This window comes from Toxotes jaculatrix, chromosome 20 (assembly GCF_017976425.1).
Source record: "Toxotes jaculatrix isolate fToxJac2 chromosome 20, fToxJac2.pri, whole genome shotgun sequence".
Classification (NCBI taxonomy): Eukaryota; Metazoa; Chordata; class Actinopteri; family Toxotidae; genus Toxotes; species Toxotes jaculatrix.
In genome coordinates this window covers 4,330,212-4,402,300 of record NC_054413.1, presented here as the reverse complement: position 1 = coordinate 4,402,300, position 72,089 = coordinate 4,330,212, and the positions used below count along the sequence as shown (strand labels likewise).

The window sequence follows — 72,089 nt, the reverse complement described above, 5'->3', positions numbered from 1 at the left end:
GGCATCTCACACTTCATATTCTGGGCAATTAAACTCATATCTGAAGAATAGGGTCAGGCTGAATGACTTTCCAGTGTCTATTATGGGAACCATTTGAGTTATAGTGCATCGCTTAAATGAGCCTTCTGCACTGACATCCTGAGACCTCAGAGTATTTTTAGGATTTCAGATTAAGTTCTGCTTCAGTTATATTTCATTAACATTTGGTCTGAATTTCGTTGTTCTCCGGAACTTGACAATGTGCCGATGAAGGCACCAAGCGAAGTTAGAAAGCAGTGATTTTTGTAGAGTAAATGAATATTCTTTTATTTGACCTTTGAATAAATATAGAAAACAGGACCTAGACTGAGATTTTTTGTGTACGCCCGTGTTTGTGTAATGGCTAAACGCACAGCCGTATCAGTGCAGTCTAAAAACGGCCAATTAGGCAGCAGTCACTTCCATTTTTCCTTATCGGGAGCAAACGAATTCACAGAGGAATTACTTTTTCTATTTTTAGAGGGAAGTAAGGTTCATGCTGTCTGATAAGGAGTAACCTAAACCCACAGAGAAAGATGGATCTCTGATGTTCCACGTCACTTTGCAGTGACCTACTAGAACTGTTTACTAAAGGGAGAAAGTCAAGTTTATGCTGTTTTTACTACTTTGTCAGCTCGGCGTGCAGATATCGATCCAGCCAACCTGATAGCTTCCAGGCCACATCTGTTTGAGGCCGAGTTAACATATTCAATACAATTTTCTAATCACACTGTTCATCAAATTACATTCAGCAGCAGCAGCAGCATCACACAGGATCAGAACATTCAAAATTAGCTTTTAAATTACATATAGATTCATCGTTGCTGCTCCAGATACACGTATGTGTTGCTTTTTCAGAGAGGAATAAATCAAAATTCACACAATAAAGTGTTCTGCAGCAGCATCTTCCCCCCAGACCTGCTGTTATTAAACTGTAATTTTAGAAAATGGTGAGACTCTTTGTGGGTACACAGGCTTGTTTCACCACACTTAACTTTTTGGCATATTAATACATGTTTTTCCATCCGTCTGCAGAGCGTCATCATTAAGGTTTAACCCTCAGGGAGGAGGATGACCATACTAAAGATGACTTGTTTTAGTTTTCTGCTTGTGTCTGTCTTTTCTGAGAATAATGGAAAGTCTCAACTCGGGTGTTTATATGTAGAGAGAATTATGGAAATGTGTCTGAAATGTTTTGGCAGAATGAAAAAAATGTGGCTCCATAAAACATTCTGATTATAATACATACACACACACAAGCCCACTCATACGTACATCAAAATTATTAGAGAAGAAACAGGAGAGTGTTTTACCTTCAAAGGTGGATTCAATTGTATTTTTTTTTTCTTTTTTCTGATTTGTGGCTATTTTATTTTAAGCCTAGTATAAGAAAACATCAGCATTGCCTGATACCTGGCAGCACCAGACTCGTTTATGAAAGTGCTTTAAAGGTCTTCAGGGAATGGCAAGAACTTACAATACATTTTTTTCAATAGCTCACTAACTCGTTTCTTCCTCATTGTACTAGCTTTTTAGCTAAATTCATTATTATTCAGTTAAATAATGTCATGTGAAAATGCAAGTTCAACAACTATTCAGAAAATGACTGAACTTTTTCTCTCCCACCAGGCTGAAAAATTGTCTTTAACTCACTGAATCAAAAAGAAGAAAAAAAAAGAAACATAGACCAAGTAGCAGAGGAAATGAAAGTAGCAGAGCACCATCAAACAAAGGGCACAATAAAACATTAAAAGCAGCATTAAAAAGATAATAAATACAAAAGATAAAGCATAAAAATAACAGAGGGCAGGTCTTACAGGTCAAATAGTGGAGATTAAAATTCTGATTGTGCTTGGAATGAAAGACAAAGACTTAAAAACATTCTTAGTTGCCAAAGGCAACCTATAAGGCACACTTAATTAAGGCACATAATAAGGCGCAATTAATTTAACATTAAGATGCAAAAGCAAGTACAACTGGCAATTTAGAAATGACCAGGGCATGAAGATAAGTGTAGGAACAGCATGCATGGGAAACATCTAATTGGGGAGATGATTTTTGTTTGCTGCTAGATAATTCCTCATGGCAATTAGTGCATGGGTCTCTCAATGTGCCTAATCTATTGGTAAGATAGACTATGAGAAGACAGTAGCTTCTGTAAGGAGACACAGGTTCAGACAGACAGAGACAACGACTTGATCCATGCTTCTCAGGCACGTATCTGATATGTCTAAGTGTCTGTGTGATGTTCTCCGAGTCCGGGAGAGAAAAGTAAACAAACAAACTTGAAATAAAACGAGGCAGAGGAGCGGCGCGAGGCCTTCCAGAGCAGGTGGTGGAGCCCTCCAGATGCTGCAGAAAAGCAGCGAAGCAGATAATGTCCTGCCTAGATTACCTCAGGGACCCCGATTACAGTGGAGCGTCCTCATCTGGGTCAGCTCCAAGCTGGTTCTGCAGGGATCAGCTGTTCTCACTGTCGTCCTGCTGGCCTCAGCTGTCTCTCACCTGCTTGTGACCAGTTTGGATGCACTGACACTTTGAAAATCGCAGTCTCAACAGACATGATATACTGTGCTGTACCTGCTGTATAGTGACAGCCATATTTGCAAGTTAATTGATGCCCTAGATGTTGTTCTGCCTACATCTGCGTAAAGACACTTTTCAAAAGCATGGAGGGATTACTGAATGGGTCTAATGGGCGCAGGCTCCCCCCCTCCGGGCCCCAAGAGGTCAGAGGGCCCCTGGGCTAGAGCCTCTGACTGAAGTGAGTGTTAAAGGTACTACACTTTATGTAACATTTGAAAAACTCTTGTTATTAATGACACTGGTGGCTGTAAAGTGAACTGCAGTTAGCACCCTGTTGCTTATGCTGGTAGGCGTGAGCAAGCATTTTGGGTAACAGCCAAAACAATGACGTGACATACACAAGACTGAATGTGACTGATTGTTAGTTAATTAGTTTCTATCACAGCTCTCATTTTGCTAAATCGATGTGAAGGCACTCGAAGCGAGTGTAAACATCACATCCTTTGATATTCCCAGAAAATCTGTCCCAAGTTGTTTCCATGTAAAAATCAGTCCACAGGCTGTTATAGAGGACAAAGTTGGGGAATGTCTTATTTTTTAAGTTAAATTACAATTAACAACAAAAAAAGGAATTAAAAGATATAAATTGCTTCATGTTCATATAGCACCTTTAATGTTTGCTGTTAGAAAGTCAATCAAATTAATACAAAGAGAAGTAGAAGAGAAGTAACTGCAAAGAACTGCCAACTGACTACAAAGAGACAGAATTTTTTGTTTTCACTTTGAGTCCCGCCGAATCATTTGGTCTGCTCTGTCTGGACTGTCTGGACTGTGTGCCCGCTTACTGCAGCTGCTCTTTAGGACACAGTTTGGACTTTAATAAGTTAAGCGTCAGTTTGTGTTTTTTTTTCTGTTTGGATTGCACCTGGCACAAAACCTTAATTTACTTATGGAATTCAGACTGAGGGGGTGAGATGGCTCTTTTTTATTGCAGCACGGTGTTTTTAAGGTGATTTAGTCTGATAAGTCAGGCGTACTTACATTAAAGTCTCGCCTGGTGCTTAGATTTAATAAGGGAAATTAAAGTGGCTCTGGAAAGTATTCAAACCCTTTTGCATATTTATCTTGCTATCGATTTCATTTAAAATGGATTAAACATACATTTTTGGTAATTAATTTTACACATAACTGAAATGACAGCAAAAAAACACATTCATGCAACTGTTTTGCTGATTTATTAAAAATCAAGAAAATGACATCTCTCATATACATAAGTATTTACCATAGACTCGTTCCACTGGCTCTCTAAAGAGAGCTCAGTCACATTCTGTTTGGTCTCAGCATTTAAAGTTCACCTCATCAGTGTAATTTATAGATGGAGATATAAATTCAGATTTTGCAGTATAATGCAATATGTAGGATTAAATCTAGAGTTTAAAAAAAATGAAGACAAACACAAAGAGATATATAAGACAACTATATGAGATATAGTCTGTATCTTGTGTACTCAGTAATAAAAAATAAGATATATAAATTTCGAAGTAACCTGAATGGATATTTCAAGGAGATGTAACCTGAAACCAAGAAAAAAGAGAGATATTTCAGCACAAAGGCATCTTGACTCACATACTCACGAGGATCATGACCTCAATTTTCAGTGTCTGCCACTAGGAAAGCACAGGTGCACTCAAGTAGAGACGGCTAGCTAGCTAGCTAGCTATTGAGTTTGTGTACCCCTTAGGGCAAAAACATGTCCACCCAGCAAACCTTTTATGTTTCTCTCAACAAACGGTTCACTCAGGGGTAGCGAGGGACTGTTGGTGATGGCGAAAATGTATTCCACTCCACACCAAACTTTGATTGAGCTTGACAGGGAATCCTTAACTGAGTACAGCATATGGACAGACTTGGGGCTTTTCATTTGGAGAGGTTCACTGAGTTATTTAAATGTTGTCTGCCTTTGTAGAGTTTTTTTTTTTTTTTTTTTTTTTTTTTTGTGCAGACCCTTTACTAACTAGGAGAAAGCAATGCAGATATTTACCATTTTCTTTCTTTGCTACACTTTATGATCATCTCAGCTTGGTTTATCTGACGTGACATAAAACGAACCCAACCCATATGGGATAATCCCAACTGTGTGTTTGTGCACACGTCCCCTGAACGGGATTGCATGCCTTCCGGATTGAGATTAAAAATGGCAAATGTCTGTCTGATTACACTTAGGCTACAGAAGTCCTCTGAGCTATATCTGAGTTTTAAAAAAAAGACAAAAACATCTGTCTTCCTAAAATGTAGCCCTACTCACAAGTGTGCTTATGGGTAAAAATAGAACTCCCATCATTTAATTCCCCACTTAGCCTCAAAAAGCAATCTTCTCCTGAAACATTAATAGCTTGTTGACATCTTGCAGTGAGCCACAGTCTATCAGGTGGCGTGTGTAAATAAGGCTTCATTCTTCATATTGATTTTTCCTCCAGGTTTTGACAGCAGAGGAAATCACGGAGCTCATTGCTGTGTGTTCTTGCAGATACCGGGGGCTATTACAGCCTTTATTTCTGTTTCCATCCACTTTCTCTAATAAACATCATGAGCCTACACTCATCACCGAGCAAAGATGTGGTTTGGATTTCTGCTTTGTTTATTTGAAAGCCTAAAAAAAATCTTCCATTTATTATGAAGCACCTGTAGCCCTCAAGTAGCCTGGTTTTATCAGAGGATATTGATTTTACGTCCTTATTAATTCCCCTGCCTTTTAATGGTAATATGTTCCTCTGAATTATGTGTAGTACTTATTTTGGTGACCAGTTAGTGTTTACAGTAAACTGCAGCCTCCAGAAATTTGAAAGCAGAGTTGAGAGAAGAATATTATATAATTTATTATATAATAAACACAAGTTTTAAATACACGTCTCATAAACCAGTGGTTCCCAATCTTTTGAGCTGTTAAAGTGAAGCAGCGTCTACCTGTAATCCATCAACACTGGTAGTATGGTTAGTAACCAGATCAACTGATTTGTGGACCTGGGCCCATTTTCCCCATTCAGCTGTGCAAAGAAAGTCCAATATCTGTCATTTTCTGACAAGTCAGTGTTTGACAGTGAATATATTTGTCAGCGGTAGATGTGAAGTCGTTGCAAGCCACACGACAGCTCTGTACTGCAGGTAGAGCCACAGTTTCAGCATGTGCCTGCAACATTCACACAACTTGAATGAAATAGTATCTGCTTACTATACTATACTCCAAAATGCACCTGTCAGTGACATCATCAGGGAATATAAACATAATTAAGTAATCAAGCAGACATATTACATATGTAAATGACATTAATTGCAGACATGGGTTTGAAATATTCATTCAAATTAGTCACATCATTTAGGCAGGGATCTCTTCCCAGTGAGAGTAATCATTGAACTAATTAGGTCAGTCAATGCAAGTTGAAACAATCTGAAAAGCAATTTCAGTTTCCAATTAATTCTTCACAAAGAGAATGAAACTAATATAGGATGCAAGTGTGTGAAGCAACTGGTAAGGATGGAAGAAAATTCAACACACCACCACCAGCAAGAGCACGAGAAATTTCAGCATAAAAGCTGAGCCTCAGCTGTCATTATTTTTCACCATCTATGGGTCAGAATGTGTGTTTGCCGAGCTGACAGTGTGTATGGATTTTGGAAGTATCTCAGGAACGCTATTCAGTGCTGTAGAGCTGAACAGGGTCAGATGAAAGCCAAACACTCTTCCACCTTTCTCATACAAAACAAACCACTAAGGAGAATTCATAACCAGCTGGAGAGCCGCATACTTTGTTCAGAAATACACAGAACAAATAGAGGCGATTCACCCAGCCAACAGCCATGGCTGAGCACATGATTCTGGGTCACAGTTTGATATCATGGTGATAGTTTTGGCAAAATATGAAGTGACACAATAAGGACAATTAAGATTGCATTTATTAATTTGTGCAAAATGTTCTTTGGCTCTCTTTTGCTATATCTCCCCAAGCAAATTTCAAATAGCACATGGGTACACTGATGAGACCATGTGATGAGGCCTGGACTCAGTGACCCCGTGCACTTGTTTTGCCCTTTCTCTCTTCACCTAGTTCCACCTGATTCTCAGTTTCCATCTGCCCATCTCTCCATCCTCAGAGATCCCACCAGAAGCCTCCAGAGAGACAGATGCTTTGTCCATTCATTCAGTAATTACATTCCACTGCCAGGTCTTTGCAGGCTGATTATTTAGCTGTCTGTCTCTTTCTCTTTATCTACTGGCAAGCCACTTCTTCTGTGTTACCTCTGATTCAGGTGCTCAGGACTGTGGTGCATCTAAAGATAAGACTCACATCCAGTAACATCGTCCTGTCTGAGCTGAACAATGAAAGGAGTTCAAAGTGACTGACCTGCCAGGTTTGGGTTTATTTTAGCTCCCATTCATGGAGGAAAAACAATAATCACTTTAATAATCACCTTTGCAAACGACAAATCCAAAGTGTTTAACTGCATTGGATATAATGAATTTATTAGAGCAGTAATGTATGGGAAGAATCTAAACAGTAGCATATGGGGCATGTTTGTTGGTGAGCTGAAGCTATTAATCATCTTATGTGGCCTATACAATCTCAATACAAATGTGTACCGTGAGAACATAAAGTTAGTTCTCTGAGAAATGGGAACAAATGCCTCTGGGCTTTAGTTCTCGCCTTTCTTTTTCTTTTTCTCAATTTTTTTTTTTTTTTTTTTTTGTCTTTTATGTCACAGCGTCACCAGCTGTTGTTGCAGATGGGCAAAGCAGCAACCGATTTAACACCATCCATTTTTATGCAAGCACACAAGAGACTGCATATAGTCGCTCCCTGGCTTCAGCTGTCTCATCTAAGCTGATTCCCCCCGTCTTTTGTGGAGGACCCAGTCTTGCTACTCTTTGATTTTGACACACAGATTTGTCGGCATCAGCCTTCAAGTGAGACTGTTAGCATCCGGTGGCACAAAGAGGAGCGGTGAGGTGCCACAGGAGGTGTTCAAGAGGTTGAAAATGGCTTGAGACACTATTAAAGCAAGGTGTAGCGTCAAGAGTTAACAGCAGGGAGGGAAAGTTGAAGGTGATGCTGCTGCGATTCACAAATTACCCAGATCAGTGTTTAAAGAACACATGGTGTAATTACTGGGAGTCTATTGTGCTTCTAAAATCTCTTTTGACTCTTTTATGCATATTCTACCAAAGTAGACATGGGCGTTAAACACCCAATTGCCCAAGCAATAACTACCAAACAGCTGCACTATATCAGACAGCCAGTGCATTAACCTGTCTTGTTACTTTCTGCTGTGGTAATAATGAGAAGCAGTGTGAAAGGAAAAAAGGATATATATATATTTACAGTCAGGACTACTGTCTACTATTATTTTCCTCACCTCTCTGCTGGTGCTGCTGTTAGTGGTACCCAGTAAGTTCTAACTCACATGTGTTCCTGTCCAGCCACTTGGCATAAAGTGTACCAGTGGGAGGACACAGAGAAGGTCACCTTAATAATATTTGTACTGACTGCAACCTCTTAGTGAAAAAGAAAAAAGGCTCCAAACTCAACAAAACCGAAGGAGTTGTTTTAATCAATTTCCATTCAGAGGCACTACAGGACTTCTCCGAGCTGGCAGCTAATGGAAGGCCGTTGCCTACTGTTTAGATAAGGAGGAAAGAGACTGACCATGAGGACTACATTAGCACAAGCTGCAGCACAATAACCTGTTCTTGTTCACTCAAAGTAAATAAATATCATCTTCAAAGTTCATTTTAAAGTGAAGCTTGCATCCATTAAGCTGTTGTGATGATTCATGTGTCCAAGCAGGCATAGTTCTTCAAGATGTTGAATAGGAATTTCAGTTTTGGGCCTTTAATCAGTACTACACTGACCACCACTCACAGAATTTTAAAAACAAAGTCTGACAATTCTGGAAACATGTTATCACTGTAGCCAACGAATAGTCTAGCACATAACCCCCTCATAAAACCAAAAGTTCAAAAATCTTGTTTTTACAGTTTTTAAATAAACTAGGTATAGTTAGATATATAGTTAGGATGAAAACAGAAAGTGCAGACATGTTACAGTACAGGAAAAAAAAAAGTTTCCTCTTGCTGTGACAGGAGTGCAGTGAAGGGAAAAAATCTGTAACTGCAAATAGGACAGTAGGAGGGAAAGGCTGAAAAGAGTGTTTCTTTTATGACTAATTCCATTATGATGTGGTCATGAAAATCAGCTGAAAAGCACTTAAATGTAGGGGTTTTAAAGCTGGAGAGCACTGTGAAGGAATAGTTCAGATCAACTGGAGGGTCATTACATTTCCTGAGTGGTGTGTGGATACTGGGTAGAGACTTATTTTACCCACGGCAGTGTAATATAGCCGAGAGCAGGTCCAGAAATTTGCCACAGGGGTTACTGGGATTGGCCCTGTCCTCTAGATATCAAGAGCTTCCCAAACATTAAATCAGTATATTTCAACCTTCCTGTCATAGTAATATTTTATTTTCTTCTGCTTATTCTTAAATATATTGTTTGTTGAACACCACAAAAACACACAACAGAAACAGACAATGGTGTTAAACTGTTGCCCGGGACTTGTGTTGTGTTCTGACCAATCACAAACAAGAAGTGTCCCACCTTTTTGGCAATCTGAAATGTTGGCTTTTCGTTTTCTGAACTTTTATTGTGTTTGACCCTCAGGGCCATTGTATATTTCTCAGTATGTCCCATGTTGCAGGAGGATGGCAGCTGCACCACTGTTTACAAGCACTGCAAAAACCTCATCCACCTGCGCCTCAAAAAACACCCACCTTCATTTTTACAGTGCACCCCATAAAACGTGGATTTTTTTGGACTAGGATTTGAGACATGTTGCTGCACTAATGAGCATGTTAATGGGGAAAAACATGTGGGACATTGTGTCCTTTAGGATCCTCTTGTACATTTCTTGCAGACTGGAGTACTACTTCTGCATCAACATGTACTGATTCATGATGATCAGTCCACAAACTGATCCAGAATCATCTGCAGCTCCAGCTGCAAATAACAACCCATACAACTAGATACTGATTGTCAGTATGAACATTATTAAAAAGATGTCCCATTCAGAGAGAGTAGTGGAGACTAAAGTTTTAAATTCACTGCCCAAAGAAAAGCTCTGACATTTTCTCTCTATTATCTTTTGAGATTATTGGAAGGCTCATCTTGATAATACAATCCAATAAAATAAAACTCTAGGAGAGTGTGAAGGAATTTTCCTTCTGTAGTCAGTGTTAGGGTTCTAAGGCTCATAAGTAGGCCCTAAAGGCAATAGTTCACTGTCTATCTCTAGGATAGCAACTAAGATGCTGATAGGGTCCAGCGGGCCCATTCCCTAGTGACAGTTGCCATAGCAACCAAGGTCGCAGCACAGACCCTACACTCGTAAAGATATGATAAACTGAGTCTCTGAATGGGAAAGTAAACAGTCATAATATGAGAATAGACAAGTAAATAGTCATAATGCAGGTGTCCCTTAAGGAAGGGCACACCGTCTTCCCCTGGAGAGGATGTAGGTATTACATAGAATAAACCTGTGCAATGTAGGTTCCAGCTACAACATATGGTGTCATTAGGAACTTCCATATCTTGCAGTGGCTCATGACGGGAAAAATAACTGCACCACTCAACATGATTGCTTCCCCTGTTTAATCTATAACTCAACCTGTCTGTGCTTGACTGGAAAAGCTTTATGTTATTATATAACTTAAAATTTTTGACCTCACTTACTAGTAGTCTCCATGCGGCTTCCCCCAGCTTCTCCAAACAGACAACACAAGCTTTCATTGTGTGCGTACTGATGCACATTTTACACCTCTGATCAGGAAGGACAATTCTGCAGCACATTTGTTACTACTGCAATATCTCATTTCCCCCACAAACTGTCTCCGAAGCGAGGTAAAAATGCAAAACATTTCCAAGCAGGGCTGAATCATGCTGTCTCGTGTGGGAAATCAACACATTAAAAGCAACAGAAATTCTCCATGTAAATTCTCAAGATGTTTTTCCGTAGCCTTGTTGTGCTTTCAGGCCTCGTCTCCTGCTTCGGATCTTTGCCAGTGTCATAGTAATGTGTCAGGATGTGTCATCATCTCATCCAGGCAACACTTTTTCAGATGAATCCGTTAAGGTCTCCCTTTTTCTGCAGGATTTGGTGGATTACTGCACGCACACCGTCAGGAGACTGTTTATTTTTAGACAGCAACAGCGCTGATTGTATTTTGAGTGATTTAATAAGAGTAGAGAAATTTGGAGAAACTTTGCTGGGTTTGGAACATCGCCCCTGAAAGGTCAGCAGAAATTAGTGGAGTAGGAGCAAAACTTAACCTTTCCCTGGGCTGACTGACAGAGAGACAGAAGTGGCTTGATTGCAGCCATTGTGTACTCATGTGTTTGATGATAATTACACATCCTGTTGTTTGCTGCATAAATATTTCATGAGCACTTATCATGGATTTAGAAAGACTATGAGATTTTCACTGTCCTACAGCAGAAAATGGCCATAATATATCTGTGAGCAGGCGTTGCTATGGCTGTTACTCAGTACTGATGACTTGTTCTAGAGCTGACATCTGTGGCTTTTTACCTTGACTCTCCCTTTTGCAAACCTCAGTAGCGGTTGCCGCGTGGTCTTTGCTCTGCACGGAGCCTGATAAAAGTTCAATTTTACTTAATGCTAGTTTATAGCAGCCTCTTCCAATTACTGACATTTTTGAGTGTGTGTTGAAAATATGTGATATACTGGAACTGAGTTGTTAAAGGAAAAGTTTGACACTTCAGCAAATACAATTATTCACTTTCTTGTCTATAGTTAGGGCAGAGGACAAGAGCTGGGAATTAATTAGCCAGTATGACTCATTCCAAATTTAAAATTACAACTACCAGTGTCTTGAAGTTCATTAATTAACAAGTATAATCTTTGTTTAATATATACACTTACAAAAGTGTAAAAATGACAACTACACTGTGACAACATTAGTCTTTATAAGTGACTTTTGGACAGATCCAGGCTAGATATTTCATCCTGCTTCCAGTCTATGCTAAGCTAAGCTAATTCTATTATAACTCCAGTATCTAGCTCCATGCACAGACATGAGTGTGCTTTTAACCTTTTAACTTTCATCTAACTCTCAGCATGAGAGTGAAACAAACAATATAATATAATAAAATTCAAGAAAATGACTGTAACTTTGTTCTTGCTTAATATGATCCCTTAAAAAAAGAAATGCACATTTCAAATGCAATGTGAGGCCTCTGAATTCACATCCAATGCCAAAAAAAAGATGTGTTTTTTTATGGGGAGTTATTATTGTAAATGCCTATAATATAACATTAGCACAATTAGAGTAATTTCCACCTTTTCTGTGTTAATGCACAAGACAGTAACTACTGTGATTTGAGAGACTGTGGCATCCACAGAGCTAATAATGTGCCTGAACCAGGAAACAGAAAGTGAAAGGGGATTACACAATCACATCCAAAAACAAACAAAAAGCTATTAAAACAATTATTTTCATCACTTTTTTTTAAACATGGCTGAACCACAGTGTTTTATAAAACACTAAAATCCACATTCCAACCATTGAAAACAAGGTGTCAACAAGCTATTTCCATAGCAGTTTCACATCTACCCAAAACATGTGCTGTGCCATCATTACTATATGTGGACACAGGACAATTGCAGTACTTAGAGAAACACTGAACTGCAGAATGACAGCAACATCAGTCTCTGCTTCCTCTGTGTTCTTAAAAGAAAAATTCTTTACGCCAGCAACTAGAGATTTGTGTCTGCTCTATACACTGCATAGTAAACGTGACCCAGCAGCACAAACCAGCACACTTCAGCACTCATATTGATTACAGGCAGAGGGATAAAGAATGTAGCATCTGGAGACACGGTTGGGTTTTGATGAACATACCCCCTTTGGACACTAGCGGGTAAATTCAGCTGAACATTAAGATTCTCTCCCTTTCTAATGCCTCATGCACTTTAATAGAGGTTTTTTTTTTTTTTCAAAACATCCCTGTGAAGAAGGGATTTTATTGCCATCCATTCTAAATTAAAGCCATTAGAAGCAGTAATGCAATAGCTCAAAAATGGCTATTCATTCACTTTGATATCCTGTTTGACACTGAAGAAAACCTGGTACAGAGCCAATTTAGCAGAAACACAGAGGAGGGATGTAGTATGGTGATGACTCTTTAGGGCATAGCTTTCCATATGCTTAATGTGTAATCACAACTATTATTTTAAATATTCTAAATGACCTGGTAAGATATTTTATATTAAAATCATGTCTGTTAAGTATTTTAATTTTCCATTTATATAATTTACATTTAAATATTCATATAGTATCAATCCTTGTACTTGTATGTGAAGCTGGATGCAGTCTGAAAATTAGTTTATTGTGATACCTTAATGTTGCTTAAATTATCCTGTTTTTAAAGGCTGCATCGTGACACATAGTTTTGAGCTTACGCAAGTGCTATGAATGAAATGAATAATAAGTATGTTTATATTCCCACTGATATCCCAGTTATGAGTCATCCTGTGTATAATCATACACAGGACAGCATGTTCACATGGAATATATAGCACTGATTATCATGTTCTCAGACATGCTTAGACATGACTACCGTGTCTACACAGACTGAGTTTTCTCAGTGTTTAAAGATAAACACATTTTGGTTTGGATCTGCTTGAAAGAGGAGGGAAACCTCAACACTGACGTGTTCAGAAAACCCACGCATGCATAGATCAGCAGCTCCTGGTCCCTCACAATACGATTTGAGCACAAACTGGGCGTAATCCAAACCTCCCATTACGAGACACCATTATCAGCAAAAGTATAAACCTAAAACAAGAGCTGAAAGTATACAGTTAACTCCCTGGGCCACAAACAAGACCCAAAGCACATCTGAATATCACACAAGACTGAAATCACACCTCCCTTATTTCTGTCCCTAATTGGCTGAAGTTTTTTTTTTGTTTTTTTTGTGTAAGTCCTTGTGTAAGGTCAGCAAAGGGAGTTTGGCAGCTTGCAAATCAACAACTAAGGCAATAAAGTCTGGATAATTTAAGACCAGCAAAGCAACACTGTCAATTTAGTAAATATTTGTGTAATTTCACTGCAGACAAGAGTGAAATCTACCAGCATCAGACTCAATGGACCAACTGAAAGGAAAAGAATCACACTTTTGAGGATTACAGCGAAGACATTAGTGAAAGAACAAGACAAAGTGCTCAGTAAGGAGACTGTACACTGTATGTCAGGCTGAACGGGTGATGCAACGATAATCTGCTGCTTACAACTCTGTTACAACTCTAACAACTGCCATAAAATCAATACCTTAGCATTTTTCCGACTTGCCTACTGGCCTAGTCCGAGCAGCCGAGACGTGACCCGGAGACATGACATCATATGGAAAAGGTGACGAAAGAGAGCAGGTGTCATCCTCCACATCACCATCCAGCTGGAGTCATGGGTCACAGCCTCCGCAGAGATAAATACAGAGGAGCTTGTCACGCGGCGATAAATAACAGGCTCATTGTCTCAATGATAAGCACCCTCTGCAACCTTTTTGTACGTATTTTATTACCTCCATTGGGAAAAGAGATCAAACTTACTGAAAATCTGGCTTTAAAACATATAACCTTAAAATCAATATGTCTGTGAGACGTGAAGATATTTGTGTGGAGGAATGGGCTTTACAGTAAAACCTATTACATGTCATTCACCGGCCTTTCTGAGATTCAGTTTGCTTGCACATAGGCAGCTCGCTATGTCTTTATATAAAGCTGAAGCATTTTTCACAGGGTCATGGTTTAACATTAGACACAGACGAGGCCTAAAGAAAACGCTGTACAGCAGCTAAGGGGAGGCACAGCGGCGTGATTTGTGTACAAAATGATTGGCTACATCATTGTGAACATTTAAGCTATGACTTGCGATTGTATTAAGTCAGTGGAAAGCTATGCCCTCAAGTGTCATCACTGGTAAATGGTGTTAGTGTAGTACAGAAGAGGATGCATCCTCTGCTAATTTAGCCCAATATCTGGTTTTCCGTAGTGTGAGAATATTTATATAGGATTTTACATTTTTACCAAACAGTTTATTTTGTTATTTTATTCACGTGGTTATGAAAGTGACATTCCATTTTTTTTTACAAGGATTTTTCTTCATATTCTCTTTCATCTCCTGTCTATTACACCCAAATACACGTTCATCAATAAGCTCCCGGGTGAGTCATTAGTAGGAGGAGAAAGTCATTACATGTCTTCTGCATACTGAATAATGGAGCCGGTGCTAGTCGTCTTTGTCATTAAAATGTTCATAACCAAAATGCACCATTACCAAGTGGATTCAGCAGGATACTTCAGACTCTCAGTGAAAACACTTGAGTCATGTCAGGGTTTCAGCTAGGTGTTTCATAACCAAAGAACACACATTTAGACTGAATGAAATGCTGCAGACTTTTATTCCAAAATTGCTGCTCATGTCTGATTTTTTTTTCAATAACTTTCATACCTTCTAGAATGAAAACTGAGACACAAAGACACACAGACACATATTAACAACAATATACACTTCTTTTTGTACCTTTCTCACTGGTTTTGGACACCATTGCTGTTTGCTCTCAAGTTTTAACCACGCTCAAGCATTTCCCCAAGCACCAGTCACATTCTTTCCATTTCTGTTGTTGTCTTGACAAAAGTACTGCCAGTAAAGTCACAGCTGACAAAGTCACATTTGTTGCACTGTGTATCCACGTGGCACACATCAGAATTTGACAAAGTGCAGCTCCACATTTCTTCTCTTTTCTTAACATTCATTAGAAAGCATCATATTGTTGTCACAGGAGAAGAAAAAAAGTCTCTCAGCTGCAGTTTGTGTCTGCTGTCACTGCTGTTTGAAATAACCACCGTGCTGCTGTCATGAGTGATAAACTTGAAAATGTATGTCATGTAGCCAAGGACTTCTGATGACTGACTCGGAAGACAGATAACAATCCAAAGACTTCCCAAGGCAGTGAACAATGAAAAAATATGTTGTATTTTAAAACTGTGGAGCACATAAATAACCTAAACACCGTCCCCAATCAAGAGCCAATCCTGGTTCCTCTTAGCACTATTAGTAGTACAAATTATTTAATATTTAATTGTAATACTTACACTAAAAAGCACTAGATTATTAATAATTTATGATGGTATATACATCCAAAATCTTTTAAAATACATGCTGTGGTTGATTTATGATACATTTCATTATTTAATTTTTGTTTTCGGATTTGCAGACTTTCTCAAAGTTTAATTAACAAATGTGGATTCAGTTATCTGGTCAAGAAATTCTAACAAAAAACAGGTTCTTTTATTAAAAGGACTTTTCACTGGAAACCACAGTATGCATGTTAGTTAAAGCACTGTATTCTGATTACACACAACTGTACAGTACATTGTATGAGACAAACCTAAAGCACTGCAGTCAGATGGAGCTGTTGGTATATAATGTGGAGGCTTGTGAACGGGTGCAGTGCAGTAGGTATCAGAAATGATTTAGTGTGAGAAGGAGCAGAGGTGATGGAGAGAAAAACATCAGGCCTGTCTACGCTGTACTTCCGAGCTCCTCAGAGAGATGTGAGGCAGTAAACACTAAGCCGCCTGCAGCTCTGTCATACATATTATTGGGTTAGCTATGAAGGGAACCCAGGCTTAATCCTCTTCAACTCTGCAAGGCAACGCAGGGAATCAGCACACAGTGATTATCATATGACAGTGTTTATAGTTTTATTAAAGTGAATCCATGACTTTGCAACCAGGCAAATAACACCACGTGATAAGAGGAAATTTGATTTTTAGGTGATTTATTTTGCGGTGATTACAGGATTGTAAAACACTACATCGAGCGGCAAAAAGAGAGAATCCACAAGGGAGGCTTATTATTGTGTAATACTTGTTATTACTCCACCACCGCACGATAAATTAATAGGATTCACTCTTCCATGAAAAAGCTGTTTATCAATGTATTTTAAACTCCCTGGGGTTGGTGTGGCGAAGCAAAAACGCCCCATCTGTCATCCGTTTCCCCACAATTCTTTGATCATTCTGTGACCTCTCTGCTCCCTTCCTCCGCCCTCCTCTGCCATGGAGGTTTATTCACATGACGATTCATCCGGCGCCCTATCGGAATTAATAATGCAATCTGACAGATATTGTATAAGGCTGAGCACAAGGTGTCACTCACAGCAACAAACAAGTGAGGAAACAGATGATGTGATAAGGTTTGAGAGGGAGATAGAGACAGAAAGAGGAGGATCAAAGGTTTAGCAGTTCACTTCACCTTAAGTTATTTTAGTATTTGACAGATACAGTTTAGAGCCCATATCCTCATGGATAAGATTTCATGTGTCACCATTTTTCACCAGGGCACAAAACAATGTTTTCATTACTTACAGATATTTTTGGGAAGAGTCATTTTAAGTAATCTTTATTCAGAATGGGAGACATGACGACGGATTTCATTTTGGGTGTAAGAAATAGCTGTCACACCAAGAGATGACAGTTGTCTTAGCGCAGCTGAGAAACAGCACAGATGGTGTCTCCATTTAGACGTGACCCATCACCCTCAAAGCGACGTCCTCCTCATAAGAACCTATGTCATTTGAGTGCCTGAGTTCATGTATTGCTCTTAAGAGGATGTGAGCATTCATCCACTGCTGTATGAATGCTCACATCCTCTTATGTTATTATGTGGCTTGCGTTTTGCACAGCGCTTTAAAGGCATGTCATACATGTCATACAGTGTGGCACAAAAGGGAGATGAAGGGTTTCAATCATTTCAAATGCCTGAAATCCTTTTTTGGATGTAGTTATTATTTCTAAAACTTAGATAAAAATAAATTCTCAGATATGATGTTTAATACTTTTTCTCTTAACTTCTGAGCCTTATTTTGTGACAGCAATCACTCGAAGAGAGTATGTGTCATTTTTTCCACATGACTGATGTCTTATTTTGAAAAGAAAAAGCCTTCAAATACATATTTTGATGCCGCTTTCCGAACGCCGAGACTAAGATGGTATTTTTTCATATCTATTTTTATATATGGTGTTTGTTTTGTCTCATGCAAGTGACGTTTCCCAAGCTTGTGTAGTGTTATGCATAAAGCCATATGGTACGTGCGTTTCACTACTTTAAGAGGAGAAGAAGTGTTGAGGGCAGCAGACAGACTCCATGAGTCTCCTCTGCTACACAAAAGCAAGCATGTGCTGTCAAACTGTCAAAACTTATACTTCAAGGATTGCGATCAGTCCTCCATGCAAGGTTCTCCATTGCTTTTATGTTTGCGGTGTTTGTTTGAGTGTGTGAGACTGACTTTATGCTTCTTGTTTCTGTATGAGGGTCTGCCCATGCATGTGTTCTTATGTGTGTGTATTTTATGAGTCGTGTGAGCGTGTATGGATGTTTGTGTGTGTATATTTTTGACAAACCTCCTTCTTTTTGACAAACCTTTCACTCAGCACTTACAGTGCACGTCAGTAGATGTGATAAATGGAAATATGCCAGGGCAAGAAGAGAAAAAAAGAAAAAGCGCCACACTTCATGAAGCACGCTGAGGGCTTCATTGCCCAGGGAGGCCCTCGAGGGTTCCCTTGGGCTCCAACTAGCTTTAAAAATCTGCAACTGTGCCTTGCAATTACTGGTTGGAGTAAGTGAGCAGTGGTTTGTCTAGTTTAGAATAGTTAGAATTAGCAGCAATTACTACCTGCTGCAATTGTGTTTGTATAGCCTATTTGTAAGAGACACTAAAAGAAAGTGTAAGAGACGTATTGGCCCCTACATCAAGCTCATCTAATTGTCTCTGCTGTTTTTCTTAATTCTGAATTATTTAAACTTCAAGTGAGCTCTTTAAATCATATGGCTGTCAGCAAATATTGAGACTGTTTTAATTGTACTTTACTGTTATACTATAAATGCTGTGCAATTAAAGGGAAATGAAATGAGGGGGCGTGATGAAGTGTCTATTTACAGACGGAGAGGGTGGGAGCCATTTTTAATGGAGACACCACATGCAGCCAGCCAATTAAATAAAGCTGTTGAACATTCAATTTCCCTCTCTAGGACATGTCATTTGTTCTGTTTTCTGTTTCTATCTCATTCTGCATGACACTGCCATGTTTTGTATTTGAATTCGTGCCATACATTGGCGAGAATAAGAGATATGTCAGACTCTGAGTAGCATCCATGTTGTGGCTCTGCTCCTGGACTCCTGGGTTATCAGGATTCAACCCTTAAATTCAGGGCCGCGCTAAGTCTCCTTTGATTTTTGGGAACCATGCCCTTCTTTTATATTCACATTTTAAACTGAGGGAAATCAATTGATTTGAACACCTAGCAAGCTCTGCTTTTGCATTGAATTCATTCATGCTGAAAAAATATGAACATATGTTTAAATAAAAAATAGAGAGGTGTTAAAGAAAGTGTATAGATATTTCTTGAGTAATGAAAAGAAGTTTCATGTGATGATGGAGGCTTTTTGTAAAGTCATGAAAAGAAAGTCTGCCCTTCTTCAGAAAGGAAAAAATATGGGAAATTTAGTGCCTTAATGTGACCTGGATTTGGAGTTTAAGTATGTTACCAAAATCAACTAAAATAAACATTAAAAAAGCAAAACATTAAAAGTAAAACTTTTTTCGCACTGTGATGTCCATCACAGCCTGCTAACTGAGAGGCTTGACAAGGCTTGTTATGCTAGTACTCAAATCTCAGGGATTCTCACTGGGCAAACAAGGCAGCAAAGGTAAGTCCAAAGGAAAATATGACAAACAAACACAGAGGACAAAACCAGGAGGCAAACACAGGCAGGATCAGAGGTACAGACTCAGGCAGGACACCAGGCTAAAACTCAGACAGGTTCACAGGTACAGACATGACCACAGGAACAAACTCTGGGAGGAACACACATACTAACACAGACAAACTGACAAAGAGAGAGGGGAGCAACGAGACTTACATACACTGGGTTTAATTGGCAACAGGTGAAACAAATTAGGGCGGGGCAGACACTCAACAAGGCAGGGAAACAAGACAAAGACACAGGGCTTCAAAATAGAACATGAAATACTGAACAAAAACTCAAGAGCCAAATCAAGTGTAACATGACTTTTAAAATAAAACAGGAATCACTGAACCAAACTCAGGAAACCAAAACCAGAGTCCTCAGATAGTCCATAAGTATTTCAACCAAGTCCATCCAAAAGGAGTTCAACAAAAATCCAACAACAGTCCACAAATAGTTCATTCAAAACCCCAGTCTAACAAGCATCTGAAAAAAGCGGCCAAAGGGTTAATCGTAACATAATTTTCCTCAAAGGCATAACTTCCCAGGCTATTTTTATTCAGATAATATCTTGAGGTTACTGTGATGCACAAGGCAGCAAAGAGGTAAGGTAGATCTACTGTAAGCTCCACAGTGACTGGGATAAACCTCGGGGATTACCAATAATTTTCCAATTTGTCTGGCTTCAACCTCTAATGGTGTGTTCATTTGACTGGTTGGTTCTCTGGCAGTTGTAATTACCAAATGTCTTCAGCCAGGGGCTTTGTATTTCACGCAGGCCAGGGACATTTTAGTTTGTCTCAATTAACTTTTGGTTTTATCTCCTCTCCCTTTCTCTACACCTTATACCTCACTGACAAGGATGTTTGTACCTGCTATACACAGCGGCACTATCAGTTCAAACCTTGGCATGACTTTGAAGATTAGTCACCGAGCCATGAAGAAGCTTTTGAAGTGTTGGGGATTCTTTGAAGTTTGCGATGCAAGATTTTTTTTTTTATTCCTTGTCAATGCGTTACACAAAGTTGCTTCTACCTTTGAACATTTAGCCTGGCAGTAAGAGGAGGGTGAAGTCACAGGCATAAACATAACATGATGGAGATTTGTATCATCAAAGTCCATTTGAGGGGTGTTTCAAACTCCAATGTACTTGGCATACATATCCTACAGGTCCCTTCACATAGACCTGTCAGTGCTGTTTTCAGTGATTAGCATCTCTTTCTTTGAGAGTACCACTGGAGAGAGAACTATGTGTACAATTTCTTGTATTATATGAACTCATGTTCACATGTTTTGGTTTTTTAAGTTGCCCTGTTTGAACAACAAGTGGTCTGAGGCGATGATTTAAATTCCAGTGGTTCTGAGATGTTTATTCCTGTCATGTGGAAGCAATGAATGACTAGAATAAACTTCTCATCCATTTTGCACTTGGCAAGCAAAATGATTATGAATAAAATTGAAAATGACAGCGAAGCAGGAAAACCTTCCCATTGAAAGCCTGATGGCCACGTGAAGTAGAGCAATGGCCAGATTTTCTTGGCCCAACTCTGCATGTGTAGGCTGAGTTTCCCTGGCTGCTTACCTCAATATGAAATTAATGAATTTCTGCTGACGTGATTGATTGTGTTGCTTGAGGTGTGAACGTATGGTCAAAGCAGCTGCACTTCACAGCAGACAGAGAGCAAGACTTTGCCTCTCTGTCCAAGTCACAGTGCCCTCCTACAGCACCAGCAGAAATATGTACACACACCCAAGGAGGGTGATGGACAAGCATCTTCTCATAAAACAGTTTCAGCGCCAGGCGGTGCTACAGGCAAGGGCAACCGCTGCTGGACAAGGCCTCTGCTGACACAGGTCATTTCAAGGCTACAGATGGCTGACCATCCTCTCTGTGCAGCACCATCAGAGAAGAAGTAATGCCATATCTTTTCTATAACCTCTTGGAATTTGACTCAAAAACACAACACAAAACATTCATGCAAAAAGAGCAAAGTGCATAAAATTGGGGAAAAAATGATTTTATTTTGATGACATTGTACAAACGAAACCTGTGAATTTTAAAGTCATTTAAATTCAAATGGGCCCTGCCTTTGAAGCCAAAAAACTGCCTGTCATCCTTTTACAATACAGGTTATTGAGCACAGTGTGGCTCGCAGGGGCGCTCATAAATAAGAAATATCCCTCTGCAAACTGTTAATTGTAGGGAGCTGAGAACAAGATTAAATGAAATGTCCACTACTCTGACAAAACATACTGCTGTTTGGCTACACGGTTGTTTTAGATACTGAGGCCTGGGCTGCAGTTTGTGTTTTCATTACAGTCAGACACTTTTTAAAGTGTACATTAATGCTTCTAATGAAGAGTCGGGACTTTGTTTTACCTCTCCTGCAGAGTAGATGTTAACAAATGCTAATCTGCCCCCATTAAAAACTTGTCCCAGCTGCAGCTGCAACTTGGCGCACTAATGATGACACATCCAGATTTAATGAGGAGAGCAGAACGGTCAACGGCCAAATTCATTAGACCCTCCATATCACAGCATACCTTTACAATATTTTGGTATTTTGGTTTCAGTTATGTCATTTTATATTTTTCATTAGTTTCTCTTTAGGAATTTTAATGCAGTTTGCTGGTTTATATAACTAAACTAAAAAAGGATTTAGAAATAATCTTTCAAGAACAGTTAGTAGGAATAGGAGTTTTCCCTTTCAACACATGCAGTACATAACCAGAGATTGTCTATATCAGACTACAGTGGAAATGGTCTGGTTTTGGGGTGGCATCTGGGTAGAGCGTGCAGGAGAAAAGATAGAAATGTCACCAACAGGACCTCTCACTTGCTGTGAATTCTCTGGACAATGACCTTCTCTTTTCACACATCGGAGCAATTACACAGACTTTGTACTAGGGAGCTGGCAGCGTAAAGTCCTTCTAATGTCTAGTTCAGGTGATTTGGATGTTTGCATTCTCACCTACAGCTCCTTCAGCTGATGTCTAAAAAAGGTCAGGGTTGCAGTGCATGTGTGAAAGCAGCTCTTGCGATACCAACTGTTCAAAACAACTGAACCTTATATCTGTATGTAACATAAAGTAGGATGATTCAGTAGATGAACAGAATATTGTATCAGACCTAGGGAGTAGTCAGGGCTGCAGTATAAATGGCAGTATAGCTGTGAGTGTCAAAGTAAGGCAGTGTAAGAGTGAATGCATTTAGCATGGAAACATGCAAGTGCAAAGATGAAAAGTTTAAAGTTTATTTACAGTTTATTCCCAGGAGAGTGTTCTTAAGTACACTTTGCACAAGTACCTTTTCATTTTGTGAGCCTTAATTTACTCTCCACCCTCCACCACATCTCAGAGAAAATCATTTGCATTTAAAACATCTGCTGAGTACATAAAACATGATGCATTGCTATAGTAACCAACAGCAAATGAAGTAGTTAGGCCCAGTGCCACTTGACCTTGAGTATGCTTTCATTGTTTTTCTGCTGCTTGTACTAAAGTGAGGATTTTAAACATGTTTCCATCACTGCCTAAGTGTCTTTGTGTTGATTGTATCCTAAAAGAGATTTGCCTGATGTACTCATAAACACCCTTACTGTATGTGGTAATTCAGAAACAGATGCCATTTGTCTGCCACCACATTTTGAGTAAATGGGAATATCCCACTGTACTGTGGAGAGAAAGCTTTTAAACATCCCGTGGAGCCATGTCCTATAGTGAAGAGGAAGCTTTCAAAACAATCATGCAGAGTGGGTTTTATATCATAAAACACCCTGGTACCATCCTTACCAATCAAATTGGATTAAGAGCAGGCAGAGATTGATCTATTCTGCGCTCGACAGCTCACTGTGTTTGACCAGATTAGTTTCAACTCTGTGCAGCTGTATACGACCAAAGAAATGAAATCTTGTCATTGCAGTTGAAGTGTTCCCCTGTCCATCACAAACAGCAGACTCCCCCTGGACAATAACAAATTCCACTCGTATATCATCCCATGTCTGCCATGCCCCGGCACACAGGAGTTTCTCCCACCGCATATTACCAATTTCCCGACTGCAGGTGAATGAGGGCCAACTGAGAAATGGCTCCATTTGCATCTTAGCTAATTGTATCTTTGCTGCAGGCTTTTTAATAGTCATTGCATTTTCTGAGTACAGAGTTAGGAAGGAATAAAAAACGGTTGGAGCTGTTAAGCATGTAGCCACTATTTGTAGAGAAATGAGGCTTTCCGCAGGTGAGAGGAAAAGGCCCTGCTGGGAATGATTATGGTATTGAAGTCAGATAAGATGCATAAGGTATATATTGTAAAGTCTTCCTCCCAAGACCATAAATGTTGTAACCACCCAAAAAAAGCATTCACAGGAATATAAAAAATACTGAGTAATTTACATTTTTAAATGCAGTATGCTGAAGTTGCTAAAAGAATAAAGTGTAAGTCAGGACAGATTAAGGAGGCCCTCAGTTCTCATTCACTCAATGGAACATTCAATTAACAGTCTAGCATAAGTAAATGTAAGCTGGTGGAAAAGTGAGTGAATAAAGCTCCTGAAGACTGAAGACTTTTATATTTTCACGTTTGGAAACAAACCTGTTTTCCAGTTTTAAAACTTTTAAATACACCTTTGTCTCAGCAGTGAACACAAACAGCTACAAGAAGCCCAGAGCAGAACATGTGTGTCATGTATTCAGTTGTTCATTTCTGACCAAAACTATTTTTAATTAACGACTTGGTGATGGTGCATGGTGAGGCCTGCTAGACAAGCAGTATCATTATATCAACAAAAATCTTGTTTGCTAGTTTATGACCTTAACCACTGTTTTTAGCTCTGATTTGGTCTCCACCAACTCATGACACAACGTTCTTTTTCTGCAGTCTCCTTAGCTGTTAAATGCTCTAAAATGATAGTTGATGTTAAATAAGAAACAGACTTACAGTGAAAACACACACATTAGTATCAGAGTATTCTTCTGAAATAAGTGTGGAAGATGATTATCAAAGGTGCTGCAAACATTAGTGTAATGTTGTGTAAATGTTTCATTCACTTCAAGAAGCCTTAGCTGTCAAAATCAGGATTGTTTTTTTTTCCTTTAATAGGCCCTCTTTGCTGTAGCTTTATCTGCCTGCTTACCGAGCTGAATTTCAGCCCAACACTGTGTGCCTTGATTTATAAAGCCAAAGGCCAGCAACCAATTGAAAATGTGGGGGAAATTAGCTTTATGTCTGTACATCTGGAAGACTAAACTAATTTTTCAAGAGGCAGATAGAGAAGTGGAATGTAAATGGCATACCCTTGCCTTAAGGCCATTCTGCTCTTTGTATTAAATTAAACTCATTCAACTCTTCTTCTACCTTCAAATCAGACAAAATGTTGTGACTGCAGTGTGCCCTTGTGGGGCCCAATAGATCCAGCCTCTCACCACACTTCACAAAAGTGCACAAATTTATGGCTGGGTGCATCACAGAAAATGCTCTGTAGCCTACAATACAAATAGAGGCATTGATTTACAAATAGAGGGAATTTTTTTCTCAGTTGTTGCCATTGCTTCCACAAGCAGAGAGACACATTTTAAGACAAGATATAAATGGAAGGAATCCATGAAGCAATTATTCCACCTCTGCAGTACATGGCGGCTACACCAGTGGAAAAGGTGTATCGGGCTACCTTTCTCTGTTCTGTTTCAGTGAGCAGCTTCTCCAGCCTTTCCACAGCCCGTCAAGCTGCCTTGGCAACAATCAGAGCAGAGTGGCTGAGGCATGGCGAAGAGAAATGTACAGTGGTGGAGTGGTAGGAAATTACAAAAGGAATCAATTCAATGAGTCTCTCCCTCCATGAAAAATGTCTATAAATCAGGCAGGTGGCCAGACCCAAACAACAACCTTTTAAGAGCCTGTCTACAAAGGCACAATGCATTACAGAGCAAGGGAGAACTTAGTGATATGGCTACTTTCGCTCTCCAGTAAATCCCCTCTTTTTTCACTCTCGCACTATCCCAACACAGCAGTGCTGTTAACCACACGACCTTGGTGCTTTTGCAGGCTGACCTTATCCTTATTTCTTTTTTTACTGGTATGAGATTGGGATGCTTTTTTTGTACCATATTAAAGGGAAGGCATGCCAGGATTTGATGTAATGCCAGAACAGCAAAGTTTTTTCATTCCAAAAGGAGACATCCGCCTTTTGAAAAATGTGACACCTATTCTGACATGACCACGCTGGCATGAACGTGAAAATGAAGACTTAACTGTCTTCTGCTCTTTACTGACAAAAAAAGCAGTACTGTAGAAGCTGTAATCATTTTTAAAGAGCAGGCTTTGAACACCAGGTCATAATTTTTCCTCTGAAAGTAGTTTTCAAACTGCATTTGTGGGATGAAGCTCTTCATTGAGCATTTTTGATAACAAATGTCAAGTCCTCAGAACAATTATTTTGCCAGTTACGCTACCGGTGCCTATCACTTCCACAGTTGTTTTCCCATGTTTCTCCTCATGACGCTATCACCTCATGGGATGAGAGACTTAATGGAGGTTGTAAATAAACTAAAAGGCAAGGTCAGCAGGAAAACCACTGATGGAATAAATTAGTGTCCTGCTCTAAAGAAAACAACAGAGAAGACAATATGAAGCATAACAGTAAAGAGCAGTAAAAGGGCTCCATGACCGTTACCCAATACTGATTTATCTGACAAGAGAGGCAATCTAAAGCTTCTCCACTGATTTGTCATGTTCCCCATGACCTGTCCACAGACATCAATATGGGATGGGTGTCAGATCGTGGGTTTAAACTGCCATTAGGTGGTCATTGTGGAGCTCATCTGAGTTAGCACATGTATGTGTGTGTGTGCCTGCGCCACATTAATTTTCAGTCTCTGGTGCTGATAAATGTCAAGGTCACTTGAGAGATGGCAAGCAGCAGTTTATTCCCACACACGCACACCCACATGCAATAACAGCACACACTGATGCAGCACTGTAAACAATGAGCCCATAGGAGTCGTGAATCATCACGCACCTGTAATGGGTGCTGAATAATTACGGGAAAATGAATAGCATTAGACTGTGGGTGATGTAATGCTAGAAACATGTGCTGCCAAGTGAAATAATATGTGTTTATCCATGAATGAGCAGCTGAATGTCTGGCATGATCACAGTCTCAGGTGTAATGGTTGCCTGACAGAGAACCGCTGCCCTGTAAATCAAATGGCTGCTCTCGTACTTCTGGATGACTGGTCAGTTTCCTCCTTCATCTACCCTGGGTACAAAACAAGCGACCTTACAATGAAATGTAGCCATCACTCAGTTTGTGAATTACATCCTCTGGCTGCATTTTAGACATAATCTCATGCTGTAATTAGCTGAACAAGCCTGTTATAGTATAGCACTTCACGGTAAAACTACATCATGTAATTGCAATGATGGACACAGGCAGTCAGCACCCTCTTGCAATGGAAAATTAAGTTGGATAAAGAAAAAAAAAGACTTTCGGTCAGAAAATGTGTATGTGCATATGTGTGTGCACACAATATTCCAACAACATCAGTGTTACCTTGGTTACTAATCCTATTTACTGAGGATTGGATCCATTATTCAGGTTCTTCGTCTCAAAGCTGAATAGTTGTTATCACCATGTGTCAGGGACAGAGACTCAGAGGAGGCAAATATTGAACATTCAGTTATATTTTCTTCACAGTATTTAATGCACTAAGTGTAATCCATTTTGGAAAATAAACTGTAATGAAAACATGGATTTCTACAACCATAAAAATGAAATAGCCATGAGAAATATGTGGGATCTATCGACATATTTATCTATGTATGTATCTATCTACTTTACAATAACTGTAATTAAATATAGAACTTGAATCATTCAGTTGTGCATCCTTTCCTTGGGATATGATTTCCCTGATTCTTCAGGTTAACATCCAGGTTATGAAAAGGTCATTTGTAAATAATTGCAGGGGAGCCCCACAAAAGCTGAGGCTAACACTCTGATAACTTCATAGCAAATTAAAAAAAAAACAAAAAGAAAAAAAAAATTGAATAAACCTGTAACATGAATCACAGCGTACACATTCTGTGATCACTGAAACGGCACGCAAAGCATTCGGGGTGCAACAATATGGGCAATGAGATAGCAAGGCTTTCCCACTGATAGCCGCTGTATTTGGTTTCTCACAAAGCAGAGAAAACTGCGGCAGCATCCACATATTGTTGCGCCTTCTAACTGTCCCACTCAGCCATCCAGAGGCTGGATTTCAACCATGCAGAAATGCAGCTTAGATAAGCAGTGGACTGGCCTACAAGATTTAGATAAAGTAAACTGTCATCCGCAAAAGCCTTCATCAACAAAAAGTGTGTATTTCCACTAAAACTGATCGATTTTAATCTTCTGTTTTATGGAGCCCCAAAGTGTTTACTATTAGATAACAAAAGAAGACATTATGAAATGTATAATCATGTTAATAATTATCCATAAATTAATATAATTTTAGAAAATATTTTAATTTCATTATACATTTTCAAAAATTTAAATCTCCATTTCATGCCACATTTTATTTCACCATGTCAGGAAGCAGTTAACTGGTTAATTCAAAGTTATTTTGTGATTTTAAAGTTCAAACGCGCAGCTCTGAAGCGCTAAAACTGTTTTTCACCATGGTTTCTCCAGCCAACAGAAGTTCGCTGATAAGCTAGCAAGCAGTTGGCGGGCCTGCTGGGAGGCTGGGAGCAGGTGATTCACACAGCTATTCATTTAGTTTACTATTTCTTTCGTTCTTTCATAATGTCTTATTTTACTAATATAATTTTTCACACTTGGGGTTCCATGGTGTTTTCTTTAGGAGCAGAATTAGCTGGAGTTGGCCTGTCCAAAACCTCTAAACCCTCCCCCTCTGTCTGTGTCCCAGGAGGGCAACTGGAGGAGAATGACTGGTAAAACCCAGACGAGCAACGTGACCAACAAGAATGACCCGCGCTCCCTCAACTCCAGAGTCTTTATTGGCAACCTCAACACAGCCATTGTCAAGAAGACCGACATAGAAGTCATCTTCGCCAAGTACGGCAAAATAGTGGGTTGCTCCGTACACAAGGGTTACGCCTTCGTACAGTACATGAATGAAAGGAATGCTCGAGCAGCTGTGGCAGGAGAAAATGCCCGTATCATTGCTGGACAGCCTCTTGGTGAGTCTTCTTTTCTCTTTTTTTTGTTGTGAGAAATTTGTATGTTGCTTGCATTGCAAATGCCATTAGCAACTCATAAAGAGACAGTAAGATACAGTTTGTACTGCACTTCACAAAAACTTTCCCCTTGAAATACAAAATATTTCGTTAAAGGCTGTTCTTTGCTAGAGGAGTGGATTGTCTCTCTTGGGAACACAAAATGCCTCGGGCATCTCTCAGACTTTTAGTTTGGAACCTCCCTTGGCTCCTAAATGCTGAAGTGTCTGTGTTTGTTGTCACGCTGTTTTGGAGAAAATCCCTGCTGAATCCGTTAACTGATCCACTAGTGAATCTAAGCAGAGTTTGATGTTAACATTTACCAGGCCGCAACTTGCAAAAAGTATGTCAAAGTTTCTGTGACACTCTACTTAGAGCAGAGCAGAGCAGAATATGTTAAGTAGCATGGGATGCAGCTACAATTTGCCGTGCAAGCATTGATTTTTCGAGCGTGCATGCACTTTGTAATGGATTGTTTTTGTGACTGTTGACTGTGAAATATTTTTTATTCACATTTGTTTTGCTCATGACTGGGAGGCAAAATATTTGTGAGATTGGAAGATGTGATTCATAAGGTACCTTTCTACACAATTTGAGGAAATTTAGAAAAGTGGAGAGAAAAATCCTGTTTATGCAGGTCTTAGTGTCTGACTTTACCCCCTGAAGCCAGCAAAGCCACCTTTTAAGTTTGAATGTAGATTCAGTTTTGTCTGTGAAGGGCATTGTCCTGGGCCTTATCTTGTTAAAACATCTTTGTGAACCCTAGGGATGAATTGCAAAGATACAACAGAGCATGTTCCTAGACATTACTGCTTTAAAACATAATTTTAAAATAATCATGACTGGATAATACTGCATATAGGCGCATTTGACTGTGAAATATTTTCTTCACAGTCCACAGGAACCTGGGCTCTGGAGTGAAAAGAGTGCAAATATCACTGAGTGTCAGTATGTTACAGAATTAAAATGATCATTATGAGATGATCAGAGAGAGCAGTGCATGATGAAGTGTCATGAAGTGTGAACAACTGGAATGGATTATTATGCAAATGTAGAATATGTGAAGAGTTGATATTTGATTCAGGCTTTGACCTCATCACTCCCGACAAAGATACATCAAGTTCTGCACAGCAGGGATTAGGTAGTGACAATATCTTACTTCCTATGTGAACATAGATTGAAAGCCTAAAAGCATCCAGGCTCAGCACTGTAGGAATTGGGGAATGATGATGATAACTTCCCCCCTAAGGGAACATAAATAGTTCAGTCTGGAATGAGAATGGAATAATATGTGAATGTAGAATATTTACAGGGTTGATATTTGGCATCTAGGCTCTGACCTTATCACTCCACAAGGATAAATCAAGCTCGGCAGTTCAGCACTGGGGAGTGGTGACAATAACTGTCCCCCTAAGGGAACAAAGATCCAGAGTCTACACGTGGACGATGGGGTGAAGGTGCAGCAGACTGCAAGATGTTTGGTGTTTCAACCAAGGAACATAGGAGCCAAGCTCTGCACAGTAGGGACCAGGGAGTGACAATAATAACCTCCATTCTAAGGGAACATTGCCCAGCCAGAAACCAGAATGGATTATTTTGTAAATGTTGAATGTTAACAGAGCTAATATTTGATAATACATGATAAAAAACAGTCCCTGGTCAGGTGCACACTGGGGTTGAGGTGGAGGTGGAGTGGACTTTTGTTGACAGAATAAGTGTCAAGGAGGGGGCTCAGAAAGGGACTCAAATAGACAACTCCAGTACACAGGAATAAGAGACAAAAGCTGGTCTTCACTCCAAACAAGGTTGGTACACAGGAAGGCGGTCCAAAATAAAGCAGAGGTATCAAAATTGTTAGGCAAAGGCAAAAACTAAAGGGAGAACAAATCAGGTCAAAACACACAAGGAGCAACACAAGGGACAAATGCTGGAACGCTTGACTATACAGACAAATACAAACTGGCAGAGAACAAAGGGGAGGCCAAGACTTAAATGCACTAGGAGGCGGGAAGACAATTAGACACAGGTGCAAAACATTAGGGGCGGGACAGGTGATCACAAAGGCGGGAAACAAAGGAGTACAGGAAGTGAAAGAGACAAGGGGGTTAGTGATTTCAAAGTAAAACAGGAAACTAACTAAACTGGTATCAAGGAAAACAGGACCTGACTCAACAGCTGGATGTGACAATAAGCTGACTTCGTTCACAGTTCAGCTGTGGTTTTGGCATGAATACAGTGTCTTCACTGGCATTTCAGCAGGGCACGTGTTTGTCAACACAGGTCCTCCGGCTTGAAGATGATCTTTCTGACTGTTCATATACTCCCCTCCATTACACAGTATCCTCAGGGCAGATTTTGGGGTTAGGGTTGGTAGTGAAAGAGAGGAAGTTTTATATAAGATAATTAATACAAGTGAGGGAAACAATCCCAGCTCAAGGGCATTACGTGAGTCAATAAAAATTCCCCAGACTTCTAACTCCTGTGTTAATGAACATTGGCTGTAAATAACATCATTTATGTGCAGAATACAAAGTGAATATTAAAAAAAGAAGATACAGAGCTGATTTAAAGGCTGTTGTGCCTCTTCTGCGTCAACAAGACAAGTTATCGAGCTGCCTTTTTCTAGACTGCATTTATCAACCAAAAACATCAAACCAATAGTCTGACTCAACTCTCCCAGCCACTTGTAAAAATCTATCTAACTGCTGAGAGAGCTAAGTGGTTCCTTCGTTTGTTGTTGTGCTGTTGATGAAGGCATGTCTTTTTGGACAGGCGTTGGATGCTACCTCTGCACACATAAGACATTTCCTCCAAAACTCATTTCATGAGCTGATCTTACTAAAAATATTTTAAAAATTGAAGAATTTGCATCTTATCTTACCATTTCTCCATCAAAATGAAAAACAAGAGCAAGTAATGATGATCTCTTTGCCTGATTAATGGTGGCTAATGGCTTTTTGTGCTTTAAGGCTTTCATTAGTTGGATATTTGGCATTATGGATGTGGTTATTAAAACCCAGTCACAACCAGGTCCATCACCAGTCAAAGCTAAAACATCACTGAGCACTCTACCATATCCATAATAATAGTATTAGTGATTCATTTGTGACTTCTCTGTAAATCATTTGACTCTCTTCCCATGTGATTGTTTGTTTTTGGTTGAGAAAACAAACATAATCGAAAGTATTTTCATTACTCCACTGCTCATTTCAAACCAGCGTTGCAGCAATGCAATGCTGCCCTCATTGTTATCACTCAATCTACAAGTCATGTACCAGGACTATGACTGGGAGACACATCCTTAATTGACAATTAAGGACACCCTCAATCTCATTCTACCAAGCTGATGCTTTTTATATTAACATGGTGGAGAAATGAATCAGCCACGTAATGATTTGGAGTTGAGGAATGACCTCCACCAAGGATTTGTCTTTGTGTTCGAAAATGTTTCATTAAAGTGTTGCTACCTGCATTTTAGAGCTCACATCTGTAGGTGAGCCGATATAGCTGTGTTACTGCAGGAACTGCATCGTACATGTTCGTGTTTCAGCAGTCATTGTCTCTGTTTACTGAGCTCATCCACCGCCCACGTAAAAAGAAGCAGAATATGTTGTTGTGGAGGCAGAGGTACGTTACTAAAGCATGCTGTTGTGCTGGCAGTGGTCACTGGAAAGGAGGTCAGTGGAATAATCACATCATACTGTGACTGCACAGATTCACTTCAGCTGCTCAGACGCATTGGTGATGACTAATCTGAGCACTCAATGATACACAAGGGTCAAAGGTCCTAGTCTGCCGCCACCACAGAAGATGAGACTGTCACTGTGTGTGTGTGTGTGTGTGTGTGTGGATGAAAGACAGCTGATGAACGAATGCAGAATTCTATAATAACACAGCTGGCAGCACCTTCCTCCCCCTCTCCGCTGAGTGAAAAATGGATGCTCCATTACCCTATCAAATATGAATAGGAGTTCATGAGAACACATCTAAGATTGTGAGCACAGCAATCATTACTAAATAGAAGTACATGTGATGCTATTCTGAATGGCATAAATGCAGTATCTCTACACAATTCAGAGTTAAAAGCATGAAGGCAAAAAGGCATAAAAGCAATTTTTTTTTTAAAGCACTTCACGTGAGCACGGATGTTGAAAATTGTGTCTTGTGGAGCAGACATGAAGAATCTTTTCCCTGTTGTCTTTCTCTATCCATGATGCTGAAACAATCAAACCAAGGCTGAGTCCCAGTAAATTCTACAGTATGACACACAGAAACCTGCATGGAACTGTTGTGGCTGTACTATCAGGAATGGGTACAAGATTTGTGAATATCAACAATTTTCAAAAGCTCCTGCCAATAAAAGTGAAAGTCAAGAGTTTGTCCACTTTAATTGGTTTCCAAGGGGTAAATGCATGTAATTTTATTTAGTGCTTCAGGGGTGTTGTTTTTTTTTTGGCCATGACAGTGTGCTACTGGTTACATAACAAAAAAAAAACAAAAAAAAAACTAAAATGGAATTCAGGCAGCAGTAGGACATTAAATCTCTATCCACTGATAAATGAACAGCAGCGCGTAATGCACAAACTGTGGAGGACTTTATTTCCTTATTGTAACAGCTTGTGTTGGCAGAGATACTACAGCACCTTTTCAATATGTATCCAGCCATGACCAGTTCAGCTCAAACTAGCACTATGCCAGTGTTTTGGTGTGCACCCAATTAATCACAGTCTGCACACGCATCCCAAGAAGAGGTCTAATTAACAAAAATAGTTAAAATCACCTGTGTAATCAGCACAGTGTGCATACTTGATATCTTTGGAGTATAACTAATTTTGTGTGTGAATGCACTACATAATCAAATCCTGTTCAGAATAAATGTGCAGTATGTACTGTAATCAGGACACAGCACCAGTCGCTCTCCATGGCTCTCTGCATTTTGTCCCCCAAACTAGTTTTAATTTCACTACAATCACAATAACATCACTTACAATCAAACAAGTAAATGTTACAGCCATCTGAGGCCAGCTGCTCTGTTGTGGCATAAGTCATGTTAAGTACAAAAATCTCTATGTCTCACTTGTGTTGCTATGTGTTCCCTTCCCTCTGGCTAAAAGCTGACTGGGGGAATTCCTCGTGACATGGTGACATGATGATTGCTGGCATCCATGCACCTCAAATGCATCTAAGCGGTTTCCTTCTTCACCCACTGAGATCTATCCGCTGCATCTCTATGGCCCTGCTCTTCAGTGGGCTCAGTGGGCTGCCATGGAGACAAAGAGTGACAGATTTTTTGCCCTGAGCTGTCCCAGCATGCCCCCGGCCTCCAGATCATGTTGGTGCTCAGTCTCCGATTCTGTGCAGTACACTGACAGTATATACCACACGTGTTTTGAAAGTTTTCAGGGTTTTTAGGAAGAGTTATGATTGTATAAGACTCCTTTGATGTATCTGCACCAAATATTTTGCAATGCATATCACACTTGCCCTTTATGTGGTGGGATGTATCTCTCTTTTCTTGTTTTTCTCATCTATAGAAGTGGTTGTTTCAACTATGTCCTGATGTGCCACCGTGTGTTTGTGTGTGTCTGCCTGGAGGCAGCAGATGCATATGATTGGCAGGTGGTGATTGAAGCCCTGATGGAAAAGGCCAATGAAAGAATAACATCCCATATTTTTCTATGAGAGACCATGTATGAAGATGCAAGCTGCTGTGCAACCTGGGAGCAGAGAGGAGAGAAGGAGAACGGCAGAGAGAGGTTAATAGCAGAGAGAGGGCGAACTAACAACATCTCTGGAGAGTCCGTCTGGTAGCAGCACACCTGATAATCTTCCTTCTGTTGACTCCTGTTTTGAGTAGCCTGACCCTCCCAGAAGAGATCTGCATTCCCTTCCACCTGGAAGTTTCATGGTGAAGGTCCATCCCATTACAATATTAATGACCACACTGAAGGATAATGTGTGATGGATCACCAATCATACTGCCTCCAAATGGCATTGGCAAGAGTTAGGCACATAAATAATAAAGTGATTTAGATGCAAAATCCATCCTAAGCGGATTACAAAGGCAGTGGCACTGCAATCAATCGTCATTTTGGGCCAACATGATGCATAGGAAGCAGCACAGGACACGGAAACTGAACTATACCAGGAAGAGGGAGAGGACTGAAGAGGGACAGGCAGAAGGAGAGTGTGCAGGTCGTACTGTTTACCTGCTAAACTAACAGCATTCCCATCAGCCTCAGTGGTGCTTTGGGCTTAGTGTTGATCAGAAAATGTGTGTGTGTGAAAAATGTGTGTGTGCTAAAACACTAAGCCAAGATTTAGAACAAAATAAACATTACTATGTCACTTTAAACATTTTCTAAGAATTTGCATGTTTGCATTGTCATTGTTTACTGACAATGACAGCATGATTTACGATGAACAAGATTTGGTAAAAGAAGGAAATGTCACTCACATAGACAATGATGAGGCTGTCAAGCAAAAAGCAAGAAAATAAATTTCAACCCCCCCACAGAGTACAGTAACTCCTTGAATGCAGTGAATATCATCAGCTTAACATTATAATGAAAACCTGAGGGGGATTTTTTCTTTTATGTCTCTCCAAGCCAATCCTCCTGCATCTTCTCCACCTGGCTGCTGTAATTCTCTCTATCATTCACCATTAGTATTCACAGGCTCACTCTCACTTTGAAATTTGCATAGATAATTCCAACTATGTCTACAATAACTGCACAGCTCAGTAACTTTATTTTGAGAGCCAGGTTCAGAGGCATGAACAGTCATGAGTGAGAGGCCTTATGGGTATTGCAGTATACAACTAGATGGGCCAATTTCCCCTGATCCACTGGCCTGAACCTTGCCAAAGCTAACCCCATAAGGCCCTCTCTGTGTCTTTCATGTCCCTGTGTTTGCCTCTGAAGCTGTGAGTGTTCAGCGTGTCTGAGTATGTGTGTGTGTGTGTGTGTGTGTGTGTGTGCTTGTTTGTGGGGTTTATGTGTGCTTACAGACGGGAAACGTTAGAAAATTCTGATTCGTGCTTCATTTGGAAAAGGATTTTAAATTGAGCGTAGACACCTCGTACAAATTGTAATATCAGCATATAATCCATTTCCTCCTTTTTCTTTCTATTTCCTGTCTTAGTCCTTCTATTTCTTCCTTTCCATATCTCTTCTTGTCCTTGTGGTTGATTAGAATGCACCCTGGTTGTCCGTCTCCTCCCTCATTAATCACGCTCTGAGAGATGGGGCCGGACGTTGAATGCACAGTTGGCCTGACCCAGCGCTCAACAAAAGCATCCATAACACCAGGTACAGAGCTGTGTGCAGGCTCACAGTTATACAATAATGACAAGAATATAGCCAAGCCAAGGATTTATCTGACCCGTTATGTATTCAGAATATAAGAACATGCTTCTTTTGTGGAAACAATACTGAAGAAATTTAAAGATTGTCATTGTGTGTTTAATAGGCTTTAATAAAGCCACCAGGAAACCAGGAAAGCACATTTCCCCAGCTGCCAGGATCTCTTTCTGTCTCTCTGTCTGTCCCTCTCTCTCTTTCATACATACTGACAAATGCTTTAGTGGGGCATGAGCCACAGTGTGGACAAAGTGAGATGGATTACTGTGTGGATTTTGGCAGGGGAAACTGGAGCTAATTCTCTGATTAGAAACCTGGGTTCAGAAGGCAGAGAAACACTGAGCTGTGAATCAGAGTCAGAGCGCAAGGCTCAGCAGGCTCCAGAAAGCTCTGTGTGCGTGTGGGCATGTGTGCGTGTGTGTGTGTGTGCATGTGTGTGTGTGTGTGTGTGCATGTGTGTGTGGGTGGATGCATATGCTCATATGTAGAGGTCAGAAAACAAGCTTATTTTAGTGTTTGTGCATGTTTTGTGTTCCAGTATCTGTGTTTCAATTATACCACGGTATGGTCATGGTTATAATATAGTATATATTTATCTGAGTGTGATTCTTATTATGAGCAAAGTAATGACTTCTCACATCTGAGGGTTTAATTTCTCTTCACCTCCCCCACAGAGCGTCAGGCCAGTAAATATAGTATAGTATATAAAAATCACACTCATGCATGATTCAGGGAGGTGTGCTGGCTGTCTGGCAGGCTGCAATTTTGATTCTCATGCAACAGCTAATGTGTCAAAGTGCCCTTGAGCAAAACAAAGAAACCTGCTCCCCTGCACAAGCGAAACAGCCTAAATGAAAAATGTACCAGCATATATGCATTGGATTCCATAATTCACAAATGTCAAGAAAATTATAAAGATCTTTTTTATTATTGCTTCCAAAAAGACTGAAAGGTGTTTTAATACAAAGGCTAATCATTTAAAGTTTTAATTGCTTGTGGTCATAACTCTTTTACTTTTATGAATAGTCTTTAAATTTATGTAATGAAAGGCGAACAAATATATGGAGAAGGGCTTCAAGAGTAATTACGACTTTGTTCTATCCAGCGCTTTACTCAGATTACATGGTAACTCATGAGGCAATACAATGATTTCAGTGATTTGATTTGTTACTTCGCAGTACTGTGCTCAGCATAAATTAATAAAAACAGCTGCAAAAACAGAAAATCTTGCATAATCTCGCCCAGATGAAAAGCTGCTAATTAGAAACACAATCAAAGTCTGCTTGATACAAACAAGACTGTCGCTGTTTTTGAAAGCAGAGCTGCAGTCTTGCATCACATTGTTGTACAAAGATTGAAAACACAATTGGCAGACAAACTGTCATTGTCTTTTTTTTAACAACTTGTCCATAAGAGGTCTAACCGTTTCTGTTTTTTGTCACCTCATCAAAGGTAGAAGCTTTGTAGAAGAAAAAAGGTTTTCTATTTCAGTGTTTAAAAAGAAAAGAAAAAGTGTGACTAATGAGTTTTGGGAAAGTGATTAATTCCTTTCAAAAGTAACATTCCCTCAGGTCATGACAGGAACTGAAGTATAACACTGATGCTGACATGAATCAGTGGCAGAATCCATCTTCATTCCTGTCTTCATATCTTCCAGCTGACCAGCCAGCCACCTCAGAGTCTGAGGATCCTTGGAGCTTCTGTCCCTTTCTTTTAGCTGATAGCAGTTAGTATGTAAACTGATGGGAGCCCGCTCTGACACGAACAGTGGGGTTACAATGAGAAAAGGGATTAGCTTGAAGCCTAACAAGCATCCTGGCTATGAAGTGTTCATTAATATTACATTCATCTACAGAGAAAGAGAGAGAGCGACACAGGCGGTGAGAGGAAGTGGCTTTGGACCACTGAAGAACAGATTGATGTTCACCGTGCATAATCAAAGACGCCTGTTTGCTACTGAGAGTTTAGGATCAGATTTAGGGCACAGTGATGCAGACAGGGTGGATTTGAATAAGAGCTGGACTTTCATATAATGCAAAAAGTAATACCGTACACTAGATATGCATGTTGGCATGCTGCCTGTTATGATTAGACAACAGATTTGAAATAGGCAATTTAAGTAAAGAGGCTTGTCTTCTCTCTGACTTTATCTGCAAGAGTCTCAGCAATGTGAATCAAGAGTAATAAGCCTTTTGTGTAGGATTAGTGTTCTTACAGATGCTCTGCTTGTGCACGCTGAGAGATAATACTTCAATAAGGAAACCGCGTGTTTGTGCCAGGTGCGCAGTCTTGCGATGACAGAGACCACTGCAGTGCGACCTTTACACGGAGCATCAGCTAAACAGACAGACCTTCATAACAGACTGTGTCAGACTTGACACAGACCCCCGGAATGGAAAATCTGCCCTTTAACACTACATAATATTTGATCCAGTCAGTCATGTCTGTCTCTTAATTCATGCCGTAATTGTCGTTGTGCACCTCAGGCTCGACGACAAAAGAGAAATCCAGGCGATAAAAGGTGACGTATTGTGTGAGTAATGGTTCGTGACTTGTGATTACACATGCAGTGATAATTGCTGAGACCCCTGAGGGTTTCTCTGGACCCGTGCTCACAGGGCTCTGCAGCGTAACCCCTCTGACTCCCCCTGCTTAGTGTGCGAATTAAGAATCTCTGTGACAGACTCACTGGGGAGTTTGGGGATGGACAGTATAAACAAAATAACATTAAAAACAGCCCATAACCTCGCCCGGAGCAATGTCTTGCTCTCTCATGTGTTTACTTTTCCTCTCACATTTCCTTATTTGACTTTGCATCTATTCTCCCTCCATCTCCACGTTCTCTCACGCTAGTTTGCTTCCACCCTTCCTCATTCCTTCATCGTCTTACTCACAAGGCTTCTTCACCAATTACACTGCAAAGCTGTGGGCTTGTGAATCACTGCATCCAGTTGTTAGTGTAGAAATCTGACTCACAGCTGGAGGACGGCACCCAGCCTCGGGCTCCGCTGTCCGGTAAAGGTCACGTTGAGCATGATGGCGGTTAACTACCTCAAGTTTATTGCATTCAATGCTTTGCATTAGCGGCAGCCAGGAGAAACCTCTCTGACACCATCCAGACACAGTTTACAGTCAGGCCATAACCACCTCAAGGTACTCAGAGCACTGTTTAGAGCAGTGGCGCATGACAAAAATGGCCACTTGGCCTTCTTAGACCTCAAGTCTGTGCTATTTTGGGGAGTGGAGGAGCACCTAGAGGGATTATTCTGCAACTGAGAGGGCAAAGCATCTGCTGCATTATCCTAATATTTCTGCAGCCCTTTTTGTTCAATCACACTTATCTCAAAGCTTTTAAGTCTTTTCTCAAACTCAGCTTCTTCCCCTTTATCTGTTTCTCCTACTTTGTGGCTGCTACAGATTTAATTAGGGAAATCAGTAAGTGATAATGACCTCTACCTGAATTGACCTCTTTAAGAAAAGTGTCCCGAATATTTTGCATATTCAGTGTAGATTTGATTAAGACACTGAACTGCCTGCTCGCTTGGTGAAGCTCACTTTGGAGAAGAGTTCAGTTGCTAGAGCCAAAGCAATACTCAATAAAAAGGAGCATGGAGTACTGAGCTGACAGGATAACCAAACGTCTATTAGCAGCTGTTGAAGGAGCGGAAGTATAACACACAGCTGTCTGCTCTGCGTCTTCAAGGAAAAATTGACAAACACAAGCTTTATACACGAAGGGAGGGGTTGTCTTCAATAGATAGCAGCTGGTTTGAAGTGGATTTCTGACCTTGACATTTTGTTATAGTTTGTTCACACGTCCTCATTAGCCTGTAGCTTCAGTGGAGAACAATGAAGTGGTAAACAATTTCCAGAACTAATGATTATATGATTTATTTTATTTTATTTATTTATTTATTTATTTATTTATTTATTTATTTATTGAGATTTTGCCCAGAATACTCACACACAAAAGGACTAGAATTTATAATAGATGGATGAAGAATCATTAAAAGCAGGATTATTGTTTACTATTGTGATCCTTCATAATGTAAGTCAGTACCAAGGGCTTAAGCATCTTAGTTTTCAGGGTACAGCATGTGAACGTACCAAAGTGGGCCTTTGCAGCTGATGAGTTCTGGGACTTAGAGTGCTTGAGTTGTTAAGTGTGTCACAGTCTTCTCCGTAGCCTACCTGTGTGACAGAATTATTAATGAGGTGTGTCTGTATTTATGCACCTCATCTAACAGGGGGAGATGGGCTGCCTTCATTACTTTGAGTTGTGGGAGCCGTCCTGTCAAATGAAATTTGAGCCTCAGCCAAGACGAGCTCTTGTTATAACAAAAGGGGAAATTCATCAAGTGTTAATTTGGTTTGAAATGATGGGTCAAGACAGTGTCAGCGTCTTCTCCTCGTATGTGGAGTGAGGGAAGATCACAGAATCAGGAGTGTGTGTCTGAACAGGCCGATATTCACTCTGCGGTCAGTGAGCACCACACTGTGGTGCACAGCAGTTATTACCACTTGTGACTGACATCGCCAACATGCAGTCATGTTGCATACACTTATTTACACAAACTGTGCCAGTGTTTCAGCTTTTCTTCTTAAATTACCATTTTGCTGAGTGAATTAATTTCTGATTTCAATTGTCTTTGTGGCAGCTGTTGAGAGGAACAGGTACTCACAGTAGTTACAGTATTAATGTATTCATGTGTCACAATCTAAAAACTGTAGGTAAGTTTGGCTTTAGGTGCTGCTAGCTTTAACACAAAACCCACTGAGGTGCTAAAGGCAAATCTGTCAGTTTGAGCAAAGATCAGGTTTTCTCCATATGTACATTATGATCAGTTTAAAAGACTCAAACAGCTTAATTTGCCATATATTCCTGCATCAACTATATGTGTGTGTTTAAAGGGCTGTTTGAGAGTTAAGATTTGTTTTGGGTTTAAGGTTAAAATTAGACATTGGTTAAAGCAACACTTTACAACTTACAAGAAAAAAAAAACACATTCTTACAATGAAATGTTGAATTAATAATCAATAAAATGCACCATTAATAAATTCAGCGCACTCAGCGGGTTTTGCTGCTGTAGGCTCACTTGGTCTGGTATGGCCCGTAGCTTATGGTGGTTAATCTCTGCAGACTTCAAATAGACATTGCTGTGTAACTGACTGTGTAACTTTACTGTGGCTACTATTACAACATTTTACCATTCATTAATATCCTGTAATTTTCACAGTGGCCACAAAGGCTGCTGCACATAATATATAAATGTGAGTCATCACATAGAAAGTAACGGTTTTTACGTTTTTACTTTTACTGCCTATGCAAACTCCAAGGTAACATTTCAAACTCTTTTTATAGTCAGTAGAAATCTGAAGGGACCACGCCATGAATAATCTTTCCAATATTTTGAACTGTGTTTCTACAAAGTCATTTCTACTTTGTAGGAACCCAGGAGATTAGAGGAGACAGACAGGTCAGCTGTGGGAAGGATCATGCACACAAAGACATTATTTCTTCAGACAGGATACACCGTGAAGTGTATTTAAAAGCAGCACTGTTCGGTTTACATTTGCTGTATTATAGAAAAAGAATTCTTGTTTCTCTGATTGATACAAATGTAGAACATCTCTTACATGTCCTTACATGATACTGCTAAAGTGGACTTTGTCTTGTAATGGGTTCTACTTAAAAGTAAAGCTGATAATCTGCCCTTTACCATCCTTGGTGCATTAATCACTTTATTCTCTACAAGTGCCACTTCTCTAGCTCATGGCAAAGAAAGCACAGTCTTGTTAATCACAGTTGCAGTAGGTAAAATCAGGAAATGAAATCTATCTATCTATGTTTCCTTTTTCTTTTTTACCCCCTCCTGTGGTTAAAATCATTCAGTGGGCAATGACTCAGTAATTGTGGCTCCATTACACTCAGGAGACATAATTGTCTATGTATGGGCTTTTTCTAACCCCTGTCACCCTTGTGCATTTTGTATTATCTCTGCCGACTGGGTGAACGGCCGTGGCACTGATAGCGTCTGAGCTGAATTAGATTTGGCAGCCTTTAATGCCTGTATGAACAGCAATTGCGACTAGTTCAACATTTGAATACTTCTTAATGTGATTCTTTGCACTCTGCTGACCCTGACAGATGGAGAGAGAGAAAGCAGGAAGCAGAGAGAGATATAAAAAAAACTGAGAGAAGGAGGGCATGGGGAGGGAAAACAAGCAAAAGAAAGAAGCAAGAGGGAGGGATAATGCAAACGGGAGCCCAAATAAAAAACAAATGAGGTCTTACTTGAGAGGATGTAGGGAGGATGAATCATGTGTGCTGTGTGAATAGATTAAGCTATATGATTAAATGAGGGTGCATCAGAGGATGGGTGAGAATAGTTTACTCTTGTTCAAGCTTTAGAAAATAATCCCTCAGTTTAAAATAGAGAGTTTTTTCTTATTTGTGTATTTATTAAGGATTTCTTCTTCTGGAGCTGTTGAAATGTGTCGCACTGCCAACCACATATTTTCTGCATAGGATCAGGATCAGGATTTACTTATATATACTGCTCCAAAGACATGTCCGACTTACCTAGATTTTTTTTTTTTTTTTTGTCTGAGTTTTGTCTCTAATAAACTGGCAGCCATGTTTTTCCCTGCTTTTGGCCAAAGGCAAGTTGGGAAAGACTCCAGAAATGAATGGCTGAATGATCAGTGTTTGTTCATTACAAAACAAACATTGATCAAAAAAAAATTCAAAATGAAGTTATGAGTTGGCTCACTGACTTTGAATATTTATTTGAATGTTTATTTAAATGTAGAGCTTAATAATCTGAATAGAGAAATGCATCCATGTATATAGATCATAGATCATCTGAAAACAACTGTTTTCATATGATTTAGTTCATATTTACTGTCTGTGCAGCAGCTCTAGAACCGCCTACATGATATTTTTACTACAGTCTGTCTCTCTGATGTTCAGGTAATACAGAAAATCCACAAATCAAGGCAGTGATAAAGAAACAACAGAAGAATTCTATTTTTAGTGTTGAGGTTGATGTTCCCTTTAAATCTCTCAGCTGGAATCAGCCGTCGCTGTCCTGCTGTTTGCTCTCCACTAGAGTGTGCAATTTTCCTTCTCAGGTTTGGGTTGCAATCAGCACTTGAACCAGAGGGATGCTCTTGTCGAAAACCTGTTGAGATGTTTCCTGCAGTTTTCACACATGGAGGAGACACTTGTGTGCTATTAGCAACACGTGTGGGATGAAATGTCTGTTTTCTCCTGGTGAAACTCCTAATGTCAGTTTTGAAGTATTCTTCACAGCAGTTTTTCCTCCCAGTATAAGGTCTTACTTGAGCACAGTGCTCCTTTGAGTATTCTTAGATTTATTTACATGTGTAAACTTGGAGAGGGAACATGAGAAAGTCATGAAATGTGTACAAAAATGGGCAAAAATGTGGTACTGTTTTTGACACCTTGGGCTTGACTCTGGTCTGTCGAATTGGACTGAATCCAAACAAATGAGTCGTTCAGGCTTTGTAAGCATATGTTAGCAAAGAGAGACGATTTGCTGTCACAGACTGCTAAGCAGTTGCAGCATTTGACACACTAGATACGTTTGCAATTACTCATTGCCGAAAGCAGTGCCTGTCTAATGAGCTAAGAGAGGCTGCAAGTCATAGGCCGATGAGATGTGATGGCTCGAGCAGATTTATATCCATCATGTAGAAAATCTTCCCTCTGGGCATCCACTGCATCCCTCCATCTATAAATGAGGGTCATTTGTTAACAGGCAGTGTGTTTCAAATGCCAGCAGAGATGGCCTGAAAATGCCGAGCACTTTAGATTAGGTTGATGCACGTACATCTTCTTGGAAGCTGTTTGGATCTTAAAAGGGGTAATGATGTGCTTAATGTTTTGAAGACTTTATGCAGCTCCTAGAAACCCAGGTTATATTCTTCTCTATATTCTTTTTTTTTTTTTTTCAGAATGTCACATCCCAGCTAGTAATTTCACATCAATCTTCCTCTCATACTAAGGGAAATTCAGCACCCACGATTGTTAGGTGAAAGTGGTTTATCTGGATCTAACTGGTGCGAGCCAGGGTGCAGGGGAAATAACAGTGTCTGCTTTAATGAGGCTGTAATGTAATAGTAGCAGTGATGGATGTCACTGTGGAAATTTGACAGAACTGTGGTCCTTTGGGAAGATGTGTGGATTAAAGTTTGTAGCCTTTCTCAAAGGAAAACACTAGGGATTTAAGCAATATAATACTCTGAACTTGGAGTTTAATAATGAAATGGATGGAGGTTTTTTTGTTTGGCCACCTGGGGGCGGTGGAAACAAGCTGTGAGCACAGTACTGAGCTAGTACCTTCATTTACATATCCTCATTCATTTGTATTCATGTTTCTGGCCATATGGTAAATGGAAGTGCAATATTCACTCTCCTTTTAGTGCTGTTTTTTTTTTTTTTTTAATCTCCACAAACTCCTGAGGGAAATATCTGGCTCTGTAGCTGCTAAATGCTCCGCTGTGTTCAGTATCTAATTGTGTGTCTGCTGTTTGTTGCTGAGCAGGTAGTGTACTATGGGTTTTTGGAGTATGTTGCATTGAAAACAGAGCAGTGAGATTGCTCTCTGATCAACCCCTGTCACATCACACATAGCTTTTCCATTCATTGGCCATATAAATTTTGTGATTATATCTACTTTAATGGCCTTTTTTAGTGTCATGGCTGACCGAGGACTGAACCCAAAAGCACACAACTCCAACACGTAAAATCAAAAAGGAAGTATTTATTAAACAAAGTAGCAAATAATAATCACCCAATCTGGGAAACAAACGCAGGGAAACAAAATGTCAAAAGGAACGTAAAATGACTCTCTCGAGGAAACACAAAATCACTCTGGTGAGTAAAACAAACTGAAACAAAAGGCAAGTCAACAAGACAAACTTAGAAAGATCAAAGTACAAAAGAACAACTCAAAACCTGACATGAGAATTGATGACAAAATAAAGACGCTGGTTCACTTGACGAAGGACAAGACGAACTGGCACAGAACAAGGGGAGACGCAGACTATATATACACAACAGGTAAGGGGAAACAGGTGGAAACAATTAGGGCGGGGAAGACAATCACAAAGGCGGGAAACCAGACAAAGACAGAAAGTAAAATGAGACAAGAAACACAAGGACAATGATTTCAAAATACAACAGGAAACCACGAGACAACATAGACACGAGACAAAAACATAACGACATAATTTCACAAACTATGACAGTTTAGCCAATGTATCTGAAAGCACATTCCCTGTTGAGTTGTTCTTGATTGACACATTGAATATCCAAAGTGCAGTGAAAAAAATGGTTCTGAGTGCTGTAGTTTTGAGAAATCCAATATAAAACTTTAGGATTTTTTTTTCCCCTCAAACATGAATACAGCACTTTTTTTTCACTATCCACAAGGCTGCTAAAGCCTCTTTCACAAAAGAGTAGTTAATTAAAAATTCTACATATTTCTTAAAATGAAACTGTAAAAAAAAAAGTTCAGACGAGGAGTCTAGGTTTGCTGGGAGATTTATTCTGTCTGATGCTCATTAAAAAAGGCTTTTAGTCAAGTGGGTGTATTAAATACAGCTGGCCTTGTGTAAAGCAGCTCTTTAATTTCTCATTTAGAGAGAAATAAGTTACAGAATGAAGCACATAAGGAGAAAGGTACTAATTGTGATGGATTCAAATTTCCTAATTTTATGCCGTGTTGACTACATGCTTCCTATTGTGTTCTTGTGGCAGTTGTATTAATCCATCGTGGACAGCAGATGTCCCTGCTATACTGTTAAATACAGAGTCCTCTCATTGCAGGCTGCTGAAGATTGTAATGGGTTTAAAGCTCCTTTTTTTGCTTTCCTCGCCCATAAAAATACTGTTTAAAATATGAAAGAAAAACAGTTTGACAGTGCTAAAGGGTCATTTTTTTCTGTGAACTACTTTGACCTACGGCCCGGCGCACGATTGCATCTCCTGTATTGATTTATTTGAATTTGCCATTGTCACAAAATCCACTTCATCTTTTCTGAGTTTCAAAGTAAAAACATAAAGAAGACCATTTGTCATTCTGGAGGATGTCGGAGCAGCAGCGGTTTCCGAGGAGAGCGATATTGATTGAATTCCTGCTACTTCCATGCAGTTGGCTTTCAGAGTTGGTTGTTTCCACCACTCAATTCATCTTGGTCCCACCCAAAATAAAAAAAATGTTGTTATTCAACCCACACAACAATGTAATAATGCCATGTAATGAATCGCACAAAATCAACATCCAGGCTGCTTCCTTATCCCTGTCTCCTTAGCAACACAATCCCGTTTGCAAGTAAGATGAGATGCACCTTTACTGAAGTGTGCCCAGAGGTTGTGGAGGAAGTGGAATATTGTTTCTATGCCAATGTCACTGCATGCACATGTGAAGTAAGATAAAAAATCAAGCAGGGTATTACAATGGAGAGTGATTAGCTTCTGGATGCCACCTCCTTCTTGTCTTCATACAGAAAGGAACCGTTTTACAGTGCGAACTAAGCAGGGACAGTGTCACCTTGAAGGTCACAGACAGCACTCGACTCGATTTCAGGGTTTTGTCCTCTTTCAAGGGCTGAACTGACAGAAAATCTAAAGTGTGTGTACTATGAATGAATCTGAATGAACTTATTCCCAGTGGACAGTCAGAATAAAGTTGAAGCATTTTTGAAGAATAGTGAGTAGTGACAAACACTTGGAGGACAAAGTGACAACTCATTTTGCATTTCTAGCCATTCCAGCAGTCAGTCAGTCAGTCAGTCTGTCTGTCTGTCTGTCTGTCTGTCTGTCCACCATTTTGGCCCAGACTGACACATCTCTTATGACATTTCTTACGGACATTAGTGGTGACCAGAGGATGAATCCTAATGACTTTGGTGATACTCTGACTTTTCCTCTAGCGCCACCATGAGGTTGATGTTTGTGTCTTTTAGTGAAATGTCTATTGGCTGTTGGATGGATTGCTATGAAACTTCGTACAGAAATTGCATTCATGTTCCCCTTAGGATGAACTGTAATAACTCTGAAAGGTGACATTTCTTTATAGTATCATTCTTATCATGAGACTCTTTTCTTTGAATAACTTTATTTTTCCAATAAACTTTACTAAAACAGATGAAACATTAAATGAGAACAATATAAATTTGGGCAACAGGTACAGGTCTTGACAAAGATTATCAGCTCAGACGTGTTTGGCTTCTTGTTTGAGGATGTTGATTTATTACTGCAAAATCTGGTCAAACTAAATTATTCAGGTAAAATTGAGAACGATTTTTTCTAAAGTAGAACAAACTGAGGGTAGACCTGATCAGATTTGATCGTGACTGAGTGCCCCACAGTTGTTTCGTAAACTCACATTTTGTCTTCCTTCGTCTTTTTCTCTTTTTTGTTGCCTAATTTTGTTGCTGTGTGCTTGTCACTGCGCTGATATCTGTGTGGATGAGATGCACTGTACCCCGACCCCCCCCCTCCCCGCCCCCCTCTCCGGTTTCTGAGCATGGTATGATCCTCGCTCAAGAAGTGCCTCCAATTCTCCGTCTGAAGGGCTATTTTTATTTCTAGTCAGAAAGTATCGCAGCTCGCCGAAGTCCTGCCGCTCTCTGTCTCTGTAGCACCTGAAAGAGGATCTGAAAGAGCGCAAAGCTGGACCGGTACATAATGACCATGTACAAGGGGAAGCGTCGCAATCATCGATGTAAGTTTACACACCATCATTAGGTCCTCAGGATTCACCGAGGACATTTTCTTTATGCTGATGTCGCTCGGCGCTTTGCACAAGATACAAGTTACAAATACTGAGCTGTGATTCATGCATGTCAAGATGAATCCGGATCGTTTCAAACCGGGTGCAGGCCTATTTAAGTTGTTACAATTTGCAGTATGAAATGTGGTTTTACACAGTTAAAGGTTGCAAAAGTTAAAGGCAAATTTATCATTATCAGTCGTTTAATGTTGTCATATTGTAATGTTTTTCTATCTTTAAATGGTTATCTCACCCGACTAACAGGAAGTCAAATCACCTGCTGCGCACTGCCTCATTATTATTATTATTTATTATAATATTTTTTTTTTTTTTTTGCATCAAGATATTAGTCAGCCATCCTTGCACCTGCTCTGTTTTAATATATTCATTCTGCTGATGTTAGCATACATTATCATGAAACGTGTTGACTTATCAAGGCTATGAGGTAGCTATTAAAAACCAAAACAGTCATTTTGGGTTCAGCTCACATTCAGTTATAATTTATTAGCTTAGAAATGTAAATTCCACCAAACACTTGATGTTCTCCAAAGTACCAGGACACTTGTCCAGCTGGTACTTTACACACACACAGATTTCTGTAGTGAATAAACTGAACTGTGTCCTTTAACTGCTTCTCTCATGTGATGATGTGCAGTATTAAGTCTTAATTCTTACAACACTTTTAAATTTTAAATTGAAATAACAGTATAGAGATGAAAGGATAATTTGTCGATTAATGAATTGCTTAGGCAACTGTTAGGTAAATGAATTGATTCTTTACTGTGAGTCATTTTTTCTTTATCTTATAAGACCGTGAATGGAATATCTTCAGGTTATGTACTGTGGCTCAGTCAGAACAAATAATTTCAAGATGTCTTTGTGGTTTCTAGGTAATTGTGACAGTGGAAAATTATTAGATTATTATTAGTTATTAGACTCTCTGAATACACCACAGATAAACTTTCCTCAGAAAATAAACTGGAGAAATTAAAGAAGTCTCTTAACACGTAAGGTATGTAAAAGCAGTGGTTTGCTGATTAGACTAACTTGGCACAAAATTCTGCAAGTACACGCAGGGAGGTACACCTTGTTTTCCCTTCCTGTCTCCTGTACTGTACATCTGCATAGCCTACAAATAGACCAAGCTGCCATAACTTTCTGGATATACAGCTTGTACATAGACAAGGTGGGAACCCAAATTTGGACGCTGAGCACAGAGGAGTCAGTGTCAAAAGACAGAGCGAGGGTGGGGGGGGGTGTTGCAGTGAAAAAGCCAGTGAATCTGTGCATGGGCTCAAATTGGTGAAGACAGTGAGCTTGTTAAAGAGATTGTTCTGTACTTTGTCTGCCAGCTGTTTATCCAGAGAGACAGACAGAGACTATCAGTGGCTGTAGGTGATGCTGAGGTGTTTCATTATACACTTTAGGGTTTTTAGAAAGTAGAAAGAGAAAACTGTTCTTATTGCACCTTCAATTTAAGCGATAGGTCATTGAGTGCACCATTAACTAAGTCCAGTTAATATAAAAACCTTCAACTGGAAGATTAGCTCACTCATGTGTCTCGTAACGTCTTTAAACATGGTAGACTTGGATTCATCAGACGAATTTTAAGCCCCAAAACTGCAGATTTAGAACCTCATTTGGTGTAAGGACCAGAACTGTCAGACACTGGTGCCTTCAAGAAGTCGTTCTACTAAGGCTTTTTTTTAAAGCAGCATATAGTGCAGATTCCATTCTAACAATGGATGTGTGAGTGACACATAGCTGTGAAGAAGTTTGTGTAGGTGTAACTTTTAGAATGAGTTAGTCTGAGACTTTACCAATTTATTATTTATTTCTTGGCACCAGCAGCTCTTATTTTGAAATGTGCTCTGCAGCAATGCTGCTTAGACGTGACATAAATGTAAAAGCTTTTATAAATTGTGATTATTTATTAATTAGAAAGGAGTTAATAAATAAAGATGGCTGTTTTGTTTTTTACGAGTGTGTTGTGCAAACACATTCCTCTGCAGTCATTCCCAATGGGAAATTTATCTTTGTGCTTTTCGCTTTGTTCTTTATCAAAAGGTGAACTCTGCACCCGTGAGCATGTTTGGTGTGTTGTCTGTTGTGATTAATTTAATTAGGAAAAGAAAAGCTCTCAGCTTATTTCCTGTCTGAGTATGAGTATTTGACTTCAGTTCCATAAATATTTAAGATTTTGTAGCTTAGGAATCTTTGGAGATAAAATGGGGTTCATGCCCTCTGGACCACTGGGATTTCCTCTCTGTGCATGTGTGTGTGTTACATGTTCACGTGCAGTCGTGCATCCTCACGCATGTTGTGTGACTTCATCTCAAGGCAAAGGAAAACACTGAAGCCTGGCAAAGAAAATTGATCATACACAGAAACTTCCTTTAGAGTTCTCTGTGAGGCCTTTTCCCCACACGTCTTGGCCCAAGCGTCTCTTGTTTCAATTGCAATTTCTGCTGTGATTGAGAGCTGCAGCGCATGACAAACGTGTCTTTCTGTGCTGCAGATGTTAGTTTGTGACTGTATGTGTGTGCTGTGCTGCTGATGGTTGAGAGATGGTGGGGAAATGAAGGGCAGGAGGGGTGGGCGCACAAGAGGCCGGCTGTTACATCTTCTGTCAGATGTCCTCCATGCATCTCAAGCCATGTGTCAAGGACAGTTGTGTTTGTGTGAGTGTGAAGAGGATGTGTGTGTGTGTGTGTGTGTGCATTTTTTTTTTTTTTTTTTGCCTTCCAGACTAGACTTCTTTTTTGCAAGTCCATGGGAAGGAATACAAATCATGTACAACACAATCGTTGGTGGAGCCGTTAGAGTCCAATGCTCTGCTCCTCTTCAATGAATCACAAGCAATTACAGAATATAATCCGTTCCAGATACTTTAGTTGCCACCTAGGATGCAGTAGCAGCACTTCTTTTTTTTCTTTTAACGTGGACAAGCAACCGCATCACACTCTGTCCTGGAAATGTGATTTCATCTGTCAGATAGGACCTAATGAGACTCCTCTGTCGATGATGAAATAATGTGACAGAGTTGTCACAAGATGTCGCCCCCTCGGAGTCCTCGTCTCTCCCACCAGCAGATCCACTCGCGTTTAGTGGAGCAAAGGCTGTTTGGGCTGTTGCCAGGAGAAGCGCCAATCAGGGTGACATAAAGACAAGCATTCAGTGACACAAACACACACACACACACATATACACACTGACATCTGCACACGTACGAGCGCTGACGCATGGAGAAAACACCAACACTCACAAGTAAGTGACACCTTATTATCCACATTCCTGTGTGCAATAAGCTTTTTTGGGGGGTCGTTGTTGCAAAATGACAGATTTTTTTTTGTCTTATCTCAAAGAAGCAGAATATTTAGAGCAACAGACTTTGGTGAATGGCGTGTATTAATATTGGATCCAATGTGCACTGTTGACAGATACGACTGCAGCAGTGTACTAGTCTGAGGAATGGTGAAATTAACGTCTGTCAAGTGTCATGGCAAGCACATTGAAATAATTAGAGTGCTTGTAACATCTCACACTTTCTCTCTTCCTATCACGGCGCTTGTTTCTCACGTTCACCCTTGCGCAGCAATGCAGGGATGAATGACATGGGTTCACATCTTCATGCATATAGATCAACAATATGCCTGTCAAATTTCTCTCGGTGATTCTCTTTATTTCCTAGTTTAAATAAAATATAAACGTCTGAGGGGGAATTTTAAAGCAGCATGATTTCAGAACAAGTCAAAGATTTCTGTTGTAGGTTCAAGAGCCTATTATTAGCAGTGAGGAAAGTTGATGGTGATAACCTGATTATCAACGGTTGTCATGACTTTTTTTTTTTCTCAAAGGAGAGACTTGCTACATGTTTTTGTAGCCAACCACTTGGTGTTTGTTTTCATGCCTGGCTCCCCACCGCTAAGCTTCCTCACTGCACCATGTTCATCTGTCCAGCCGCCCAAATCGTCCGCTTTTTGAAGTGTATCATTGTTGACTCGTGTGAGACAGCTCACTGGGTTTTACAGGTCATGCAGAGGGATGTGATCTCAAACCGATGCCATGCCTTTATCTGTTCTGCCGGTGCCTAAAGGGCTGGGGATTATGAGCTGATCCCCTTGGAGTTTGGTCCATGGAGCCACAGAGAGAGGTACCGAGGCAGGGCAGCAGACTGAAAGTCCCACTTGAGTGTTTACAGAGAGAGAGAGAGAGAGAGAGAGAGAGAGAGAGAGAGATGCTCCAGTTTTGTAATGGTGTGCTGTAGTCACATATAATAAAATGGCTGTTTAGTGAACTCTGGTCTGTATCAAAGACTGGAAGGATGGAGGGAGGACGTGATTTTTGGGACTTTGGTCATTGCTGACGAGCGATGACCAGTGAAGAGGATCAGTTTGGAAAATTCCTAATCATCAATTATTTTGATATGTAATTATTAATTTATGTCCTTATTTAAAAGCATTTCCAGCCTCTATAATGGTGACATTTGCTGGTTTTCTTAGTTTTCCATTATATTACACTAAATGTCTTTGGGACTGTTGCTTGGACAAAAACTATACAGTTTGCTGCTTTATGGACCAAATGAATAATTGAGTAAATAATTGGCAAATAAATTAATAAAAAATTATTAATTGCAGCACTACCCAGAAGTGCAATTAAAGCCACCAAGAAAGATCATTTCTGAAGTTTCTCCACCTTTTAGTTCTAAAATGATGAAGCAGTTAATCACTTAGTCACTTGAAAGAAAATTTCAATTAAATATCAGAACATTGCTGGTATTTCATCACTTATTCAGTCGTCTGTCAACCGAAAAGGTGCAAACCTCACAATGGTCTTAAACCTGAACAGCCATGGATATAAAAGGAATAGCTACCTTGGTGATAGTCAAATGATACTTTATAAATAAAAGGTACCATACAATGAATTTCAAAAATCTGCCCTAAGTTGATGCAAAAGAATGTGTCAACTAAAATATTTGAATTCAAACAGAAATATGCAGAGATCCACCTCACCCCACCTTGAACTTTGATTCATGGTTCTCCTGAATCACCCTGTTTGATGTTTGATCTTCAAAGGTTCCTAGAACAGCACCTTTGATATGCAGATATCGCCCCCCAACCCTGTCTCCTTACCACTCTTTTTCCATGTAATTAGACAACAGCGGTCCACTGTGTTAGCCTGTTCTGACTCCCTTGTTGTTGAAAGGTGTCTGTAAACAAGTTGCTTTTCTGCTGATGCTTAAAAAGTCTCAGCATTGATAGAGGAAAAAGGTTATTTCAGTTTGAAGGCAGAGCAGTGCCTTGTGACCTTGACTGAGGCATTTCCGAGAACAGAAAAGTAAGAACAAGGCTAATTTCTGACTGAAATGAATAAAATGTGAGGTCTGATTCAGCATGGAGCACGAAGACCTCTCGGGGGACAGAAAGAATCCGCTGTGATGCCATATTTGATTGTAATTCACTTTGAGATTTTGTGGAAATCTGTCAATTAAGTTGTCAGCTTATACCTGCATTATGACTTTTATTAGTCTGTGGAGATATGTCAGAAGAGCAAAGATTAAAGGCGGATCTGGCTTTTTATGATGCCCAAACCATCCAGGGCTTCGCTTGCAGGTCATGATGCATGGTGCTTGGTATTAGATGCGGCAATTCCTTCATCTAAGACCCTCTGCCTTCTTCGCAGACCAGTCCAGATTCACAATTCAGCGAGGAGGTCACGTCAAAGGCAACCAGGCTGAAGCTAGAGCGGAGATGAATTTCCCGCATCCTTACCTGTCCCTTTCACACGTCCATCACCTGAATGATTCAGCTCCTTCCCTCGCTTCTCGTCTCTTTGCTTATGTCTCTCCTGCTGAGGAACAATCTGCATGATTAGTTACTTTGTTCAATTAATTAAGACATTGGGGAGATTGGCGCCAGAGTTTCTCGTTCCATGAAGAGATGATCGGCAGCTCCCTCTGCGTCGAGCTCTCTCCTTTTCAGACTTTGCCTTTAATGTTTATCTCATCAAATAGACAGTTGGTGTTTGCAAGGAGAGGAGAATGAAATGAAAAAGCATGCAAAGGGAGAAACAAATGTGTTGTAGAGCCATCAGCTCTGGGCTGTGGGGAATTTTCCTCTGTTTTTGGAAAAGAAAAGAACCCATTTCTCATTCCTTGAAGGTCCTCGCTGATACGTCTGAAAGGGAGTTTATTGCAGTCAATCACCTGGTCGCCGCGCTGCTCGTCTACGATATGACTCAAAAGGAGACACTGGAGCTTTTTGTGTAATCAGGAGGAGAAAGGACTTTTTGTACTTTGATGGTGGCAGGATGTTCTAGGTTAGCAAGACTGCTCTATAAATTAAATATCACAGGTTTGATCCCTTTGACATTGCTGGATCACTAAGCTGTGCAAAATTGAAGTTTCCTTTAATGATATAATGAACACAGAAACATTTTGGCCTGCTGCATAATGTAATGATACTAAAGGTTTATGCCACAGCCATCAGTTTTATGTACTGTAATTATTTCAACTGTGTTTCTGAGAAATCATGTTTTTTACATAGGTTTGGCCTGCTCGGTGGCTCTACAGGCTACAATATCCATGAGCCTCGCCAACTGTTACTTTACGGAAGAAGCAAGTCAGAGTTGCCAGTCAGAGCTGTAGTGAATTAAGCTTTGATGCAGCAACTGGGACCAACACTGTGCCATTGTTGTTGAGTTCTTCCAATAAACTGACTCAGAATCTTAAAGTAAATTCATTAAAGCTGCATATGAGTTTTTAGCCACGGCAGCGGCATTGCTCTAGAGATCGTAATGTCAGTCTGTTGGTCTACCACTTGGTCCAGATCGGAATATTGCAGGAACTGTTGTTCGGATTGTCACTGTTCTTCTGTTAGTGCCCGTTGAAGGCTCGCTGTTATTCCTAAAATACAGTTTCAACTCAATGTCCATGCTGTCTTTCAAAGATATATCTTATCCTATCATATCTTGTCAAAAGGTTCAGCCAGATTTCCCACAGCAGCCGGTAACTGGTAAGCATTTTAGAAGCTATGTGTCCTTAATGAAAAGAGTGAATCCCTGCTTATTTATTTTCTGTCTCTGTAGGAGGCCCCAGACATATTAAAGGTGATAACTTACTCATGACAATTGTTGTTTTGTCAATTATAGCTTGTGCGCTGCACCACAGCAGGCATCCAAACAGGTCATTTGCAGCAGCGAAAGCCTACAAAAGCAATTGTGTTTTGGTTGCTGTGTTTTCTGTTGCTGAGGAAGTCTGACATAGAAACAAGGCAGTTTGACATGTAAATTACTGCTTGTGGTGTGTGTTCAGCCATACAGTTGGTATAATTCAAAATGAGGGCATGAGTCACTTGTGGGGTTTGATTTCTGCTCTAGATGTAAATGGTACTGAGCCTGTTTCTTAGTGAGTAATGCAGTTTGAATGTTTGTCTTGATTATGACGGACTACATTGACGGATGTGGTTTTGCCATATGTTTAGACAACAGTCTTTATTGCCACATTAAAATAAAAAAGCCTGTGCACCATAAGCAGTTCAAAGCTCAATGACTGAATTGTCATTATTCCAATAGCGTTGGGGCTGATGAGAACAGCATCTTGTAGAAGAAATGGATTTTCGGGACACTGCCCTTCTGTCCATCTTCCAACACTGTGCCCACACTAATACAAAGAGGTTCTTTGGCTCACCGAGACACAATCTATCCTTCTCTCCCTCTTCCCGACCTTGTGGTGACCCCTGCTGCCCATGCCTGATAGCTCTCCTCTGAAGCCTCGGGCTATTAGCTGGTTTTCCCTCCTCTGTCTGAGGGAAGAAGAGAGAAGGTAGACCATCTCTTTCAGAAAGAAACAGAGAGACAGGAAGATTAGTGTCTGATTTGTTGTGGCTTCAGCAGGTTTTGCGCCTGCCCCAGTACTTCATTCATATTCCTTCCAGGAATACGAGTGTCTTCCTGTTCCCCACGTTCTCACAAGACTCACCCTCTCCTTATGTTTTTGGGTCCTGTTGATTTTCACAGGAGTACTTTCTCATCCCAGTGATTCCCCTGCAGTATGTTGCCATATGGCTCAGTTTACAGCTCTGATTTATTCAAAGCCTTGACTTCCATTGCTCTGCTGTTATTCATCCCTTACTAATGAAAAGCAGGGAGAAATAAGACTTACAGAGCTTTCGTTGGCGGCACAGGTGTCAGATAGAAAAGGCCCCACAGGTGATGCTCAGCACTGAAATGTCTCATAATGAGCTTCCTCGTCTCGCACAGAGACACAGGAAGAAATGTGGGATGTGAGAGAGAGTGACGGATGGTGAGGTGGGGTTAGATATCATCTTGTGTGAGTGCATGTGCGAGGAAAGAGAAGGTGATAGAGGGAGGGAAAGTGAGGGGGATGGAGATAGATAGAGAGAGAGAGAGACGTTGAGGGATAGGATGAGGCCGAGGGCAGAACAGGAAGCATGAGCAAGGGTAGTCTGAGGGAGACAGAGATGTAAGGCAACAAATGAGACCAATAAAACACATGGGCAGGTTCCTTCAGGGAGTCAAGGATCCTTGTTTTTTTGACAGAGGAAACGCAGGTTTGTCTCCAGCAATTACTTATGCTCCATGCTTCTTTCTTTCCATTGCAATTTACCTCCAGTACACAGTTCATTTTCTCCCAGTTTCTCAGCCAATAACAATGTTACCTTAAATATTTATTCACACCTGAGCTGTGTTTGTTTCACTGTCTACAGACAGACAATCTATAAATAATTTCAGGGCTGCAAAATTCAAATTGCATCAAGTGTACCTTCATGCAGCTGCAAGGTTGAGACCTTTTTTGTTTTGTTCGCTGCCCAGACAGAGCAGTGCAGCAGACCTTAAAAATATTTGTAACTTGTTCAGCACCACGGAGAGCTCCACCCCCAGTCCTGCATGACACAGCTGCAGATTGAGCAAGCGGAAAAAAAACAGTGGTGCAAACCAATGGGAAACAGAAGAATAACCCAGCACATACCAAGCTCAGTCCCGCTGCATAGATAAAAATGCTCGGCTGAAAGCTGCATTAGGGATGAACCTCATAAGCATTAGTTTCTCTTAGGGCTTTTTCACATAAAACAGAAGTGAGGACAGTATGAAAACATGCCAGTGTGCGACACACTCCACCCCTGCTTGCAGAATCTCTGAAGTAGAGTTCAGAGTTTTGAAGCTAATTCCAAGAAATGCTTTGTACCAAAGCTGATAGCACTCAGTGCCTTTGATTTTAAAAACTTTTACAAACGAAAGAATTAAAAGTTCTCAGAATTTCACTATACTTTTGTTTAATTCTGTGTAGATGGAAATGTTGATTAATCGACTTATAAATTTAGCTCTGAAACTGTGGCATTGATCGCTCAAACTCTTCAACCAGACTTACCCAGACAGATTTGATTGCTTGAGGTTTTAGATACCAGTTATATTTAGTTGGGTTGTTGTGGGCTAATTAAAGGATCGGTCCCCCTATCTCTAAGTAAACCTACGGGTTAATGAGCAAAATCATAATTATCTCCTAAGTCAGCATCATGGCCAAGCCCAACATGCTCTGTCAAGTATGCACACACACACACACACACACACACACACACACACACACGCACACACCCTCTCACACTCATTTGGTCACGCAGCTCTGCGTAAAAAGTCTGTGTTTTAGCATGTCTAAGTAGGTAGTATACAAACAGACCAGGGCTTAATCCTATTTCTCATGAGAGCAGCCACTGGGAGAAGGAGGAAAGAGTTTGCCAGCAGCTTATTTTCACCCCAGTGCAATTCCACTCCGGGGGACTGGGGTGCTTCCACTTGGTTTGGGATTGGGGGGGGGGTATAAATTATTTAAGCGAAGGTGTATTGCTGGAAGGGATGAAATGATAGCGAGAACATGGCTTCATGCAAAAAACAACAATTTGTCAGAAAGTGCCTTTAAAGTGAGGCACTTAGCTGAGGCTCTCACTCAGATTGACTTCACAACACTGAGGAGGTTTGGATTTATTCCCGCAAGGGCACCTTGTTGATTGGTATATTGTTTTCTGTCTGAAATCCTGCTAGTTATGAAATGGCCTTTATGAGCACCTCATTTCTTATAAGCATGCAGACGCTTGCAAAAAGTTGTGTCATATCAAAGACAATATAAAAAAACAGTTGATGAAATTTTACTGCTTTTCTACTACCTTTGTTCAGAAAATTTTTAGCCTCCTTTGCCTCTTTTATTCATCTTTTTTGAGAATGATATTTGCACTGCTCATACCTGATCCCAGATAAGGACAAGGATGCTACTTTTAGAACTAACCCTCTCTTGAAATTGTGATTCACAGAGTATAGAGACAATAGCGAGGGTATTCTCCGTATGCTCCAGCGCCTCACGTCTGCATCCATCAAGTTTCTGGACTGTTTTCCTCGAGTGTTTTATTTTGGACCAGGTGCTTGTTTTGACCCACTGGCTCCTCTCCCAGCAGCCACTCAGACTGTGTACAAAATACAAGGACCTTGAAACACCTTTGGCAATGCACATACACAGATAGCGATTTGAAAAATTCTGCGTCACTGACTGGCTTGATCACAAAACTGTACACCTGATGGATTTTTTTTTTTACACAAAGAACAAGCAGCCGGCTATAAATCAAAGCTTCCCGAACATCCAGCTTTTGTTGGCGTTTTTCTTTATATGCTTATTCTTTTTCATTGTTTTATATGTTTTCAAGGATTCTCCCCTGCCTTGCAACAAGAATTTCGTTTTGGAATCTTTCCAGTGCACGATAACAAGGTCTCCAGCCTTGCCTCAGAAAATTGGCTCTTGTAATGCACCTCGACATTAGTGAATGTGTCCTACTGCAGCTTTGTGTGTTGCATATTTAAATGTCAGATGAAAAGTTCAGTTTTACTGTGGAAACAGCATAAAGCTTCTGGAAGTATTTTACTCTCTTTATTATGAAGTCGTACTTTTTTGCTGCCTTGTGTTCAGGTACTGCTTTGAGCTGCATGCAGTACCATCACCACCATCAGGAGCTGTCGCTCTGTGTGGGGATGTTTGAAGAAGGGAGCTCGTTTTGCTTTCATTGACACAGTGCTCAGGTTTTGAATTATTGTAGGTTACACTGCAGTACAAAAAAGACATTGGTGTAGACTGAATGAAATCCTCTAATACCCCTCACAGTGTAGGGCGATGCTCAGTAGAGAAAAAAGTGAAAGTTTGCCACAAATGGTTGCTTAAAGTTTGAATTTAAATACCCCTGACCTTATAGTGCTTTTTCCTTTTTACTTTCTTTCAAATTTAGATTGAAAATTTCAAAAGTGTCCGACATTTATAAAACTGTATTCACATTGCTCACATTCAGCAAGCTGTTGTCGGAAATCAATAAAGTTGTTCAGACTGGATTCAGGTTTTTTTTATTGAAATTAACCTTGTGGAAAATTCAAAGAGGGGAATTTAAAAGATGAATTCAGATGGTTTTTCAAAGTATTTAAATTAAGCGTTTGAGTTACAGTTACGCATTCAGTTGCTTACAAAATTCAAATTATTACTGCCTTTCTTTGCATCGATAATATTATCAGTATGAATGCTTGACTTGAGGATTTATAGCTGTCAACAAAAAGGACATTAATAAACACTCCACCTTATATGAATCATCCTTATATAACTGGGGGTAGGGGGGATTAAAGCATGGTGTTACTAATAAGTCTTATTTATGCATGATTTATGTAAACGCTGTTCATTCCAGTGTAAGAATGACTGACAAGTGTGTGTGTGTTTTTGCAGACATAAACATGGCGGGTGAGCCCAAGCCATACAGGCCTAAAGCAGGCTCCAAACGGCCGCTCTCAGCCGTTTACAGGTAAGATTTACCCTCCTTACAACGTACTCCTCCACATGCAAAGGTGCAACCCCTGTCATAAATATATAAAACTATCTATGAAATCCTGCTGCCGCCGCTGATGTAAACGTGGAGTAATATTTAGAATACAAAGATTCCTATTATGTTCATCTTTTTTTTTTTTAACCTTGAATTTCTAATTGAGTTTTTAACGCTCTCCTCGTTTCCCAGCCTTGACTGGAGTTTGTTCAGCTCAAAGGAGATGCTGTTGTTACAAGCATCATTAAGCATGACCCTGATTTTCTGGCCCGTACACATCGCCTGGTCACAAACGGATCAAAGCAGTGCTTGTTTACTGCAGTCTAATGTGACAGAGGGCCAAACATGTTTTTCCTGTTCACTGGGACACTTTGCTGTGTACCCAGATAGTTTGTCCATTGGCAAAGTTTATATTCCCACCATTTTACTCCTTTCTGAATTGTTGGTTTGTTGCATTACACATCTTATTTTACTAATTTATTAGTTTGTGCATTGTGTTATTATAAACCCTCATTTGCATTTTATAGCTGCAGCTGAAAACAGCCAGGATGTAATATGGTAATTATAGAACAGGAACAGGAGAGGCAAAAACCAACACCACACTTCTCTAAATTGAAATAGTAATACATTAATCCTAATTAAAATTCCTGTGAGAATAGCAACATTTCAAAACAGCTCCTTCTTTTCTCCTCTTTATTTTATGTCTCTCTATCAATTCTAAATTACTTGCCACCCTGAGCGTGTACCTAACATTGATTTTCGTCTCTGGGGTCTAAGGAAAGATTTTTTTTTCTTTCATTCTGTGACTGTATTTCTCCTCTGAAACTTTTTTTTTTCTCTGCTGATCTGTGGTCTTTGCATGCCAGCGTGGCTCAGGCTTGCTGCTTAACCTGCTGTGAGCTTTAGGCATGAGCTAGAGCGTGTCCAGTCAAGTCAGAACAGCTTGAGTTTGATCTGCTTACTTTTGACAGATCCAAAATGGCTCCTCTTAATACAATCTTTCTTTATCCCCATCTCCCTGTGTATCTGTGCCGCCCCCCTTCCCTTTCTGTCTCTTGGTTTGTCTCTTTCATAGTGGTTATGAATTTGATTACGAGTACTACAGGGATGATTTCTACACCAGGTATGTTCACATTATGTTATCAAGTTTGTGATTTAACAAGGAAACAATTTGACCCTTTACTAAGCCCCATCCCCCTTAATTAATCCTTTTAAGCCTGTCAGGCTTTGCATTCTCAGGCATCACATAATGCAGTTTACAGTGATAACAGATTTAACACTTGCATCCACTGATGCATTTTATCAGGTGTAGCTGGATAGCTAATTAAGCTAACATCAGCTGAAAACACTGTCTCTGGCTTCTTTATGAATGTTCTCAGCTGACAAAAATCTTTTAAAAAGGAAAAGTCTTAAATATCTTAACTATAACATCAGCATTGTCTTATTTCGCTTCACAGCCAGTTAGGCCTATTTGGACATTTCTAACAGTGTGTTCTCACAACGTAACAAGACAGAAAAGCTTTTAGGATGCGTTTGTTAAAATGTAACATTAACTCAGACAACAATAGGGTGTAGACGTCCCCAAATCCATTAAATAAACAAAACACAGCTGGACAGACCTGCCATGCCTGGTTATGGTTACTAAGCTATGATTGGACAACACCTGTATGGATGAAGGGGTTTAACTGTCAGTCATGTTTCTCTTAAGGTTTTGACTGACTCGTCCTCATTAAAAGTCTCCCCTGTCAGACATAATCAAGTAAACCTCCCACAGAGGCACCTTCAAATAGTCAACTTGTCAAACTGTCTGAACGCACCGAGCACGCCGCTCGAACAGGCCGATGTAGAAACACTAGTTGTCTCTCCCGTTTATCTGCCAGTGATCAGAGTGATTATCTGCGGAGACATTTTCTAAATGTCAAACTTGTTGAGAGCCGTGACAGACGTCTGCTGTCACAGTCAAAGCTGACACCTTCATTTGACATTTCGCACCCTCCTCTTTTCATCCTCTTCACTTTTAAAGGACATGTGAGGGGATTATTTGCATTCATGTAAAGGCTTGGATAGTTGTACAGAGGGTGGCATATTGGTGGAGTTGAACTGTAATGTCTACTATGTATGCCGTTTGAGAGAAAGAACCCAAGAGAAATCTGCAGAAAATCTATCTTGAAATTCAATACTGGGAACAGATAACAGGCTTTAGAAAGAGGTGATGGTGAAATAAACTGAAAAACCTTTTAGCTCTTGTAGATGGACGTTTTCTGAATGCTATAGGGCCTCTTATTGAAGACAGTGACTTATAGAAACAGTGTAAGAAGAGAGGTGTAATATTATAGGTTTTTCTTTTCTTGAGGCTGTTTGACTACCATGGCAGAGTGGCCCCCCCACCCAGAGCCGTGATCCCCCTCAAACGCTCCAGGGTGCTCGCTCCCTCCTCCCGCCGTGGGAAGACCTCCTTCCCCATCAAAACATCTTCCTCCTCTTCCTCTTCATCCTCCAGACCTCCCACATCATCCTCCACCTCCGGGCTCAAACGTACGTACAATAAGGTGCTTTTTACTCGTCTTGTGTTTATGCTGGACTAGTCAGATTTTTGTTTTTGTTTCATTTTTATTTTTCAAAGAACACAGCCTAATTACACTAATGGCGCTCCGTCCTTTTCAAAAACCGAAGGCGTAATGCAAATTTCAAAACCGTGGCTCTGAGAAAAAAAGGTGGTGGCATGATTCAGCTGTGCCACTTACACTGCGCCACTATAAAGAGCTATTTAATTCACTCCAGCAGCTCAGAACAAGCCACTGGTCTGCTGATTAACTGGTGATGCATTATAAACATCCTAAATGTAATTAATGTGAGACTGGGGGCATCTCTATGGAGCCATGGTCAGCTGTGTTTTCCTAAACGTTAGTCTCTATCCGTAGCCTGTGTAATTGGCTACAGTGTTTGTTCATTGTTGCCTGTCTAGGCCAGTGTTATCAGCGCGAGCAGCTTGGTAAGGTCTGTCAGGAGGACCCAGTTGCAGTTGGTATTATAGAGAAGGAAAAAAAAAAAAAAGTCCATCTCCCATCCTCTTTTTGGACAGAGTCAATGAATTCTCTCTCCTCTGTCTAAGCAGCGCTGCTGTATGTTTGGGAGACTAATTTGCCCCTGCCAGGACCATGAAAAATCACTGTTTGAATTGACTTTGTCTGAGATAGATTGGACAGAAAAATAAGGTTAGCTTGTCCAAACAACAGTGTGGGTCGTTTGAACCACTTGGGCTGTATACAAGTAATAATTCACTTGGGGGGGCGGTGGAGGAGAGAACCAGTCATCAGATGCATGGATCACAAGGATGGGTAGATTGGTGTTTTTTTCACTTTAAACCCTCTTTGACACACTGTCTTCAGTGTCAGTTGATGAAGACAAACTTTGACTTTTGGCCTGTTTTGTCATTTAAAGAGAGACAAAGGTCAAATGAAACTTTAAATTGTGCTCTGCTTTATAAAGTCACAGGCTGCAGTGAGAATGGCACGCTTCATTTCGAATTTAGTGTGTGTGTGTGATCTCTTTGGAGTTCTTGATCATATCACATGACCTTCATCAGCAGATGGGGTTTGCCCAGTTGTCATGGAAGTGTAGAGGTTCAAATAGTCCTTCATTTTCAGAGCATTTTAAGTGCTTCTTGTCCATGCTGGCTTACAAGCTGAGGTTCAAAGTGATTCAAATGTGAGTGAAAGCTCCGAAACAGCCACTAACTAAATAGACTCTGTGGTGAGACAGTTTTTTCAATAGCTGCAAGGTTAAGAATGAACTTTGAACCTCAAATAAATAAATAAATAAATAAATGGTCTAAACGGTAACTCATACATTCAAATAGTGTAGGAATATGAGAACAAGGAGTTTGGATTTAACCCGATGCCATCATAAATCATGTAACAAAAACCCCCTACCTGCTTGAATTCAGGCTTCTGTATGTTATGGGTTTTTAAAGTATAAAAATCCATACATTCATTGAATAAAATAAATCAAAAAGTTAATTAATTTAAGATATTTTGCAGTGTTTGGGTGGTCCATTTAGGAGAGTAAACTAGTTTGCTGAAGGCAGTTTTATTGATTTCTTTCACATTTCTTTGAATTTACTAATGCCTAAAGGTAAATAATGAGCCATCTAAAGATGCACTATTTTCCACAGAGTACATTAACAGTGTTAGGATGTTGATATCAAATATGAATCCAAGAGGTGCAGGTGTTTTTTACATTGTTTCGTAGGCGTACATTGGTGCAGGGGAAAGTAATAAAATAAAAAAACGGTAAAAAAAATCATGTTTTCTTTCATTATGTCTTAAACTTTGTCCCAGAAACCCCCCTGGTGTTCACATCTCCAAGCTGGTAACTTTTCAACATCTATTTAGAGTCTGAATTACATCAGCATCAAGAGCTCCAAAACTCTTTGTCCAGTTTAATCTTCATAGACCCAGTGATTCAAGAGATTCTCACTATCCCCAAGATAAAATTTCTGCGGTTCATCATGAGGTCCTAAAATTAGATCCATTTCTCACTCCCTAAATCTTTCCTAATGCTGATTTAATAACAATAGCATTTTTTTCTTCCCTTTTTTCTTTAACCCAGGCTATCTAAAAACGCTGTGTTGATGAAACGATGTTGGATTAGGATGTGCATGTTTTTCTCTCTGCAGCTTATGTGACTGATAGCACAAAAGGAAAAAGGCCTGGAGGCAGCGATAAATTAGAAACTGTTGCACACTTTCTTATCATCAAAGGACGACTAGTAAGCTGCCCACAGCGCCCTCAGATAATGTTGGAATAAGGAAGGGAGCATATATGGGTGTGCATTCATGGATGTCAGTTTCTACACATGGAAGCAGGTGATACTGAGAAGGAGATGGAGACACATTAGTGGGTCCCACCATCCAGATATCATTGTATATCCACTGTTTTCTCCTTTTTTTCTCTCCAGAAAAGGTCAATTTTCTGCTTCTCTGCAGCTTTAGGGTCAGTGGCTGTTTTACAAAACAACATGAGACTAGTTATTGGGATTTCCACACACATATTACATATGTATTGGCTTCAGTGTGGCATTACACTGTATGCCCCCTTTTTTTTTCTCTCTTTCTCATGTACACATTAATCATCCTGCTCCGTTTTAAAGAAGTAATGCATCAACAAATACCACACATTGTGCTTTGGATCTTACCTCGGCAGCACTTGTGTTGTTTTTCAGCATGAATTCTAGTGAAAGATTAAAATGTCCTTTTGGGGAATCTAGTTTGCAGCAGGCTAATATGTCATGAATTTTTATCACAAACTGACATCTCCTCTAAGCGTAGATGTTTTATGCATCAGTTTAGCTCATACATAGTAGTGCACAGATATAGGAGGGGCTCTGCATTGTGATGTGGTGTGGGTGTAAATATACATCAAAGAAAGTATAACTTAAAGAGCCGCATGCAGACATGATACCAGACAAGTAATGTTTTGATTCAGTGCGTGTCTCCATCCTCCGATTTTCCGGCTGTAGCTTTACAGGAACTCGTGGGTTTGTTTACCGAGCGCTCATCCATCCTCTTTCCAGCCCTGACAGAATCTGATAGGTGTCAAAGAGAATTTTATGTTTTCTTCTCAACTTGTGGTGTCTGTTTTTCTCCTCCTCTCAAAAAAAATGACACATTTCAGCTGCCGAGGGTTAAGGAATAAGATTATCTTATTACTTTATGGTCTAAATTCTTTAATCTGCTCAGTTCAAGCTGCTAAGGAGTGCACCATTTTTTCAGCAGCCGTGAGACTGGCCAGATTAAATTAATGGTGACGTCCTTCAGATAAATATTATTTTCAGCAGATGTTATTTGCATATGACATATCAAGGATAAGACTCAAACTTTGACATGATTCGGTTACACTTCATTTACCCAAACCTCAGATATGTATTGTGGAGTGAACACCGAGACCAAAGCAAAGCGGGAAGGGGAGAGCAATTATTCATAAGGCAGTAAACAGAAGCTGTGGGAGGGCAAATTGTGCCCCCTGCTTCTCATGCAGTACTGTTAGAGAAGCAATGATCAGGCAAAGTTGCACAGAGTGCATTCAGTGTAAAAATGGGATCGAAACACATTGATATTTGTTTGTTTGTTTTATTCCAATCCAGTTTAGATTATATATAAAATACAGTCTGTGCTACCAATTAATTAGATGTACATGTACCAATTGATCAATGTCTCATTTTGTATAGCGGTTACCTTCTATTGGTAACAGTAAAATAAAGTGTTTATATAATAATATGATATTGCTTCATATGAAACATCTCACGCCAGCTGAAAGATGTTGACATTACTGAGCAAAACCTGAGCAGCACTGCACAGAGTGGTGGGCGTAAGCCGTGTACTAATCTCCAAATTGAAAGCAGCAGGTCCACAGTTTCAGCTGGGTAACTTTGCGTTTGGCCAGATTGAGATGTTCTTCCCTGAGGAAACTGTGACTCAGAGAGATGACAGGATATCCAAAACTAAAAACTAAGAGTATTAAGAGATGACAGCATGCAGTCTGTGATAAACTGCATGTAACAGCATTCGTTAGAATGAGTGCACAAATGAAAGGAAACTGGGACAAACTGCACCCAACTTTAAGTAGCTATAAATGAAGACATCTGTTTCTGTGCCTCAGCAGTGAAGACGGACCAGCTTCAGACTATTAAACGGGAGCTGACTCAGATCAAGATGAAGATTGACTCTTTGCTGGGACGCCTGGAGAAGATTGAGAAGCAGCAGAGAGCCGAATCTGGTGAGGAGCACGACAGCAGAATCAGAGCTAGCAGGGAAAGAAAGGGAAAGGGACACCGACCACTGAGGGAGGGAAATTAAGTGCACACACTGGCCATAAGTCTTAGTGACATTGGGGGAGATAAGAGCAGCAGGGCTCTCCGTCATAACAGCAAACAGGTGTCAACGCCACGCTGACTCGTTTATATGAGAGGTCTTTATAGATGCCCTACACCGCAGGACAGTCTCAGAGTGTAGCTCATTGTGAAGGTCGTGAAGACTTTGTACCACAAAGTGCACGTTACAGTTTTTCAAAAAGCACGTTTGTACTGGGTTATGAAACTCCAGAGCGTTTTCTCCTTTGACTCTGGCAGTTGAAAACCTAAATAAAATCACACAAAGTTTTCCTGCTTCTTCAAGCAAACTGCTGTGTGGTTTGTTAGAAGTGAGAATAAATTCTAAACCAGATAAAAGAACAATGAAAACTCCAGTTGACAGGTGACAGCATGAGTAGAAATTTCCAGCTTCTTGGCAGAAAGAAACAGCCTAATCTTTGAAATGTTTCTTATAAGAAGAAAATGGGATGATCACCATGCATTTAATGCATTTATTTAAGAAAGGCTGCTGACACTAGGATTGATGATATCTTTTAATATCTATAAGGAAAATCCTGTATGCATCAACAACATGTCAAATTCACCCAAATGATTTAAAACTAAGCCTAAAGCAGCAATTTGCCTCTTTACGTGCCTTTTATAAGATTATGATCAAAACAAACTGATAATTCCAACTTTTAAAATAAAAAAAAAAAAAAACAATGAGCAATAATAAATGAAATTTGATGACTGAAACAGATATCAGCCTAGATTTAAAATTAAGTTTAAGCCCTGACAGATGAAACACAAAGTGAATTTTGGAGGAGGTGCGATTGCATACAAAGTCTATTGAAAGACGCTATTAGATGTGAATTTGATGCTTCAGATTCTCGAGTATCCTGGGGCTTTATCGATCTGCTTTACGAATGCCATACACGAAAGGAGAGAAGCTGGAGGTAAATAACCCAGAGAACTGGAGTTCCTGGTGAGCTGAACACGGGCATACTCCTACAGGCACAGTTGGTGTGCCTGTTGCTGCTTAAAGCTAATGTACAGCTGCTACATTTGCTGTTTCAGTCCAGTGGTTAAATTTGTCTGAATGGCGTTCGCTGAAAATTCACTTTGCTTTCTGTCTGAACGCACCTGAGTAGTTTCTTCTCCATGCTTTATCCTCTCAATTTAGCACTGAGTGGAATTCCAGAAATATTTAGCAACATCAACAAGACGGCAACAGTTGCAACCCATTGCCAGTGTTTGCTCTTGTTTCAGTCAGTCATGTAATTACTTGGGTTCAATAGAGAGCAAAAACAAGATGATTCGTGTTGCATCTTTGCTTGTAAAGCTTGACTGAAATACAAGATTTCTCAGCGTCTGTAGACAGCTGCATCAGTTAAAATGGAAGTGCATGTGTGCAGTTAGACGGCTGAAAAATACATCTAGAAAGCATCAGGTGTAGATAGAGAGTAGAGACAGCAGTGCTAGTCGCTTGTCGCTTGTTGAGGTCAGACTACCCCTTTTAGTGTAAGGAGCAGCACGGCCCCTTGGGACCACAAGTGGAGTCAAGTCTTTATGCTTCTGCTCGGGAAATCAGAAAAAATTAGCCAAGTAAAATTTGCTACAGCCATGTGAACCAAAGAAAAACGAAACCATGATAAAACTCTGACTTCATTCTGTGTCTCTCTCAGAGGCTCAGAGAAAGTATGAGGACAACTGCGACTCCCTTCATGAGGAGTCCGTGTCAGAGACGGCAGAAAACTCTGGGGAGGAGGCCGGCGAGGGGGCGCTGGACGTAGAGGCAGGAGAGATGACCGATGGAGTTGAGGACGACTACGACCAGGAGGGCAGCCACCATCTGGTAAGAGAAACGGTTGACAGGGCTGACAGGGAGGGAGAGAGCAAGGCACTTTGGGAGCTCTCAAGTGGGCAGACAGTCTTTGCTTTCTGAAAGTTAATTTTCCAGAATTATTCATGGCCACAGATCTGAGAGAGCAGGGCTTCACATGAGTGAATGGTGAGGGCGCATGGACTGACAGTTTCTCCCCGTCGACCCCAGCTCAAACGGTGGAAGCAAGGCTCTACACAAGCCCACACACAGGCACAGACTCATACACTTACAGGCTATAATTAAAGAGTAGGGCTTAAGACACAGGAGAGGGTTTACGACCAGACCTCCATGGACTGATGTGGGTCTTACCATGAAATGGCGCATATAAGACGGGACAAAGGAGGTTTTCTTCCACAAGGTCATTTTTTTTTGCTACTTTTGTGAAAAAAAAAAAAAAAACTGTCAGAAAATAAAAACATGCCCATTGCAAATTCTAAGAGGCGAGTGTGACGTCTACAGATTGCTTATTTTGTCTGATCGACCGTCTAAAACTCAAAGATATTCAATTTAAAATGGGAAAAAAAAAGCTTATACAGGTTGAATTCAAACAGCCACAATGAGAAGAACTCAGCTGTGGCTTAGACTGGATCACGCAGTCCTACTACAGCAGTGCTCAAAAATACTTTTTACTAACAAAGCAGCTTCTGGTCCATCTATTGCAGTGGTAGATGTGGAGTTGAAACTTAAAACAACAGACTGACTTCTGGTGAAAAAATACCACGTTGGCTTTGTTTTCCTTAGAAGAATGTGATTCTCTTCTGTTTTGTCCTTTGAATATTGTAAAATGAATGTCACTGTAGCATTTAAACTAAAATAAAATCTAATTACTATCATCTTTCTTTTCACTGTTGTGTTCAAAACAATTTCATGAAATAATGTTTTAGCTTAATAACAGTTATTTGCATGCTGGAAGCTTTAAAACACCCACAGCACCAAAATTATGCAGCTGTTAAAACATATTGCCCATTTTTTACAACAGTGTTAATTAAACCATAGAGCTATTTTTTTTTTTTTTTACACCTCAGTTTTTCAAGGTCAAGCAGTGCCATCAAAGTAATTATCCTCAGTTTCATCTGGGTTCAACTGTGCACTTTGACCATGCTTTCTCTATTATGCTATATTTATTAGCTATTAACCAGGTGAGCATGGGCATGCTATCCTTGATGAAAGCTTTGTGTCTTCACTAATGGAAGAGATTATTTTTCAGAGACATGGCGGAGGAGATTTATTTATTTCCTGAAGGTCACATTGATCACTGACCCTGATATTGTACCACAAACGCTGTTCCACAGGATGGCATGGCGGCTTTTGTGGATCATATTGACCTTTAGAAGAGATTAAATACAACCTGTGTGCTCGATTAAAAACGCTATCCATGATTTCAACTTCTGCTCTCTGCTCTCCTTTTCAGATAGAGAACCATGTATCGGATATTGACAACTGAGATCAGGTAAGAGCTTAAATCCAAGTGTCCATTACAGCGCCTGTGAGGTTGTTCTACAATACTGCTAAAGGTCCTGGAGGCACTTACAGCCATTCCTCATTAAAGGCCCTACATCCGGTCCTCATTAAATGCCGTAACCACTGAGCTGTGTCTTGAGCATCTCCAAACATTCGTTAATCATTTCCCAAGTCATAAGCTCTGTGACATTTGGAAGGCCAGCTCTCCACTGAAGGGCAGCTAATGCCGAATTCGACAGAGGAGGCAATAATGGCATTCCAATGGGCCAGAACTGCCCATAAACAACATTCATCTAATTGAATTGTGTGGAAGGGGGTATGAACGGCGAGGCCTAAGGTAAAGAGTTTCCTCCCTCTCGCCTCTCAGGGTGTGGGTAATGATGCAGCCACATCATCAGTTGGCTCAGCGCTGGCTGGCTTTCCGTAGCAGGGGTCCTTGTCCGTGTTTATGAAAAACTTTCACTTTAACGCCCTTTTCCTCATCTGCCTGTCCAAGCGTCTGGTGTCCCAGTTCTGTCCACCTCTTAAGAAACCACGTTGTATGTCAGTTTTGCATTTCCATATGTCTGCCTTTTTAAAATTCTATCAGTAGCAGATTTCACCATTAAAAACCAGAAAATCCCACTTGAGGTTGTGGAGAATATATGAATGTTTTGCTTGCAGGCCTACCAAGGATAGAAAATCACTTTGAGAAGAACCTCAATAAGTCATGTCCTGAAGGATTAGAGAGGCAGCTGTGGCTACCAGCAAATATTTCTGCACTTCCCAAGATATTTCTGGGGCCATTCAAAATGGACAAGCTTTAAAACTCAGCTTAATCCTCATCAGATTTACAGCTTTATGAACAGCAACCATGTTTGAGGAGGAGACACAGTCCTATGATGTTTTTTCATCAGTTTTCTCCTTTATCACTTCAGGGCGAGGAAGCAGACACCTCTGCTCGGTGGTATTAGAATTCATCATCACCTTCAAGAGATGGAAAAGGATCTCTGAGGGATCAAGACACCCATTCTGGACTGTAAGTTGTGTTCAAGAGATGCTGAATCACATTTAGATGCCCAACTGTGCAGCACAAACCGAATGTGATTTGCTCTCTAAAGAAAATGTATTCAAGATCCATTTTAATGCATTGGCCTGAGTTGACCTCATGGATATTCTGTGCAACTTGTATTTCATTGCAAGAGGCTGACAGTGTCATGCAATAATCCTGTTCCTGAAAAAATAAAAATGGAAGTGAAGGAAATAAGAAGGGACTTATTTGGATTTATTAATTGACTTATGTTGCAAGAAGGGAACATGGCGTTGTTGATCAATTGTTGCTGCTTTTATGAAACGTGTTTGCGCTGTAATTTCACAAACTGTTTTTTCAATGACTTTCTGTTGTTGCTCAAAAATCAAATGAATAAATGACAGTCAGAACAATCTGCGACCACAGTATAATATTCAGAAAATGAATGAACCATCGGTGCCGCCTGGTTTGGATTTGACTCATACATTAGGCAATAGCTGTGAGCATGACTTTATCCTGCTGTATCCATTTATCACACAAATGCCCTGTGGGGCTGTACCATCATATATTCCAACTCCTGCCAAGTTTCAGAAGCAGAGAGGGCTTCCTGTGGTAGAGAGCCAACACTGGCGCAGGCCTCCTGCCAGGGAGCATTGCCCTAGCGTCTCAGTGCGCTCCTCCCTGCTCAGGCTGTGCATCCCAACATGGACTGCTGCTGTTCAGGAGCCAACGCCCTTTCTCCTTCCCCTTCACTCTGCATTCAGCATTGATTCTGCCTGATGAAGGTGAGGGATTGAGGCAAGGTTTTTTTTGGAAATGGTGGAAGTTGTATTATTTTAAATTGTTCACTGGGAGGTTTTAAAAATAAGTATGTGATCAGTGATTCAGGTTGTTTAAATTAAAACAACTATAAAATAATTTGCCTTAAAACTACTTAAATAGAGACAACACAAACAAATAGGATGCTCATAAAGGTCAAATATTATCGGCAAGTACAAACTGATCAGTTAAAGCTGAACTGGCAAGCACTGGATGATTTGTCCCCTCAGTTACTCAGTTCAGTTTACTAACATTAATGTACATGATTTCTGCCAGATCAGATTTGTCAGTTATATTGCTGCCATGTGGAGCTGCTAACATGCAAACATTTCACATGCAGCTTGAGCTTCAGCTGAGCAATTATAATTAACCTGATTAGAAATATATTGCTACAAA

At 40.1% G+C, this 72,089-nt stretch overlaps 1 protein-coding gene across 1 annotated transcript; it reads left to right on the top strand.

The window, feature by feature from the left end:
* Positions 1-21,247: 21,247 nt before the first annotated feature.
* On the top strand, positions 21,248-69,856 carry LOC121200582 (RNA-binding Raly-like protein). Its single transcript, XM_041065967.1, has 8 exons — positions 21,248-21,258; positions 28,355-28,611; positions 59,577-59,652; positions 60,746-60,793; positions 62,024-62,205; positions 66,333-66,446; positions 68,205-68,374; positions 69,816-69,856. Exons 2-8 carry the CDS (start codon positions 28,356-28,358, stop codon positions 69,846-69,848), a joined length of 879 nt encoding a protein of 292 aa, XP_040921901.1. The 5' UTR covers positions 21,248-21,258; position 28,355; the 3' UTR covers positions 69,849-69,856.
* Positions 69,857-72,089: the final 2,233 nt, after the last annotated feature.

Excerpts from the sequence above, each read along its gene's own strand:
- LOC121200582 (XM_041065967.1), top strand. The coding sequence starts at position 28,356 with ATGACTGGTAAAACCCAGACGAGCAACGTGACCAACAAGAATGACCCG. Across the intron at positions 60,794-62,023 it reads AGGGATGATTTCTACACCAG|GCTGTTTGACTACCATGGCA; the intron begins GTATGTTCACAT and ends TCTTTTCTTGAG. Across the intron at positions 66,447-68,204 it reads GCAGCAGAGAGCCGAATCTG|AGGCTCAGAGAAAGTATGAG; the intron begins GTGAGGAGCACG and ends TGTCTCTCTCAG.